We start from the raw sequence: 72,089 nt of genomic DNA, 5'->3' as shown, positions 1-72,089 counted from the left end.
CTATGATAATATTGATGTGATCTATTCCTCCTACATATGCATGAAGGTGATAGTGTGCATGCTATGTTAGTACTTGGTTTAGTTGTATTGATCTATCTTACACTATAAGGTTACTTAAATATGAACAAATTGTGGAGCTTGTTAACTCCGGCATTGAGGGTTCGTGTAATCCTACGCAATGCGTTCATCATCCAACAAGAGTGTAGAGTATGCATTTATCTGTTCTGTTATGTGATCAATGTTGAGAGTGTCCACTAGTGAAAGTGTAATCCCTAGGCCTTGTTCCTAAATACTGCTATCACTGCTTGTTTCTTGTTTCTTTGCGTTACTACTGCTGCAATACTACCACCATCAACTACACGCCAGCAAGCTATTTTCTGGCACCGTTGCTACTGCTCATACTTATTCATACCACCTGTATTTCACTATCTCTTCGCCGAACTAGTGCACCTATTTGGTGTGTTGGGGACACAAGAGACTTCTTGCTTTGTGGTTGCAGGGTTGCATGAGAGGGATATCTTTGACCTCTTCCTCCCTGAGTTCGATAAACCTTGGGTGATCCACTTAAGGGAAAACTTGCTGCTGTTCTACAAACCTCTGCTCTTGGAGGCCCAACACTGTCTACAGGAAAAGGAGGGGGAAGTAGACATCAAGCTATTTTCTGGCGCCGTTGCCGGGGAGGAAAGGTAAAAGGTACTCACACTCCGGACCTCGGCTACCAAGCTATTTTCCGTTGTCGTAAGTACTCGAAGCTATTTCCTTTAGATCCTGCAATTGCAACTTTTTGTTTCTTGTTTACACTAGTTTGGCATAATGGACAACAATGAGCTTTTTATTCTATTTCCTGATTTAAAACATGGATTGTTTGATGCGAAAATTAAAAAACCTATGGAATCTTATTTGCATGCTGGTAGTAATATTAGTATGAACGCTTTGAACACCATTGTTGATAATGATATAGAAAGTTCTAAGCTTGGGGAAGCTGGTTTTCATGATCTTTTTAGTCCCCCAAGCATTGAGGAGAAAATTTTCTTTGATGATACTTTACCTCCTATTTATGATGATTATAATGATAGTGGTCTTTTGGTTCCACCTACTATGGAGAGTGAATTTGATTATGATTACAATATGCCTCCTATATTTGATGATAGCTACTTTGTTGAATTTGCTCCCACTACAACTAATAAAATTGATTATGCTTATGTGGAGAGTAATAATTTTATGCATGAGACTCATGATAAGAATGCTTTATGTGATAGTTATATTGTTGAGTTTGCTCATGTTGCTACTGAAAGTTATTATGAGAGAGGAAAATATGGTTGTAGAAATTTTCATGTTACTAAAACACCTCTCTATGTGCTGAAATTTTTCAAGCTACACTTGTTTTATCTCCCTATGCTTGTTACTTTGCTCTTCATGAACTTGTTTATTTACAAGATTCCTATGCATAGGAAGCATGTTAGACTTAAATGTGTTTTGAATTTGCCTCTTGATGCTCTCTTTTGCTTCAAATATTATTTCTTGCGAGTGCATCATTAAAACTGCTGAGCCCATCTTAATGGCTATAAAGAAAAGAACTTCTTGGGAGATAACCCATGTGTTATTTTGCTACAGTACTTTGTTTTATATTTGTGTCTTGGAAGTTGTTTACTACTGTAGCAACCTCTCCTTATCTTAGTTTTGTGTTTTGTTGTGCCAAGTGAAGCCTCTAATCGAAGGTTGATACTAGATTTGGATTTCTGCGCAGAAACAGATTTCTATCTGTCACGAATCTGGGTTGTTTTCTCTGTAGAAAAATCATAAAAATATGCCAATTTACGTGCGTGTTCCTCAGATATGTACGCAACTTTCATTAGTTTTGAGTTTTCTGATCTGAGAAACGGAAGTATTTATTAGAAATTCGTCTTTACGGACTGTTCTGTTTTGACAGATTCTGCCTTTTATTTCGCATTGCTTCTTTCGCTGTGTTGGGTGGATTTCTTTGTTCCATTACCTTCCAGTAGCTTTGAGCAATGTCCAGAAGTGTTAAGAATGATTGTGTCACCTCTGAACATGTGAGTTTTTGATTATGTACTAACCCCTCTAATGAAGTTTATGAGAAGTTTGGTGTGAAGGAAGTTTTCAAGGGTCAAGAGAGGAGGATGATATACTATGATCAAGAAGAGTGAAAGCTCTAAGCTTGGGGATGCCCCGGTGGTTCACCCCTGCATATATCAAGAAGACTCAAGCGTCTAAGCTTGGGGATGCCCAAGGCATCCCCTTCTTCATCGACAAATTATCAGGTTCCTTCTCTTGAAACTATATTTTTATTCGGTCACATCTTATGTGCTTTGCTTGGAGCGTCTGTATGCTTTTATTTTTGTTTGTGTTTGAATAAATTGGATTACATCATGCTTGTGTGGGAGAGAGACACGCTCCGCTGGTTCATATGAACACATGTGTTCTTAGCTTTTAATTTTCATGGCGAAGTTTCTTCTTCGTTAAATTGTTATATGATTGGAATTGGAAAATGATACATGTAGTAATTGCTATAATGTCTTGGGTAATGTGATACTTGGCAATTGTTGTGCTCATGTTTAAGCTCTTGCATCATATGCTTTGCACTCATTAATGAAGAAATACATAGAGCATGCTAAAATTTGGTTTGCATATTTGGTTTCTCTAAGGTCTAGATAATTTCTAGTATTGAGTTTGAACAACAAGGAAGACGGTGTAGAGTCTTATAATGTTTTCAATATGTCTTTTATGTGAGTTTTGCTGCACCGGTTCATCCTTGTGTTTGTTTCAAATAACCTTGCTAGCTTAAACCTTGTATCGAGAGGGATTACTTCTCATGCATCCAAAATCCTTGAGCCAACCACTATGCCATTTGTGTCCACCATACCTACCTACTACATGGTATTTTCCGCCATTCCAAAGTAAATTGCTTGAGTGCTACCTTTAAACAATTCAAAATTTATCACCTCTGATTTGTGTCAATGTTTTATAGCTCATGAGGAAGTATGTGGTGTTTATCTTTCAATCTTGTTGGGCAACTTTCACCAATGGACTAGTGGCTTCATCCGCTTATCCAATAATTTTGCAAAAAGAGCTAGCAATGGGATTCCCAGTCCCAAATTAATTAACAAAAATAGACACTCCTCCATGGTATGTGATTGTTGGACGGCACCCGAAGGATTCGGTTAGCCATGGCTTGTGTAAGCAAAGTTTGGGAGGAGTGTCATCATAATAAAACTAAAATAAAAAGGCACTCCTTCATGGTATGAGATTGTTGGCAGGCACCCGAGGATTCGGTTAGCCATGGTTTGTGAAAGAAAGGTTGGAAGGAGTGCCACCCAAAATTAAATAAAATGGGAGCCGCTCTTTGAAGGTTTGTCTGGCAAGGGGGTTAGAGTACCCGCTACCATTCGTTGACAACAACATACACCTCTCAAAACTTTATTTTTATGCTCTCTTTATGTTTTCAAAATAAAAGCTCTAGCACAAATATAGCAATCAATGCTTTTCCTCTATGGAGGACCATTCTTTTACTTTCATTATTGAGTCAGTTCACCTATTTCTCTCCACCTCAAGAAGCAAACACTTGTGTGAACTGTGCATTGATTCCTACATACTTGCATATTGCACTTATTATATTACTCTATGTTGACAATATCCATGAGATATACATGTTATAAGTTGAAAGCAACCGCTGAAACTTCATCTTCCGTTGTGTTGCTTCAATGTCTTTACTAAGAATTTATTGCTTTATGAGTAACTCTTATGCAAGACTCATTGATGCTTGTCTTGAAAGTACTATTCATGAAAAGTCTTTGCTTTATGATTCACTTGTTTACTCATGTCATATACATTGTTTTGATCGCTGCATTCACTACATATGCTTTACAAATAGTATGATCAAGGTTATGATGGCATGTCACTCCAGAAATTATACGTATGTTATCGTTTTACCTGCTCGGGACGAGCAGAACTAAGCTTGGGGATGCTGATACGTCTCCGACGTATCGATAATTTCTTATGTTCCATGCCACATTATTGATGTTATCTACATGTTTTATGCACACTTTATGTCATATTCGTGCATTTTCTGGAACTAACCTATTAACAAGATGCCGAAGTGCCAGTTCCTGTTTTCTGCTGTTTTTGGTTTCAGAAATCCTAGTAACGAAATATTCTCAGAATCGGACGAAATCAACGCCCAAGTTCCTATTTTCACCGGAAGCATCCAGAACACCCGGGAAGGACCAGAGGGGGGGGGCACTGGGCCCCCAGACCATAGGCCGGCGCGGCCCAGGTCCTGGCCGCGCCGCCCTATGGTGTCGTCGCCCCTTCGACCCTCCTGCGCCGCCTCTTCGCCTATTTAAAGCCCCTGGATCGAAAACCCTGATACGTTCGACGAAAACCACAGAAACCTTCCAGAGCCGCCGCCATCGCGAGGCCAAGATGCAGGGGACAGGAGTCTCGATTCCGGCACGCTGCCGGAGCGGGGAAGTGCCCCCGGAAGGCTTCTCCATCGACACCGCTGCCATCTCCACCGCCATCTTCATCACCGCTGCTGCTCCCATGAGGAGGGAGTAGTTCTCCATCGGGGCTCGGGGCTGTACCGGTAGCTATGTGGTTCATCTCTCTCCTATGTACCTCAATACAATAATCTCATGAGCTGCTTTACATGATTGAGATTCATATGAGTTTGTATCACAATTTATCTATGTGCTACTCTAGCAAAGTTATTAAAGTAGTTCTATTCCTTCTGCACGTGTGTAAAGGTGATAGTGTGTGCACCGTGTTAGTACTTGGTTTATGCTATGATCATGATCTCCTGTAGATTATGAAGTTAACTATTGCTATGATAATATTGATGTGATCTATTCCTCCTACATATGCATGAAGGTGACAGTGTGCATGCTATGTTAGTACTTGGTTTAGTTGTATTGATCTATCTTACACTATAAGGTTACTTAAATATGAACAAATTGTGGAGCTTGTTAACTCCGGCATTGAGGGTTCGTGTAATCCTACGCAATGCGTTCATCATCCAACAAGAGTGTAGAGTATGCATTTATCTGTTCTGTTATGTGATCAATGTTGAGAGTGTCCACTAGTGAAAGTGTAATCCCTAGGCCTTGTTCCTAAATACTGCTATCACTGCTTGTTTACTGTTTTACTGCGTTACTACTGCTGCAATACTACCACCATCAACTACACGCCAGCAAGCTATTTTCTGGCACCGTTGCTACTGCTCATACTTATTCATACCACCTGTATTTCACTATCTCTTCGCCGAACTAGTGCACCTATTTGGTGTGTTGGGGACACAAGAGACTTCTTGCTTTGTGGTTGCAGGGTTGCATGAGAGGGATATCTTTGACCTCTTCCTCCCTGAGTTCGATAAACCTTGGGTGATCCACTTAAGGGAAAACTTGCTGCTGTTCTACAAACCTCTGCTCTTGGAGGCCCAACACTGTCTACAGGAAAAGGAGGGGGAAGTAGACATCAACAGGTATTGCAAAGAATAATTTCAGCAGTCAAGTTTCTTGCAAAACGTAATTTGGCATTTCGAGGAACAATTGAGAAGTTGTATCATGATAGTAATGGCAATTTTCTAGGCACTATTGAAATGATTGCTGAATTTGATCCTGTGATGCAAGAACATATTAGGCGCATTCAAAATAATGAAATTCATCATCATTATCTTGGCCACCGTATTCAGAATGAGTTGATCTCACTCCTCGCCGATGCCGTGAAAAAGGTTATCTTAAAGCTCATCAAGGATGCAAAGTACTTCTCTGTTATCTTGGACTGTACCTCGGATGTTAGTCATGAAGAGCAAATGACACTCATTGTGCGTTGTGTCAACCTATCAAGTAACATTCCGAGAGTGGAAGAGTTTTTCCTAGAGTTCTTGAAGGTTGATGACACATAAGGTTTGGGGCTTTTTAATGTACTGCTGGATACACTTGATTCTCTTGATTTGGATGTTGCTAATGTGAGAGGGCAAGGTTATGATAATGGTTCCAACATGAAGGGAAAAAATCAAGGTGTCCAGAATCGTTTGCTTTTAGTTAACCCAAAAGCATTATATATGCCATGTGCATGTCATAGTTTGAATCTCACTCTCTGTGATATGGCAAAATCTTGCGAGCAAGCTATTTCATTCTTCGGTATTATCCAGCGTATATATGTATTGTTTGCACGCTCTACTAAGATGTGGAAGATTTTGCTTGATAATGTTCCCCAACTAACTGTCAAACCTTTATCTAATACTCGTTGGGAGAGTCGGATAAAGAGTGTGCAGCCTATAAAGTGCCAAACTCCGCAGATAATATCAGCTTTGAAGGAATTGGCGAAGGTTTCTACTGATGATCCGGCCGCAGTAAGTGATGCTCAAGGTTTGGTTAGTGCACTTGAGAAATTTGAAACTTTAGTTGGCATGGTTATTTGGCATGATATTTTATTTGTTGTAAACATGGTGAGCAAAAAGTTACAGGAAAAAATTGTGTGCATTGATGCTACTATCAAACACATTGAAGGGGTAATTTCATTCTTCAAAACCTTCAGAGATAATGGGTTCGATAAGAGTATTGAGAGTGCGAAAGCCATTGCATCAGGTATGGGCATAGAACCAATATTTCGTATAAAACGTCAAAGTAAAAGGAAGAGGCATTTTGATGAAATCAATGATGATGAGGAAGAACTACAACTATCAGCTATTGAATCCTTCAGAGTTAATTACTTTCTTGTAGTTGTTGATGCTACAATTGCTTCACTGGAGGATCGGTTTGAGCAGTTGAACGCATTTGCAAAGGTGTTTGGTTTCTTATTCAACTCAAAAAATCTGAAGTCCTTGGATGATAGTAATCTGCAAAATAATTGCACTACTTTTGCACAAACTTTTAATCATAATAAGGCGTGTGATGTTGATCTTGATGATTTTGTTTCTGAGTTAAAGGTTCTCCAAGTAACATTGCCAGATGATTTGTCAGTGCTTGAGATTCTTCAGTTCGTTACAACTGCTGATTGCTATCCAAATGTGTCAGTTGCATATCGCATCCTCTTGACTATACCTGTGACTGTAGCCTCAGCTGAAAGAAGTTTCTCTAAACTGAAGCTACTAAAAAATTGTTTGAGGTCAACTATGTTACAAGATAGATTGAATGGCTTGGCTACATGTTGTATTGAGAAGGATATCTTGGAAAGCATTGATCTTGAAACAATTATCAATGATTTTGCATCGAGGAATGTGCGGAGAAGCTTTTTGGAGAAGCATTGAAGTACTCATGGTAATTTGGTCTTTATTTGAGGTAATGAAACTAGTGCAAAATACATTTTATATTTTGCTGCCATTTTATAATTTTTTCCATTGTAATATGCGAACAAACTGAGAGATTATATATATATCTAGTTATACTACATATCGTTTTGAAAGGGCCCTTTTTTTTACGTCGCCCAAGGGCACCAAAATACATAGGGCCGGGGCTGGCCTCTATCCTATTCTATCTCTTATATTGCTTAGCTATATCCTTCTTAGTTGATTGCCTTGTCATATAGGTAAATTCACTTAGTTGCATATCTAGAGAATTTACCTTTGTGTCAAGCCTAAATTGAAAAAGAACTAAAAATTGGTTAGCACCTATTCACCCCCCCTCTAGGTGCGGCATATGATCCTTTCAATTGGTATCAGAGCCTCGGCTCTTATTTCGGGCTTAACCGCCTAAGAGTATGCCGGACGATGGACCTTCGGAAGGGGAGGCTAAGATGGTCACCATGGATGATATCAATTCGTTGAGGTCATCCATGGATGCTCAAATGGAAAGCATGCGAAAGATGCTTTCCGAGCTTTTGACTCCGCCCCGTCCCGTGGCTCCCACCAAAGAGGGTAATGTCACGGATGCGTTAGAAGTGGGTGATGCTTCGGTATTACCCTCCTCTACCACACCCGTGGATGGTGATAACATAAACACTATCAAATCTACCATTGCATCTCCTAGGGGAACTAGTGGTGATGAGAGCTACAATCGAGTACCTCCACCTTTTCAATCACCCGATATACCGGTTCCCCATCCTCATATAAACATCCGGGGCGACCCACCTAAGTTTTCCGTTAATGATTACGATACTTGGCAATTTGAGTTTAGCTCTCATGTTCGCAGTGCCTCCAATGAACTTTGGAGAATCATGGTGGAAGGCTTCAAGCCTTACAACCCCGAAAAGTTGACTAGAAGAGAAGCGGTTGATAGTCAACTCAACAACACCGCCTTGCACATGATTCAAACTGCTGTGGGGACAAAGGAGTTGTCTCGTGTTCGGCATTTCACCACTGCCAAGGATGCTTGGGATGGTTTGGCCGCGAGTTGCATTGGAAGTGAGAGCACAAGAAGGAACAAGTATAATGCTCTTCGGAATAAAGCCGAAGGATTCATGAGGCTACCGGATGAAGATCATGAAGACATGTATGGAAGACTTCTCACCGTTGCCGGCTCCTTCCAGAATGTTGGAGCCACTCACATTGATGACTCTTGGATCAAGGAGAAGTACATTGAGTGCATGATGCCATTTGAGCCTATTGATGTCAAGACTCTTGTCGGAAGAGAATGCTATGCCTCTCTCACCTCTCAACAAGCCGTGCACGAGATGCAAGCTCTCAAGGTGCTTGAGCAAAACTCTCATGATTCCCGCAATCATGCCATTGGGATGACAAAAGGGTCCAACCTTGCCTTGGTGGTCAACTCCGTGGAAGAAGTGATTCCTCAAGAATCTTATAGGGCATCTTGGAGCATGACCTATCCGGAAGACTTGGAACACCACTACCATGACCACATGGCGTTCCATGCAAACACCTTTTGGATTGATCCTTCCAAGGCCAAGGAAGACAACATCAAGAGAAACAACTCAAGGGGTCCCTCAAGCTCGGGCCCAAGAACAAGATCTTGCTACAATTGCAATGACAAGCGCCATTTCATTGCCGAATGTCCCTATGAGAATAGGGAGACTCATGGTGGAAGGCTCATCCCCAAGGACAAGAGCAAAGACTCAAAGGGCAAATATTCAAAGCCCCCCAACAAGAAATTCTATAACAAGAACAAGAAGGGCAAAAGGCCCTCAAGGATTGTGCTAGTGACTAAAGAAGAATACTCTTCCGATGAGATTGAAAGTGCTAGTGATGATGAAGAGGAAAGCTCTAGAGAAGTGGCCACCATTGTCACCACCAACATTCCCTCTTCCTCTCTCTTTGATTCACCCAATGAGAACCCTCAACGCAAGAATGCACATTGCTTCATGGCAAGGTCCACCTTGGACACATCTATTGTGCTATCAACTCAAGAAGAGTATACCTCCGGAGATGAAGATGTTGATGATGAAGAATATGCAACCTCAAATGGATTGGTTGCCCTTGCCTCCCTCTCTACTAACTCTTCATCAACAAGTGAATCTCCCAATGAGGTCATTCATGTGGAGGAAGAAAGTTGCCTCATGGCTAAATCTTCCGAGGTATCATCTCCTAACCCCACTATGCCTAACATTTCTAATGATCTAGGGGTTGACCCCGCTAGTCTAAAAGTGAAACAAGAAATGCTAGAGTTTGATGATTTCATTAGTAACCTACAAGGTAACACTAAGAAGCATGTTTCAAGTCTCATGGTACGTATAGCTCAACTAAATGATACTCTTGAGAAAAAGTGCCAAATAAAGAGAGAAGACTCTCTAGAAATACATGCTCTTAAAAATGCTCTTGAGGAATGTCAAGAAACTATAGCATCTCTTGAAGAGAGGCTAGAAAATCTTGAAGAACCTCAAGATAAACTTAACAAGCTCACTAAAGCTAGAGATCTTGCTAGAGCTAAGACTAAAGTGCTTATAAAGGAAAAGGCCAAATTTGGTGTTGATCAGGAGAAACTTGTGAAGGATCTAGATGAACTAGACAAGGCTCACAAAGCCTTGAAGAGTGAATACTCTCTCCTCTCCGAGTCTTATGAGCAACTTCAAATTAGGCTTGCTTCATATGACATACCTAGTACCTCTACTCCTTCATGTGATCATGCAAATATTATTGAGGAAAATGCTAGGTTGAAGGATGAACTTGCTAAGGCCTCCTCTCCCCAAAATAAACTTTCCTTGGATGATCTTTTGAGTAAGCAAAGGTCAAACAATGGGAAGGAGGGACTTGGTTATAATACCAAGGCTAAAAAGGCAAACAACAAAAAGGCCAAGCCCGCACATGAGAAAGCTAATGGTGAAACCCGAAAGGGCAAAACCATTAATGATGATGGTGCGGGAATAGATAACCCTCACTATGTTCTTTTTAAAGATTATTATGGTGATGTTTATGCTAAATATGTTGGTCCATATGATGGTTATGTTGCTTGGTCTATTTGGGTCCCAAAGACCCTTGTTTCTAACAAAAGAGGACCCATTGAAAAATGGGTACCTAAATCCAAGAATTGATCTCATGTAGGACTATGCCGCCGGAGGTTCAAAATGGGTACTTGATAGTGGATGTACAAGTCATATGACCGGCGGCAAGAACCTCATCAAGGAGTTGAGGCCCAACATAAATCATATCATCGTCTCCTTTGGCGATAATTCTACATCCGAGGTATTGGGTTTTGGCAAGGTTGTGGTTGCACACAACATTACTCTTGTGGATGTCATGCTTGTCAAAACCCTTGGTTACAATTTGCTTTCCGTTTCCGCCCTTGGCAAGATGGGTTTTGCCGTCTTTATTGATAATGATATTGTGGTCCTCTTGTGGAGCAAGACTCTAAAAGTCGCATTCGTTGGGTATCGCGAACACAACTTGTATGTGGTGGACTTTTTGGGGACCACCACGACAAGTGCGATGTGCCTATTCGGAAAGGCGGACGTGGGTTGGTTGTGGCATTGCCGCCTAGCCCATGTCAACATGAGAACTTTGCAAAGTCTTCACAAGGGGAACCATATTGTGGGACTAATGGAAAATGTGTCTTTTGCCAAAGATCGTGTTTGTAGGGCTTGTGTTGAAGGCAAAATGCATGACTCTCCGCATCCAAGCAAGACCATTATCTCTTCCAAGAGGATCTTGGAGCTCCTTCATGTGGATATCTTTGGTCCCGTTACTCATGCAAGTCTTGGTGCGAAGAAACATTGCTTGGTGATTTTTGATGACTACTCAAGATACACTTGGGTCTACTTTCTCAAGACGAAAGATGAGACTCAAAAAATATACATTGACTTTGCTACCGAGGTGCAACGCCAACACAACCTCCTCATTATGGCAATAGGAAGTGACAATGGCTCCGAGTTCAAGAACTACACACTCAATGGTTTTCTTAGTGATGAGGGGATTCGACATCAATATTCCACTGCTTACACCCCTCAACAAAATGGTGTTGCGGAGAGGAAGAACCGGACTCTTATGGATATGGCAAGGTCTATGATGGCGGAGTATAAATCCCGCTATAACTTTTGGGCTGAAGCCATCTCCACCTCTTGTCACTCCTCTAACCGGCTCTATCTCCGCAAGGGCTTGAACAAGACTCCATATGAAATACTCACCGGGAACAAGCCTAATATCTCATACTTCAAGGTGTTCAGGTGTAAGTGTTTCTACAAAATCAAAGGGGTTCGTTTATCTAAATTTGCTCCTAAAGCTTTGGAGGGTATATTTGTTGGTTACGGTGCCGAGTCTCACACTTATAGAATCTTTGATATAGCCTCCGGGATTATCATTGAATCTTGTAGTGTGAGGTTCGAAGAAAATGATGGCTCCCAAGTGGGGCAAGTTGATGTATGTGCGGGTGATGAAATACCTCAAGATGCCATAGTAAGAATGGGTGTGGGATTTTTCCGCCCCATTGAGGGACACGGTGTGGCGTCTTGGGAAGGACTATGCTCTACCATGGTGGAGCCCTCATCTTCTCAACATCAACAAACCCCATCAAGTGAAGCAAATGATGCACCAACCCAAGAACAAGAACAAAACCCTCCCTCTTGTGTGCAAGATCAAGGACAAGATCAAGGTCAAGATCAACCAAGAATTCATGATGGCTCCGACGAGTATCCATTGAATATTTGCTCCGCACCAAATGATGTCCAAGATCAAGCACATGAGGTTGAGCACTCTCAAGAAATTGAAGTTGCTCAAGTTGAAGGTCAAGACGGGGACCCAAAAGATCAAGTTGATCAAGTGAGACCTCCAAGGCCAAGAAGAACAAAGGAGGAGATCGAGGCCCGTCGTCTAGCAAGAAGAGATAGGAACCTTGAGCTTCGTGAACACACTCATGATAAGGTTATTGGTGATATAAGGGCAAAGGTTTCCACAAGAAGGCAATTGGCACTAAATGGATATTCAAGAACAAGCAAGATGAGTTTGGAAATGTTGTGAGGAACAAGGCAAGATTGGTGGCTCAAGGGTTCTCTCAAGTTGAGGGAATTGACTTTGGAGAAACCTATGCTCCCGTGGCTCGCCTTGAGTCCATCCGTATCCTTCTTGCTTATGCATCGCATCATAACTTTAAGTTACAACAAATGGATGTGAAAAGTGCATTTCTTAATGGTCCTTTGCATGAAGAGGTTTATGTTAAGCAACCCCCGGGGTTCGAGGATATCAACTTCCCTAACCATGTCTACAAGCTTGATAAAGCTCTTTATGGTCTCAAACAAGCTCCTAGAGCTTGGTATGAGCACCTTAAAGAATTATTGGTAGACCGTGGGTTTGATGTTAGGCTAATCGATCCCACTCTTTTTACTAAGAGGGTCAATGGGGAGCTTTTCGTTTGCCAATTATATGTTGATGATATTATCTTTGGCTCTAACAAAGCTTTCAATGATGAATTCTCAAAGCTTATGACCGATAGGTTTGAGATGTCTATGATGGGAGAGATGAAGTTCTTCCTTGGTTTTGAGATCAAGCAATTGAGAGAAGGAACCTTCATCAACCAAGCAAAATATCTCCAAGACATGCTCAAGAGGTTCAAGATGACCGAGATGAAAGGTGTTGCCACTCCTATGGTTACTAAATGTCATCTTGCACTTGATCCCAATGGTAAAGAGGTGGATCAAAAGGTATATCGCTCCATGATTGGATCCTTGCTTTACCTTTGTGCATCTAGACCGGACATAGTGTTGAGTGTTGGTGTGTGTGCAAGGTATCAAGCTTCTCCTAAGGAGAGCCACATGATAGCTCTCAAAAGAATCTTTCGATATTTGGTTGATACCCCAAGATATGGTATTTGGTACCCCAAAGGCTCAAGCTTTATTCTCAATGGATACACCAATGCGGATTGGGCAGGAGACAAGGATGATAGGAAATCAACCTCCGGGGCTTGCCAATTTCTTGGTAGGTCCTTGGTGTGTTGGTCTTCTAAGAAGCAAAATTGTATATCTCTCTCCACCGCCGAAGCCGAATATGTTGCCGCCGCAAGTGGATGCACTCAATTGTTACGGATGAGGCAAACTTTAAAGGAATACGGTGTCATTTGTGACAAAGTGCCTCTATTATGTGACAATGAAAGTGCCATCAAGATTGCCTATAATCCGGTGCAACATTCAAGAACGAAGCATATTGAGATCCAGAATCATTTCATTAGGGATCATGTTGCCCGTGGTGATATTGAGCTTATCTATGTTCCTACCAAAGATCAACTTGCCGATATATTCATGAAGCCTCTTGATGAAGCAAGGTTCACTTATTTGAGGAATGAGCTAAATATCATTGATTCAAGGAGTATTGCTTGACCATCTTGCAAACACACCTTCGTCTCAAAACTCTATTTGGTTTAGATGTGGGCATGGAAATAGGGGGAGTGCGGTTTAAATTATTGAGCTATCCCTCCCCCCATAATGCCAACATTAAGAAATCATTCTCTTTATATCATATGTTGATATGTGAGCTTCAATGATGAGTAGTGGCTTGGACCCAAGATATATCTTCGCGGTGCCATGCCACAACACTCATATATGGTGGCCTAGGCCACCACACTCTTCTTTGTGAAGAGTTGGAGTTATTTGGATCTTGTCGCCTTTTATTTGACAACTCCATGTTCTTATGGGAAATCACTCTAGTTTGGCCTTATTTGCTCATATCTTGCAAACTTGAGTGATCATGTACCATTAACAGTTTGTACCTTCTAAACCTAAGCCTACTCTCTCCTATAAGCCACTTCCATCTTGCTCATTTGTCATGTTTGGTAAAAAACTTGGAGTTTGAGGCTTGATACGCGTACAGCACGCGTCCGTTGGGAACCCCAAGAGGAAGGTGTGATGCGTACAGCGGCAAGTTTTCCCTCAGTATGAAACCAAGGTTTATCGAACCAGTAGGAGCCAAGAAGCACGTTGAAGGTTGATGGCGGCTGGATGTAGTGCGGCGCAACACCAGAGATTCCGGCGCCAACGTGGAACCTGCACAACACAACCAAAGTACTTTGCCCCAACGAAACAGTGAGGTTGTCAATCTCACCGGCTTGCTGTAACAAAGGATTAGATGTATAGTGTGGATGATGATTGTTTGCAGAAAACAGTAGAAACGATATTGCAGTAGATTGTATTTCAGTATAGAGAATTGGACCGGGGTCCACAGTTCACTAGAGGTGTCTCTCCCATAAGATAAACAGCATGTTGGGTGAACAAATTACAGTTGGGCAATTGACAAATAAAGAGGGCATGACCATGCACATACATATTATGATGAGTATTGTGAGATTTAATTGGGCATTACGACAAAGTACATAGACCGCTATCCAGCATGCATCTATGCCTAAAAAGTCCACCTTCAGGTTATCATCCGAACCCCCTCCAGTATTAAGTTGCTAACAACAGACAATTGCATTAAGTATTGCGCGTAATGTAATCAGTAACTACGTCCTCGAACATAGCACCAATGTTTTATCCCTAGTGGCAACAGCACATCCATAATCTTAGAGATTTCTGTCACTTCCCCAGATTCACGGAGACATGAACCCACTATCGAGCATAAATACTCCCTCTTGGAGTTACAAGCATCTACTTGGCCAGAGCATCTACTAGTAACGGAGAGCATGCAAGATCATAAACAACACATAGACATAACTTTGATAATCAACATAACAAGTATTCTCTATTCATCGGATCCCAACAAACGCAACATATAGAATTACAGATAGATGATCTTGATCATGTTAGGCAGCTCACAAGATCCGACAATTAAGCACAATGGGGAGAAGACAACCATCTAGCTACTGCTATGGACCCATAGTCCAGGGGTAGACTACTCACACATCACTCCGGAGGCGACCATGGCGGCGTAGAGTCCTCCGGGAGATGATTCCCCTCTCCGGCAGGGTGCCGGAGGCGATCTCCTGAATCCCCCGAGATGGGATTAGCGGCGGCGGCGTCTCAGTAAGGTTTTCCGTATCGTGGCTCTCGGTACTGGGGGTTTCGCGACGGAGGCTTTAAGTAGGCGGAAGGGCAGGTCAGGGGGCCACACGAGGGCCCCACACTACAAGTCGGCGCGACCAAGGGGCAGGCCGCGCCGCCCTAGGGTTTGGGCGCCTCGTGGCCCCACTTCGTCTCCTCTTCGGTCTTCTGGAAGCTTCGTGGCAAAATAGGACCCTGGGCGTTAATTTCGTCCAATTCCGAGAATATTTCTTTACTAGGATTTCTGAAACCAAAAACAGCAGAAAACTGACAGCGGCACTTCGGCATCTTGTTAATAGGTTAGTTCCAGAAAATGCACGAATATGACATAAAGTGTGCATAAAACATGTAGATATCATCAATAATGTGGCATGGAACACAAGAAATTATCGATACGTCGGAGATGTATCAGCATCCCCAAGCTTAGTTCTGCTCGTCCCGAGCAGGTAAAACGATAACAAAGATAATTTCTGGAGTGACATGCCATCATAACCTTGATCATACTATTTGTAAAGCATATGTAGTGAATGCAGCGATCAAAACAATGTATATGACATGAGTAAACAAGTGAATCATATAGCAAAGACTTTTCATGAATAGTACTTCAAGACAAGCATCAATAAGTCTTGCATAAGAGTTAACTCATAAAGCAATAATTCATAGTAAAAGTATTGAAGCAACACAAAGGAAGATTAAGTTTCAGCGGTTGCTTTCAACTTATAACATGTATATCTCATGGATAATTGTCAACATAGAGTAATATAATAAGTGCAATATGCAAGTATGTAGGAATCAATGCACAGTTCACATAGGTGTTTGCTTCTTGAGGTGGAGAGAAATAGGTGAACTGACTCAACAATGAAAGTAAAAGAATGGTCCTCCATAGAGGAAAAGCATCGATTGCTATATTTGTGCTAGAGCTTTGATTTTGAAAACATGAAACAATTTTGTCAACGGTAGTAATAAAGCATATGTATCATGTAAATTATATCTTACAAGTTGCAAGCCTCATGCATAGTATACTAATAGTGCCTGCACCTTGTCCTAATTAGCTTGGACTACCGGATCATCGCAATGCACATGTTTTAACCAAGTGTCACAAAGGGGTACCTCTATGCCGCCTGTACAAAGGTCTAAGGAGAAAGCTCGCATTGGATTTCTCGCTATTGATTATTCTCAACTTAGACATCCATACCGGGACAACATAGACAACAGATAATGGACTCCTCTTTTATGCATAAGCATGTAACAACAATTAATAATTTTCTCATATGAGATTGAGGATATTGTCCAAAACTGAAACTTCCACCATGGATCATGGCTTTAGTTAGCGGCCCAATGTTCTTCTCTAACAATATGCATGCTTAACCATAAGGTGGTAGATCTCTCTTACTTCAGACAAGACGAACATGCATAGCAACTCACATGAAATTCAACAAAGAGTAGTTGATGGCGTCCCCAGTGAACATGGTTATCGCACAACAAGCAACTTAATAAGAGATAAAGTGCATAAGTACATATTCAATACCACAATAGTTTTTAAGCTATTTGTCCCATGAGCTATATATTGCAAAGGTTAATGATGGAATTTTAAAGGTAGCACTCAAGCAATTTACTTTGGAATGGCGGAGAAATACCATGTAGTAGGTAGGTATGGTGGACACAAATGGCATAGTGGTTGGCTCAAGGATTTTGGATGCATGAGAAGTATTCCCTCTCGATACAAGGTTTAGGCTAGCAAGGCTATTTGAAACAAACACAAGGATGAACCGGTGCAGCAAAACTCACATAAAAGACATATTGAAAACATTATAAGACTCTACACCGTCTTCCTTGTTGTTCAAACTCAATACTAGAAATTATCTAGACTTTAGAGAGACCAAATATGCAAACCAAATTTTAGCATGCTCTATGTATTTCTTCATTAATGGGTGCAAAGTATATGATGCAAGAGCTTAAACATGAGCACAACAATTGCCAAGTATCACATTACCCAAGACATTTATAGCAATTACTACATGTATCATTTTCCAATTCCAACCATATAACAATTTAACGAAGAAGAAACTTCGCCATGAATTCTATGAGTTGAAACTAAGGACATACTTGTCCATATGCTACAGCGGAGCGTGTCTCTCTCCCATAAAGTGAATGCTAGGATCCATTTTATTCAAATAAAACAAAAACAAAAACAAACCGACGCTCCAAGAAAAGCACATAAGATGTGATGGAATAAAAATATAGTTTCAGGGGAGGAACCTGATAATGTTGTCGATGAAGAAGGGGATGCCTTGGGCATCCCCAAGCTTAAACAGCTTGAGGTCTTCTTAGAATATGCAGGGGTGAACCACCGGGGCATCCCCAAGCTTAGAGCTTTCACTCTCCTTGATCATGTTGTATCATCTCCCTCTCTTGATCCTTGAAAACTTCCTCCACACCAAACTTAGAACAACTCATTAGAGGGTTAGTGGACAATAAAAATTAACATGTTCAGAGGTGACATAATCATTCTTAACACTTCTGGACATTGCATAAAGCTACTGGACATTCATGGATCAAAGAAATTCATCCAACATAGCAAAAGAGGCAATGCGAAATAAAAGGCAGAATCTGTCAAAACAGAACAGTTCGTATTGACGAATTTTATCGAGGCACCAGACTTGCTCAAATGAAAATGCTCAAATTGAATGAAAGTTGCGTACATATCTGAGGATCACTCACGTAAATTGGCATAATTTTCTGAGTTACCTACAGAGAAAACAGCCCAGATTCGTGACAGCAAAGAAATCTGTTTCTGCGCAGTAATCCAAATCTAGTATGAACTTTACTATCAACGACTTTACTTGGCACAATAAAACACTAAACTAAGATAAGGAGAGGTTGCTACAGTAGTAAACAACTTCCAAGACACAAAATAATAAAAAAGTACTGTAGTAAAAACCATGGGTTGTCTCCCATAAGCGCTTTTCTTTAACGCCTTTCAGCTAGGCGCAGAAAGTGTGTATCAAGTATTATCAAAGGGTGGTGCATCTTCAGCGGGGTGTGGAGTTTTCTCAACCAGGCATAGTATATTAGATACATAAGTTTTAGCGTCCCCCTTTTCATTAGTCTTGGGCTTGCTACTCTCATCAAACAAATTTTCAGGAACAAGCCAAGCATAATTATTTTCTAGTGCATCATTCATTGCTAGGAGCTTACATGGTATTGGTGCTTTGATCTCCCCACCATCATTAATATTATTAGTGTACTTTATTCTATCCATATCCATCTTTTCAAGGAGACTAACAAAATTGGTATAAGAACCAAGCATATTATATTTAGCAAAGACCTTTCTAGCCTCTCTTGCTATACCACCAAATTCTCTAAGAAGGGTTTCTAAAACAAACTCTTTCTTTTCCCCTTCTTCCATATCACCGAGTGTAAGAAACATGTGTTGGATTATAGGATTGAGGTTAACAAATTTAGTTTCCATCATACGAACTAAAGCATCAGCGGCAATTTCATAGGTAGGAGCAAGTTCTACCGAGTGTCTATCTTCAAAATCTTCAGCCGTACTAATATGAGTGAAAAAATCTTCTATATTATCTTTCCCAAGGATAGACCCTCGGCCTACCGGTACATCTTTAAGAACAAACTTAGGAGGAAACATGATGAAATAAGTAAAGTAAATGCAAGTAACTAAATTTTTTGTGTTTTTGATATAGCAAACAAGATAGCAAATAAAGTAAAACTAGCAACTAATTTTTTTGTGTTTTGATTTAGTGCAGCAAACAAAGTAGTAAATAAAACAAAGCAAGACAAAAACAAAGTAAAGAGATTGGGATGTGGAGACTCCCCTTGCAGCGTGTCTTGATCTCCCCGGCAACGGCGCCAGAAAAAGAGCTGGCGTGTAGTTGACGTGGGAGTTAGAGATCTTTGTGATGTAACTTTTCTTCAGATCCCCGGCAACGGCGCCAGAAAAAGAGCTTGATACGCGTACAGCACGCGTCCGTTGGGAACCCCAAGAGGAAGGTGTGATGCGTACAGCGGCAAGTTTTCCCTCAGTATGAAACCAAGGTTTATCGAACTAGTAGGAGCCAAGAAGCACGTTGAAGGTTGATGGCGGCGGGATGTAGTGCGGCGCAACACCAGAGATTCCGGCGCCAACGTGGAACCTGCACAACACAACCAAAGTACTTTGCCCCAACGAAAGCTTGATGAGGTTGTCAATCTCACCGGCTTGCTGTAACAAAGGATTAGATGTATAGTGTGGATGATGATTGTTTGCAGAAAACAGTAGAACAGTATTGCAGTAGATTGTATTTCAGTATAGAGAATTGGACCGGGGTCCACAGTTCACTAGAGGTGTCTCTTCCATAAGATAAACAGCATGTTGGGTGAACAAATTACAGTTGGGCAATTGACAAATAAAGAGGGCATGACCATGCACATACATATTATGATGAGTATTGTGAGATTTAATTGGGCATTACGACAAAGTACATAGACCGCTATCCAGCATGCATCTATGCCTAAAAAGTCCACCTTCAGGTTATCATCCGAACCCCCTCCAGTATTAAGTTGCTAACAACAGACAATTGCATTAAGTATTGCGCGTAATGTAATCAGTAACTACGTCCTCGAACATAGCACCAATGTTTTATCCCTAGTGGCAACAGCACATCCATAATCTTAGAGATTTCTATCACTTCCCAGTTCACGGAGACATGAACCCACTATCGAGCATAAATACTACCTCTTGGAGTTACAAGCATCTACTTGGCAAGAGCATCTACTAGTAACGGAGAGCATGCAAGATCATAAACAACACATAGACATAACTTTGATAATCAACATAACAAGTATTCTCTATTCATCGGATCCCAACAAACGCAACATATAGAATTACAGATAGATGATCTTGATCATGTTAGGCAGCTCACAAGATCTGACAATTAAGCACAATGGGGAGAAGACAACCATCTAGCTACTGCTATGGACCCATAGTCCAGGGGTAGACTACTCACACATCACTCCGGAGGCGACCATGGCGGCGTAGAGTCCTCAGGAGATGATTCCCCTCTCCGGCAGGTGCCGGAGGTGATCTCTGAATCCCGAGATGGGATTGGCGGCGGCGGCGTCTCGATGGGTTTTCCGTATCGTGGCTCTCGGTACTGGGGGTTTCGCGACGGAGGCTTTAAGTAGGCGGAAGGGCAGGTCAGGGGGCCACACGAGGGCCCCACACTACAGGTCGGCGCGGCCAAGGGGCAGGCCGCGCCGCCCTAGGGTTTGGGCGCCTCGTGGCCCCACTTCGTCTCCTCTTCGGTCTTCTGGAAGCTTCGTGGCAAAATAGGACCCTGGGCGTTAATTTCGTCCAATTCCGAGAATATTTCTTTACTAGGATTTCTGAAACCAAAAACAGCGACTTGACAGCGGCACTTCGGCATCTTGTTAATAGGTTAGTTCCAGAAAATGCACGAATATGACATAAAGTGTGCATAAAACATGTAGATATCATCAATAATGTGGCATGGAACACAAGAAATTATCGATACGTCGGAGACGTATCAAGGCTTCTCGGTCGGATGATCTAGGTTGCCCCATCTTATTGGTAAATATGCATCTTATATGTGACATGATACATTATTGCATCACATATGAGTTCACGCAAATAACCAACTAAAGATAGGCAGGATTTCCGGTGTTCTGGAATTTTCCAGAAAACCGGAGTATCCGGCCCCCTGGCACCCCAGAATATCCGGCCAGGCCGGATTATCCGCCCTAACTTTGGGCCGGATTATCCGGCCTGGGCGATTTGTGGGAGGGTTAAGAGAGGCCGCGGGAAGAACAGTTGCCACAGCAATCAGTTCACCCCACGCGCCCTCCTCTTCCTCCTCAAGCCACCGGAGCTCCTCCTCCTCGCCGGAGACGCCCCGTCCGCTCCCTCTCGGAGTTTTTGGGTGGATCGGGTGCCTCTCCTCCCTAGCTACCTTCTCCTCCAAGCGGCTTCCACAATGGATGTGGGTATGATTCACAATCTCTAACCCTTGGTGTTTTGATTTGTATGTGCTATTTTCTTGGTGGAGATGGTGTCTAGTTGTTCCAAATCATGTGTAGTATACTCCTCTTGCATGCTATGAGGCCGATCTGGTCTTAGACAAGTTTTTGATTGGAAGAACTGTAAGATTCGCAGGGCCGGATTTTCTGGCCCCCGCGCAGACCGGATTATCCGGCCTGGCCGGATTATCCGCCCCCAGGGGACACCGGATTATCCGGCCTGGAGCTTCATCACCGCTGCAGTTTTGTTTCAATCTATCATGTCTAGATTTGTATCGACTTATAGTATGTTTCTAGAGTATATTACTGTATCATACATGACTTATGAGCATTATCTTCTCTTTGCTATCCGCCTTTGCTTCTCACAGGTGGTGCTTCTCGGGGTGGTCGGAGACGCCCTAGGCATGATCGATCAAGTGACGAGTTTGCACCCAATGCACCTCGCAAGTCCGTCGCTTCAAGGCGGAAGAACAAGGAAGTGAGGGAAAACTACAAGACCATGGACCCTATCTCTTATTCCGCTATCCGCATGAAGAACTGGTATGAAGACCTCCCAAGGGATGAAGAGATAGAGGGCAGGAGATACTGGTGCATGGAGCAGGAGTTCATCTACAAGGACATCTATGAGCCCATAAAGAATCTGAGACCCATGCAAGCTATCGATGTGGACCTTCTGGCAGTCAACAATCACTTTGAAGATGCAATCTGGGTAGCTGGCAGGATGGGCTTGAAGGATATCATGAAGATTCAATGTGACTATAGCCCAGAGTTGGTGAAGCAATTCTTTGCCACTTTGGCAATCAAGAAAGATGAGGACCACACTATGGAATGGATGACTGGCTCCACTCACTGTAGTGCCACTCTGCGTCGATTTGCTGGTATTCTTGGAGTTCCTGCAGGAAGTGGTCATCGCCTTCATGGACCACAGAAGACAGATAAGAATGCACTGTTTGATCTCTATACCTCAGCGGGAACAGTTGGTTCTGCCAAGGGGCTGCTTACCATCTATAGTCAGTTGCTCCGGTTCTTTCGGGCCACCATTTGTCCAAGTGGTGGTAATAATGATGCTCTCCGGGGAACTCTTGTGGATCTTATGCACCTCAGCCTTAGGTGTGCTCGTGATGTTAATGAGGAACGGAACTACACTATTGATGTCATGGACTTCATCTTCCATGAGATCCATGATGCCATGGTCTCCCGGATCACCATACCTTATGCACCCTACATCCAGCTCCTCATCAACAACTCTGTGGCTTTGGATGGTGAAGACTTGAGCGGGTACCCTTTGATGAAGCACAATGTCAAGAAGGCTTACAGGCTTAAGCCAGTCTCTTCTGCTGCACCTGCACCTGACTCTTTCATGGGTGATGCTCGTTCAAGTGGTTTTGCTCCTGCTCGCCATCCTGACGTCCCGGCTATGAGGAAACAAGTGAGCAGGCTTAGTTGGTTTCAGCGTCACATCCTTTGCATGAACATTGAGATCCATAAGGAGAACTATGCGGCCAGCCGAGAGCATTCTGAGATTAAGCATACTCAGGCGGTTATTCTGCACAAGCTCAGTGGTGAGCAAGGACCCCCGCCTCAGCCTCCAGCTCACTCAGGTTACAGTGGGTGGCATTCTGCACAGGTTCCGTGGAGTGATCTTGATGATTGCCTTCAAAGGTCCAACATCACTCGCCACTCTCCGGATGCCCCTGATACTGAAGATGAAGATGAGGAAGCGGCGTACCAGTCGGATGATGAAGATGCCTCCGAGTGATCCCCATGGGGCGTGTAGCATCGCGCTTGTCCCCCTTTTTGGCGTCTCGATGCCAAAGGGGGAGAAGTGTTCTATTAGGACTTTCGGGGATTTGCATGGTTTGGGCAAAAGCATATGCGTTTATCATTCTTCTATTGCTTGTGTTCCCTCTTATTTGAACTATTTGGTTTGCTTGTGTTCCGTTTAAAACTTTGTGCTATGTGGTGTGAGACATTGTTATGGTTTTCGGATTTCTATTTGTTGAGATCAAGGCTATTATATTATCTGTGATGCTATATCTCCGTATTATATATCTACACATGGGTATGATTTCTCGCATCCTATCTCAACTTCATATTTGTCTATGTCTCTTGTTAGAGCTCATGTTGGATATCTCTTGTGTTGAGGCACCTCGCTCCTATGTGTTGTGTATTTGTATCCAAATGCAAATTACTTATATGCACACATGTAGGGGGAGTGCCTCTATGTTTTGCCATCATGCTTGTCTCTATAGTGATTCTCTTGCAAATCTGTATATTGTCATCAAACACCAAAAATGGGGAGATTGAAAGAACATCTCTCACATTATGTTTTGTGTGTTTGATGTCAATGTATGTGATACACTAATGTGTGTTTAAGTGGTACAGGGATTATATAGATACATTTTTATGTATGTTGGATGTGGTCAGTTCTGTCAAAAAGAAGCAGCAAAAAGTTCATCAGGCCGGATAATTCGGGCCGGATATTTTGGAAATATCCGGCCCCCAGTTTTCGGCTAAGGATTTGAGGTTTTTCAAATCTGGATAGGGGCCGGACATTTGCCCGGATATTGTCCCGGTTTTGTCCCAAGGCCGGAATATCCGGGCCGGACATTTCGGAAATATCCGGCCCCCTCGATTTTGGCTAAGGACCTGAAGAAAAGCAAGTCTGGATAGGGGCCGGACATTGTCCTGGTTTTGTCCCTGAGGCCGGATTATCCGGGGGGGCGGATTATCCGGCCCTTACTTAGGCCGGAATATCCACCCACCCGGAAGCTGCAACGGCTCGATTTCTGGGGGGGGGGGGGTATATATACCCCCCTTCTTCTACCTTGGATGCTTGCTCAATCATTGCACAAGAAATCTGCCAAGCCTCACCTCCATTAGAGCCACCTCAAGAAACACAAGATTTGCAAGATCTCCTTCCTCCCCCAACCAAAGCTCTTGATCTTTGGAGATTCGAAGGAGAAGACACCGATCTACATCCTCACCGAAGCGTTTCTCATTTCCCCCTCTCTTGTTTGAGGGATCTCATGCTAGTGTTCCTATTTGGTTCCCTAGTTGATTTGTGTTGATGTGTTGTTGTTGATTGTTGTATTGTTACAGATTTGGGAGCCTCCAATTCAGTTGTGGATGTGTGCCCCAAGAACCTTGTAAAGGCCCGGTTTCCGCCTCGAGGAAATCCCTTAGTGGAAGTGGGCTAGGCCTTCGTGGCGTTGCTCACCGGAGATCTGAGTGAAGCCTTCGTGGCTGTTGGTTTGGCTTTCGTAGCAACCACACTCCTCCAAACGTAGACGTACCTTCTTGCAAAGGAAGGGAACTATGGGAATCATCTCCGTGTCATCGCGTGCTCCACTCTCGGTTACCTCTATCCTATTCTATCTCTTATATTGCTTAGCTATATCTTGCTTAGTTGATTGCCTTGTCATATAGGTAAATTCACTTAGTTGCATATCTAGAGAATTTACCTTTGTGTCAAGCCTAAATTGAAAAAGAACTAAAAATTGGTTAGCACCTATTCACCCCCCCCCCTCTGGGTGCGGCATACGATCCTTTCAATTGGTATCAGAGCCTCGGCTCTTATTCCGGGCTTAACCGCCTAAGAGTATGCCGGACGATGGACCTTTGGAAGGGGAGGCTAAGATGGTCACCATGGATGATATCAATTCGTTGAGGTCATCCATGGATGCTCAAATGGAAAGCATGAGAAAGATGATTTCCGAGCTTTTGACTCCGCCCCGTCCCGTGGCTCCCGCCAAAGAGGATAATGTCACGGATGCGTTAGAAGTGGGTGATGCTTCGGTATTACCATCCTCTACCACACCCGTGGATGGTGATAACATAAACACTATCAAATCTACCATTGCATCTCCTAGGGGAACTAGTGGTGATGAGAGCTACAATCGAGTACCTCCACCTTTTCAATCACCCGATATACCGGTTCCCCATCCTCATATAAACATCTGGGGCGACCCACCTAAGTTTTCCGTTGACATAGGCATCCCCAATGGGCCTGCCGAAGATAATACCTGGGGTTTACTGAAGGCCCACTACCCGAAGAATAAGAAGATTCGGAAGCCCAAGATATTGTTAAGGAAAGCTAGAGTTGTAATAGGAAGCATTATTTGTAATCTTGCGGGATAAGTTAGAAACCTTCCCGGACTCTGTAACTTGTACAATACGAGTCCCTCGGCTCCGCCTCCTATATAAGGGGGAGTCGAGGGACAAAGCAATCATCGAATCATTGTTTCTCAAACCCTAGTTTCATAATCGTCGAGTACTTTTCGGCTGAAACCTTCGAGATCTACTTGCCCTCTACTTCCAACTAAACCCTAGTCTACAACCCGTAGGCATTGACAAGTTAATACCTTGTCAATTGGCGCCGACCGTGGGGACTAGAGGTGTCAAGGATCCGATCTCGATGGCACGTTCAAGATCGTCGACTTCATCAACCGCAAGCAACGCGATGGATCGAGGTAAACAGATCGCAACTGGTCTTGTCGATTTTGTTCCTCACCCGCCCTCCCGTTTGGATGCATATGCGTATCTGGAGAAGCCTATGGAGATGACGTTCGGAAGATTTCACTTTCGCATCGAGAAAGAGGGATCGTATCGTGTCGAAATTCCGATTTCGTTGGGATCGTCGGCGGTCGATTCCGATTTTTCAAGCTATACATCGTCAACCGAATCAGGAGAGGAAGAAACTTCGACGTCACGCTTCATCAGCATCAGGGCAAGAGAAAAACTTGCCAAGATCTTCAGCGACATGTCGTTTGAGTCATCTGCGGACTCCTATAGAAGCGATGACTCAAGCAGTGTCGACAGCTTCAACTTCATTGACAAATCCGCTACAGTGGGCAAGGTCTTCGCCAATCTTCATGATGGTGTCACCAAACCCAGCATAGATCTGAATACAAAGTATCATCAGATTTATGTCATCGGAGAGCCAAGCTGTGACCAGGAGGAAACATCTGAGGCTTTCGACGATTTGGGAAATCCATACGTCGATCCCTCTGATTTGCGACGAGGCCTAGACAATAAATATATCGGGCCACAGCCGCAAGATAGAGTCCAACTTCCGCAAGCAACATGGGATAGAGCCGCAAGAGCTATGGATGGCTCAGAACCAATGGCCACCACAGCCACGCCAGAAGAGTTACAAGCATATCAATATAGGCTCGCACGAGCTGCAAGGGAATTGGAAAAACAGACAGTTGAGTTAAACAGAAGAAAGGAGGCAGCCTCTGCATCAAGTAGGCGAAGGGCAGAACTGAGTCGACAATCTAGAACTTCGGGTGATAGCCACAGGGAAACTCGGAACAGAGCAAGATCAAGGTTACAAAACGTACCTGAAGGAGAAAGAGAGCACTTGGTTCAAAACCTCGACATGTCTTTTATGTCGATAGACACGAGAGGGAACATCATCCCCAAGACACCAGAAGCAGGGTATATGGCGACACAGGCTTTCATCCTTGCATCAAGGCCACCCCCAGGAGATCCAAGGGAGGCACTGTATAACATGGCAATGGCGGGAGTTGGAGCCATGGGAATGGCATTTGCGTCAACACCTCCCGAAGGAGCAGCAAGGCAAAATAGTCCACGACCTGCGGCAGCAACAGCAGCAGTTCCCGAAGGACCAAGTGGAGCAAGGGACACGGCAGCACAAGCAAGGGTCGACAGAGCGCGACAAAGCAGAAGGGAACATCGGCAGTCCCCAGAGCTAAACGACGAGGATATGTGTGGTTTGCCATGCTTCACAAGGAGAGTTCGAAAAACTCGAGTCCCTTCGGGATTCAAGTTACCTGATAACTTCAAGAAATTCGACGGCCTTCAAGATCCATAGGATTGGCTAGTCGATTATCTCGAGATGGTGAAGCTCACAGGAGGAACCAGAGCAACAGCTATGCAAAGCATCCAGGTGCATTTGAGTGGAGCCGCACGATCTTGGATAAAGAAACTTCCTCCAGGATCTATCGACAGCTGGGATAGCTTCGAGGACGTGTTCGTCAAGAACTTCCGGTCCACATGCAAAAAACCTGCGTCATTAGAGGAACTAAGGGCGTGCCGACAAAAGCCAGACGAGCCAATGAGAAAGTATATCCAAAGGTGGAATATCATTAAAAACTCGGCAGAAAACATATCTGACGAGAGAGCAATAGACGCGTTTGTCGCAGGTATCAGGCGTGGAGATTTTATCGAGGACTTGGGGAGGACCAATCCAAAGACAGTATCTGCACTAATGGAAATAGCAAACAGATGGGCAGATGGAGAAGATGTTGTTCACAACAAACGGCATAGGTCGCCAGAGGAAGACCGCGGTCGAAATTATCAACCAAGGCGACGATTTCCTCGGCAGTACTCGAGCTATGACGCTCCAGGTCAAATCTCGGATGGCTTCCGAGCAAGCGCCGGAGGAAACAACAGAGATGATTACCAGAGAATCAATGAGCAACGAGGTGACAATAGAGATGACTCTCAAAACAATAGGCAAAATAGCGGGCCAAGATTTCAGAGACCTTTCATCTCCCGAAGAGATGATGAACGGGCCGTGTCAGATGCATTTTTTCCTCGACAGCAACGGAAAAAGACAGTCGGGACATCTGCAGAAGGATTGTAGAAACTTCCAGGCAATGCTAAGGTGGGCAGGGCATGCTAATGCTCAGGCAGCACAAAGAAATCCTCGAGAACCCAGGAGTGAGATTCACTTGCCATCTCCTCCCGCGATTACGGACGAAAATCGACATCAGCTCAGAATAGCGGCAGCACCTGCACCACCGCCCTATGTTGATCCTCACTCTAACGGAGCGGTCTCGATGATTCAGAAGGGAAGGCCATCCAATAGAGCTCAGAAAGTAATCTCGCGGCAGGTGTTCATGGCAGAAAAAATGCCTCCACCAACAGTCAAGTACCTCAATTGGTCAGGGCAAGACATTGGCTTCACCATAGCGGATCATCCACAGCAAGTTCCTCGACCAGGGCAGTCAGCACTCATACTACCAGCAGTCATCGCAGGATTCGACGTATCTCGCGTGTTTATAGATGGCGGCAGCAGCTTAAACCTTATGTACGCAGATACATTAAGGAAGATGAACATATCCCTAGCAAACCTGAAGCCAACAGACACGAGATTCCACGGTATCACACCGGAGAAGCCAAGTTATCCGCTGGGGAAGATTAATCTCGACGTTCAGTTTGGGACCCGAGAAAATTACAGAATCGAGAACTTGGAGTTTGAAGTCGTAGATTTTCCGTCACAATACCACGCTCTGTTGGGACGACCAGCATATGCTAGATTTATGGCGGTACCACATTACACGTACCTGTTGTGGAGGATGCCTGGACCTAAGGGACCAATCACAGTCAAAGGAAGCTTTGCCCTAGCCGATAAATGTGATAAGGATTTTCATCGAATATCAGAAACTTTCGGGATGCAAGCTGAGTATTTGGCATCAAGGCTCATGACTGACTACGACGTGCTGCCAGACGTCGGAAGGCCAAATAAAGAATCAACTTTCAACACTGAGAAAAATTCTAAGGAGGTGCAGATTCACCCGACAGACCCAAAAAAGACGACGTCCATCGCAAACGACATGGACCTCGCATAGGAAAGCGCACTCGTCGAGTTCCTCCGTGAGAACTGGAAAATCTTCGCATGGTGTCCAGCTGACATGCCAGGAGTACCCAGGGAACTTGCCGAGCACCACCTAAACTTGGATCCATTAGGGAGACCAATCAAACAACCTTTGCGACGTTTTTCGGAACCAAACCGCAAGGCTATGCTGTCAGAAATTGATCGACTAAGAGAAGCTGGTTTTATCAAGGAGCTACATACAGAGGCCACATGGGTAGCAAACCCAGTGTTGGTGCCAAAGAAAAACACTAAAGTCCTTCGCATGTGCGTCGACTTTACGTGTCTCAATAAACATTGTCCAAAGGATCACTTTACCCTCCCGAGGATCGACCAAATTATCGACTCCACGGCAGGATGTGAACGTCTTTCCTTCCTGGACGCATATTCTGGTTATAACCAGATCAGATTGAAGGAAGAAGATGAAGTCAAAACAGCGTTCATCACACCTTACGGCGTGTTTTGCTACAGAACAATGCCCTTTGGTCTGAAAAACGCGGGAGCAACATATCAGAGGATGATGCAGAAGTGTTTGGCGACATAGATTAGAAAAAATGTGCAAGTGTACATCGACGATGTCGTCATAACGTCAAAAAACTGGGCGACGCTGATCGAGGATCTCAAGGAAACCTTTGACAACCTCGACAAATTCTGCCTCAAGCTGAACCCGACGAAGTGCTCCTTCGGCGTCCCAGCAGGAGAACTTCTTGGTTTTCTAGTTTCAGCAAGAGGGATTGAAGCAAATCCCAACAAAATACAAGCTATCGTAACAATGAGGAAGCCAACAAAGTTAAAAGATATATAGCAATTAACTGGGCGAGTCGTAGCTTTAAGCAGATTCGTCGCCAGGCTGGGAGAAAAAGTGTTACCGTTCTACGCTTTAATAAAGCAAGGGGAGAAATTCCAGTGGAATGAAGAAGCCGATAGAGCTTTCGAGGATCTGAAACGCACAATCTCGACACCACCAATCTTGGTAGCGCCGAAGGAAAAGGAACCTTTCCTGCTGTACATTGCAGCCACACCCCAGGTGGTTAGCACGGTGCTAGTCGTTGAAAGAGAAGAAGAAGGGAAACTCCATGGAGTGCAAAGGCCGGTATATTTCATCAGTGAAGTTTTATCGCCTTCCAAACAGCGGTACCCGCAGTACCAGAAGCTAGCATATGGAGTGATTACAATGGCAAGAAAGTTGCGCCACTATTTTTCGGCACATCCGATAATAGTAGTCAATGAAGCACCTCTTTCAAATATACTGAACAATCCAGAAGCTACAGGGCGTGTCTCCCTTTGGGGAATAGAACTTTCCCCTCGGGACATCACGTATGAAAAAAGAAAGGCAATCAAGTCGCAAGTTTTGCAAGATTTCATTGCAGAGTGGATGGAGCTACAAAACACGGGACCCCCAGATTTGTCGAGAACTTGGACTATGAACTTTGATGGATCCAAGAGAGTAGAAGGAGCTGGCGCAGGAGTGATACTTATATCACCCGAAGGCGACAAGTTAAAGTATGTCCTACGGATGACGTTCCCAAACGCATCCAACAATGAAGCAGAATACGAAGCCCTCATACACGGGATGAAGATGGCGAAAGCTTGCGGTGCAACTCGACTAAAAATCTTTGGTGACTCACAATTGGTGGCTCAGCAAGTTATGAACCAATGTGATGCAGTCAATGATAGCATGATAGCATATAAGGAGGTGTACAATGAGCTTGAGAAGCTGTTTGATGGATGCGAGGTAAATCACATCAGTAGGTTGAGCAATGATGAGGCCGACGTTCTCGCAAACATCGGGTCGCAGTGCCTTCCAATCCCGCCAGGTGTATTTTGGGAAGAAATAGCGGAGAGATCCACAAAGCTGAAGAAGGCGCAGAAAAAAGCAAAGGAGGAAAAAACTTCGGCGCCCCTCAAAGAAGCCGTGGAGGATGAACAGGACCAAGAGCTTGTGATGATGGTAGAGGTTCCTTGGATGCAAGCGTACATATCGTATATCCTTAGGAAAGAAATACCCGACGATCCAGTTGTGGCAAGGCGAATTATTCGACGATCCAAAGCTTTCACAGTGGTCAAAGGGGAGTTATACAAGCGAAGTATTTCAGGCGTCCTGCAAAGGTGCGTCACACCCGAAGAAGGAAGGATAATCCTAAAGGATGTGCACGAAGGAATATGTGGTCACCACGCGAGCAGTCGAGCTATTGCAGCCAAAGTTTTTCGGGCAGGATTTTACTGGTTGACAGCAATCGAGGATGCAAAAGAGATAGTACGAACCTGCGACGCGTGCCAAAGATTCGCCGCAAAACCTCACTCTCCGGCGGCAGAGCTGATGCCAATACCATTGTCATGGCCGTTTGCCCAATGGGGGCTTGATATGGTGGGCAAGTTGCACAAAGCTTCGCCAGGAGGATATGAGTACCTGCTGGTTGCTGTCAACAAATTCACCAAGTGGGTAGAAGCGAAGCCAATAAACTCACCAGATGCAGCGTCGGCAATAAAGTTTGTCAAAGGCCTCGTTTTTCGGTTTGGAGTGCCTCACAGCATTGTCACAGACAACGGTACTAACTTTACAGCTAAGGAGTTCAAGGCATACTGCGCAGAAGTAGGCATCAAATTACACTTTGCGTCAGTTGGACACCCGCAAACCAATGGCCAAGTCGAAAAAGCCAATGGTATCATCTGCAACAGCATTAAAAAGCGCCTACTAGGACCGCTCGAAAAGGCTCGACATACCTGGCCAGAAGAATTGCCAAGTGTTTTGTGGAGCATCCGAACAACACCAAATACGGCGACACAAGAAACTCCGTTTTTTCTCGTCCACGGAGCCGAAGCAGTACTACCAATCGAGATAGAGCATGATTCTCCAAGAGTGACAGAGTATGACGAGGAAACATCACGAAAAGCTCGGGAGGACGATATGGATGCACTCGATGAAGCTCGAGATGAAGTACTATCACGAGTTACCAAGTACCAGCAGGACCTGAAAAACTACCACAGTCGACGATTGCGGCCCAGATCTTTCCAGGTCGGCGATTTGGTCCTACGGCTTAACCAGCAAAGAAATCTTGAAAAGCTCGAGTCACCATGGTTGGGACCTTACGTCGTCACGGAAGTCATCGACGGAGGAGCATACAGGATCAAGGACAAGAAGACAGGGGTTCCCGAGAAAAACCCCTGGAACGTGGCGCAGCTCAGGCGGTTCTACGCTTAGAGTCGAAATATAGTCCTCCTCTGTAAAAATACAATGTACTGAAACGCCCGCGAGTTTTCAGACGCACTCTTTTCCTTTTCGGGGCACCGAGTGGGGCCGGAAAGGTTTTTAATAAGGCGGGCTCGCGGTGCTGCAATATAATAAAGATAGTGGAGATATACTTCTTATTCTTCGACACGCTCGGGGGCTCAACGCCTTCAAGTTACAAAATATACACAATATAGATAAACTAGACTTACCGAAATATTTCGCCTTGGTGCAAGAATACCTCGCCAAATAGAACATCGGGAGCTAACAACTATAAATATAGTGTACTCGTCAAAATTTTACTGCTTTGGTCTGAAAACCTCACAACAAAAATATAGAACGTCACCACCAAGACACTCGGGGTCTCGTACCCATCGACAGCAAAATATATATATCTTCTTGCAACAAGAGAAAAATCTTCGGGATAACAAAACAGTATAAACTCCAGCCAAAGGCTCGGGGGCTCGACGATCAAAAATAGAAATAATACATATATACAGAGTTGACAGCTTTACAATATAGATCATGTTTACAAATACACAAAGACGTATCAATGGTGAAACTACAACAAGAAAAAGGAAAAAATCCTCAGCGGATACCTAGCACATGGTCTATGGTTATCCGCTCATTGGAAGGACGAGTACTATGCTCGGCATAGCTACCCTTCACAAAAAACTCAGCATCCATCCGAAGAAGTTCATCCATCATATCTTCGGCTACAGGAGTCACAAGATCATCAATCTTGCCCATGTTTCTCTTTTTCTTTGACATCTTAGCCAGGCACGTGGAAACAATTTGATCCATGGGAAATTTTGGATAGCAAATCTTATCATCATCATAGCAAATCTTGCGCCAGCAGAGAGTTGAGCCCACACAAAGCCATGGATTCGAGGAGCATCTCGAAATTTTTCCATTAAAGCAGGAAGAGTTTCTGGCATCTTGTTGCGAGGGAACATGGTTCCATAAACTAAAAACAAAGTCTTCGTACAGAAGTCAAGGAAGTCACGGACCTGAGCCGCGCGATCTTGGAATCTGACAATTTGGCGGGTACGCTCAGGAGTAACCCAAAAGTTAGAACCATGTTGTGCAGCCCGATCTGAAGCGGAGAACATTGGCTCGAGCTTCAACACGTTGATCTTCGGCAGCAGTATCCAAAAACGAGCCTGGTACAGCAAATAAATTGTCAAGAGAGGAAAAATAGCAAGAACAACATCCAGCATGGTTATGAACAGGAAACATACCTGTCATGTCCAGGCTGGCGTCAGTCATTAGCTGAAGCATATAATTTTCTCGAGAAGAAGCTTCGGTAGCCTCAGCAACAGCAGCATCCTTTGCAGCAATGGCTTCTTTCGCCTGTTCAAGAGCAATTTTCTCTCTCTCGGATGCTTGTCGCGATTGCTCCATCATTACCAGAGTCTGTTTTTTCATGGATTGAAGTTGTTGGCGCAGTTCTTCCAAATCTTGCGACAAATGTTGGTTTGAAGAACCTTCGATGAGGTTATCATCGACCAGTGCTTTCTTCAAGAAGGAGGAAGCAGGAGAAGTATCGGCAGAATGAGGATTGGCAGAGTAGTTATCAAATATCAACTGGAAAAGAAAATTTCAATATCAAATGATTGCACAAGACAGAATTCCATTGATCTTCAGGAAATTTACATGGATATTACAGAAGGAGTTCTTCAAAGGGACTACTAAGGTAATTGTTGCCAAAGCTAATATGGCGACAATAGCAAAAGAAACAGAAAAAACAAAGAAAGAAAAAGAAGAGGCATTCAACTAGACCTCCGGCTTTGATGAGCTAGGAGTCGAAGATGGCTTGATTCCGAGATAGGCCAGGATTTTCTTCGTATTGGGCTTTGCCGCCCTGATCAGCGATCGCCATTTTGTGGTCTCCATCTGTTCTGTGTCACCTACTTTCGCCCAGTCGATAGTTTGCTGGCTGTCAGCAACCAAGGCGACAGTACTTTCGACAGCAATCTTCATGTTTTCTTGGCGCATCTTCAGTCCAAGATCTTCTGGTGGATTGAAGTCCTTGGCAAGAGCAAGGAAAGTCTTGGGTTCCGTTTTCTTCGGGAAGAAGTAGGGGAACAGCCGTGACAATCCTGCGTCAGCCTGTCCAATGCCTTCGCGAGCTTCGGTTCCATGAAACTCGAGGACAGAGAGTGCGTCCAGAAGAGGATCGTTGTCGGGATCTTCAAGCTCAAATTCTTGGTTTGTTTTACCTGTCACAGAAAATATATGTTGGTCGACAAACAAGTAAAGAAAAGCAAGTCTAAAAAAGATAGAATGGATCGATAAACTTACCGACAAAGCATCGATTCTGCGAGTTCAAGCGCTTGATGATCGCCTTTTCACGAGTATCCTGTGCGGCTTTATGCTCGTTCAATGAAGTTTCGGCATCATGAAGCCTTTTCTGCAGATCTTCGACACCACCAGCTTCTGCCTTAGCCTTCTCAGCTTCTGCTTTAGCTTTGCCAGCATCAAGTTCGGCCTTCTTGCGAGCCGTCTCACTTTGCTCTAATTTGTGAGCAAGCGTTTCGGCAAGTTTGTTGGCCTCTGCAAGTTTTTCTGCCAAAATAATCAAAAAATAGTCAACATATCGATAACACAGGAGCAAGAAGCCATGAACAAAAGCAAGCAGGGAATCATCACCTTCGGTTTTGCTGGCGTATTCGCGATACCAAATGAATTGGGCACCAATGCGAATAAGTTCTTTGATCATGGGCTGTCAAAGAAGGAAAAAGAAAAAAAGCATAGGTATGAGAAAAAAACACGACGGCACAAAGGAGCAAATACAGAAAATATAGACAATAACAGGAAAGAAATTACGGACTTACATCGTCCAAAAGAGGACTCGAGGAGCTACCCAATTGCAGGGTAGGCTCCATGATCGTTTCAACCCTTGTCCTTTTTGGTGAAGGGACAAGAGGACTTGCAGGAGGAGTGGGAGCGCCGACATTTTGTTGAGGAGGCGAGGATTCCTCCCCTTCGACTGGCGTCTCCGAAACAACTAGAGTATGTGACATACTCGTTCGAGCAGCCACATCAAAAGCTGGTACTTCTTCCTCATCACCACTGCGATTAAAATGTCGGCAGCATAAAAAGCAATATAGATAAAAATCTTCGAGTACAAAAATAAAGGTATGGATCATAAGCTGCCTTCTGAGGTGAAGGAGCAGCTTCTTCGGCTTTGGAGGTGCCGGAATCCTCGACATCATCCCTTTTCCTTTTGTTCCTTGGAGAAACAGCAGGATGAGGAGATTGTGCTGATGCAGTGCCTTCAGAGGCAGCCTCCTTTTCAGAAGATCCCATAGATTTTTGAGAATCTGCGGGTTCATTCACAAAAGAGGGGGCATCTTGGTTGTCATCAGTGACAACGGCCCTTTCATCGACTTCTCCACCTTCGGGAAGGGGAGGAAGCGAGACAAGATTTGGATGGTTCTATACAAAAAACAGGGAGAGATGTCAATAAAAGAGTTACAAAAAAGATGGCAAGGCAATAACAAATCCATCGACAAGGGTTACCTTGGGAAGCGCATTGGTGGCGCTGTATGGTTTTACACGGCAAGAAGAAGGGACAGGATCTTTTTTGCTGAGGGAGGAGATTTTTCGGACAAGCTTCTCTAAGTCCTTGACCTCTAAATCCGCCGACAACCGATCTGCGTCCTTGTCGCCAGCATACTTCCAGAGAGGGTATTTGCGAGCCTAAAGAGGCTGCACTCTGGTTCTAAGAAAATACGCCGTGATTTGAATACCTGACAGCTCTTTGCCGCGAGTATTCTGCAACTCATGGATGCGAGTCATCAGGGCTTCTGTCGATATTTTTTCTTCCTCGGTAGCCTCTGCATCCCAGGAGCGGCGGCGAAGGATTTTCTCGGCACCATCGAAAGGAGGGATGTTGTCTTCAGCACATCCATGGTTCTCCTCCTGAATGTACAACCACTTCTTGCGCCACCCTTGAACTGAGTCAGGGAGTTTGACGTCGAAGTAATCAACTGTGGGGCGAACGGAAATAACAACGCCGCCTATATTATAGGCGACATTGGGAGAGCCATTGCGGCGACAAAAGAAAATGCGCTTCCATAGCGCCCAGTTAGGCTGGACGCCAAGGAAGGCCTCGCAGAGGGTGATGAAAATGGAAATATGGAGGATAGAATTGGGCGTGAGGTGGTGAAGTTGCAGACCATAAACAAAAAGCAATCCACGGAGGAAAGGATGAATGGGGGCGGAAAGACCGCGGATGAGATGGTCGACGAAACTTACCCGATACCCCATTGGAGGGGTTGGGTAGCTTTCTTCACTAGGGAAGCACAGCGCCCTGGGCTTCTTGTTGATCCCCAGCTTCTTCAAGAGGTTGATGTCCTGGGTGGAAATTTTGGACCTTTCCCACTCCGCGCTTCCCAGATCTACGGCAGCCATTGACGATTCCGGCGTGCTGTGTTTGATCAACCTACGCGGTGGCATCAATAATGGCACAGGACTGCAGCTTGGAGAAGATGAGCTCAGGGAGTTGTGGGGCGCAGGAGGAAGTTTTGCAGAGGAGAGAAGGAGAACGGCGCGAGCGGAAGTGCTCGAGGAAGAAGAAGGGGATCTTATATAGAGATGCGGCGAAGCGACGGACCGTTGGATGGAAAAAGTGTGCGGCAGATAATAACCACGTAGAAACAGGGGTAAAAAAGTATTTTAACATTGGAGAAGTTACAGTACGTGCGCCAGGAAAAGCGGAGGGCGTGTGTCCCCCACCTGCACGACGTGTCAAGATAATGGATAAATTGGGCCCGCAAGGCAGCGGGAGAAGATTTCTCGCGATTTACGGACTCGCAATCGTGGCTATCGTCAGCAATAACGTCACCTTGGCAGGAGAAAAATTTGACTCAACAGCTTCATAAAAAGGCGACATGGAAAAATATTGGAGAGCCTTTGATCAAATACAAGTTTTTGATCAAATGCTCGGGGGCTACTTTAAAAAAAGATGAAAAGATCAAGAAAGACAAAATAGAAATGGCGTGAGCCTATGATCAAATACAAATATTTGCTCATAGCCTCGGGGGCTACTCCCATCGGGAGCGCTGTTCGCGCACCCGAGAAATTATAAAACTTCGGGAGAGAAAGAAAATATAGCAGCATAAGGCATGGAGCCTACACCCAAGCACAAGTCCTTGGCTGTAGCCTCGGGGGCTACTCCCATCGGGAACGCTGTTCGCGTGCCCGATGAAATTATAAAAAAGAAAGAAAGAACGAGGAGAAGAAAGATAGAAGAGCAAAAGAGTATATTTCGAGTTATAAATAACTCTACATATACTCCCATCGGGAGAGCAATATAAGTCATCCGTTGACTCAATAAAATGTGCCATTCCAACAGCCGAATAAGCACTCGACAATATATTCTCAGAACGCCAAAGTTGCGATCAATTTCTGAATGCCGCAAAACTTTGCGAAGGTAAGACCCCAAATCCGTTCTGTGTGGCGTGGCGCCGTCTCTGACGTCAGTTTGCTACTTTTATCCGTATCAACAGATACGAAGAAAAATCCTAACGGACGCGTTAGGTACCCGATAAATATGACTGGGACTCGACAGAATGGTAAGACCTTAAGCGGCACCTGTCGAAGTTTACACCAGTATCCCGAGATCATGTCCAGGGACGTGATCTTGAAGTAGGTTTTTGCGGATTGCCACTAGAGCAGTTAACTAGTACCTGATCCGTCAGATGAACTAGCCCCAACTACCATTATCCCTGTACAATATAGAAATTTATGTGAAGAAATATAGAAAAGTTTTAAGTTGTCGAGTAAAAATAAATTGTGGAGATTTTCCCTGACTCTACGATTCAAGCAAAATCTCGGGGGCTACTGACATAGGCATCCCCAATGGGCCTGCCGAAGATAATACCCGGGGTTTACTGAAGGCCCACTACCCGAAGAATAAGAAGATTCGGAAGCCCAAGATATTGTTAAGGAAAGCTAGAGTTGTAATAGGAATCATTATTTGTAATCTTGCGGGATAAGTTAGAAACCTTCCCGGACTCTGTAACTTGTACAATACGAGTCCCTCGGCTCCGCCTCCTATATAAGGGGGAGTCGAGGGACAAAGCAATCATCGAATCATTGTTTCTCAAACCCTAGTTTCATAACTAAACCCTAGTCTACAACCCGTAGGCATTGACAAGTTAATACCTTGTCATCCGTTAATGATTACGATACTTGGCAATTTGAGTTTAGCTCTCATGTTCGCAGTGCCTCCAATGAACTTTGGAGAATCATCGTGGAAGGCTTCAAGCCTTACAACCCCGAAAAGATGACTAGAAGAGAAGCGGTTGATAGTCAACTCAAAAACACCGCCTTGCACATGATTCAAACTGCTGTGGGGACAAAGGAGTTGTCTCGTGTTCGGCATTTCACCACCGCCAAGGATGCTTGGGATGGTTTGGCCGCGAGTTGCATTGGAAGTGAGAGCACAAGAAGGAACAAGTATAATGCTCTTCGGAATAAAGCCGAAGGATTCATGAGGCTACCGGATGAAGATCATGAAGACATGTATGGAAGACTTCTCACCGTTGCCGGCTCCTTCCGGAATGTTGGAGCCACTCACATTGATGACTCTTGGATCAAGGAGAAGTACATTGAGTGCATGATGCCGTTTGAGCCTATTGATGTCAAGCCTCTTGTCGGAAGAGAATGCTATGCCTCTCTCACCTCTCAACAAGCCGTGCACGAGATGCAAGCTCTCAAGGTGCTTGAGCAAAACTCTCATGATTCCTGCAATCATGCCATTGGGATGACAAAAGGGTCCAACCTTGCCTTGGTGCTCAACTCCGTGGAAGAAGTGATTCCTCAAGAATCTTATAGGGCATCTTGGAGCATGACCTATCCGGAAGACTTGGAACACCACTACCATGACCACATGGCGTTCCATGCAAACACCTTTTGGATTGATCCTTCCAAGGCCAAGGAAGACAACATCAAGAGAAACAACTCAAGGGGTCCCTCAAGCTCGGGCCCAAGAACAAGATCTTGCTACAATTGCAATGACAAGCGCCATTTCATTGCCGAATGTCCTTATGAGAATAGGGAGACTCATGGTGGAAGGCTCATCCCCAAGGACAAGAGCAAAGACTCAAAGGGCAAATATTCAAAGCCCCCCAACAAGAAATTCTATAACAAGAACAAGAAGGGCAAAAGGCCCTCAAGGATTGTGCTAGTGACTAAAGAAGAATACTCTTCCGATGAGATTGAAAGTGCTAGTGATGATGAAGAGGAAAGCTCTAGAGAAGTGGCCGCCATTGTCACCACCAACATTCCCTCTTCCTCTCTCTTTGATTCACCCAATGAGAACCCTCAACGCAAGAATGCACATTTCTTCATGGCAAGGTCCACCTTGGACACATCTATTGTGCTATCAACTCAAGAAGAGTATACCTCCGGAGATGAAGATGTTGATGATGAAGAAGATGCAACCTCAAATGGATTGGTTGCCCTTTCCTCCCTCTCTACTAACTCTTCATCAACAAGTGAATCTCCCAATGAGGTCATTCATGTGGAGGAAGAAAGTTGTCTCATGGCTAAATCTTCCGAGGTATCATCTCCTAACCCCTCTACGCCTAACATTTCTAATGATCTAGGGGTTGACCCCGCTAGTCTAAAAGTGAAACAAGAAATGCTAGAGTTTGATGATTTCATTAGTAACCTACAAGGTAACACTAAGAAGCATGTTTCAAGTCTCATGGTACGTATAGCTCAACTAAATGATACTCTTGAGAAAAAGTGCCAAATAGAGAGAGAAGACTCTCTAGAAATACATGCTCTAAAAAATGCTCTCGAGGAATGTCAAGAAACTATAGCATCTCTTGAAGAGAGGCTAGAAAATCTTGAAGAACCTCAAGATAAACTTAACAAGCTCACTAAAGCTAGAGATTTTGCTAGAGCTAAGACTAAAGTGCTTATAAAGGAAAAGGCCAAATTTGGTGTTGATCATGAGAAACTTGTGAAGGATCTAGATGAACTAGACAAGGCTCACAAAGCCTTGAAGAGTGAATACTCTCTCCTCTCCGAGTCTTATGAGCAACTTCAAATTAGGCTTGCTTCATATGACATACCTAGTACCTCTACTCCTTCATGTGATCATGCAAATATTATTGAGGAAAATGCTAGGTTGAAGGATGAACTTGCTAAGGCCTCCTCTCCCCAAAATAAACTTTCCTTGGATGATCTTTTGAGTAAGCAAAGGTCAAACAATGGGAAGGAGGGACTTGGTTATAATACCAAGGCTAAAAAGGCAAACAAGAAAAAGGCCAAGCCCGCACATGAGAAAGCTAATGGTGAAACCGTGGAGTCTCAAGCCCAGTGGAGTCATTCGGAGCAACCGTTAAACGGTCAAGCTCCGTCTGTCTCAACACATTGGCAGAAACCGAAACCTCGTCAGGCCTAGTACCCAACGAAACTCCTAAACTGATCAAATTAGAAGAAATACGAGAATTTGAAAAAGAAGTGAAAGACTTGGATGTTTGTCTCGTACCTGCCGTGTCCAAGTTCTTCTCCGCCTTGTGTCGCATGGCTCTCTGCATGGCGTCCTCATCGGTAGGTCCCGCCCCATCCTCCGTAAGCGCGTACCTCCCACTCCTCCTCAAAGTCGGCTGAACGACCGGAGGAGGGACGGTAGGGGGAGGATGCTGCGAAGCGGGGACCGGTGTAGTAGAGCTCGAGCGCGGTGAAGAAGTGGGCAAAGCAGGAGCGATCGACGAAGCGGGTGAAGAGGTAGGTGATGCAGGGGTAAGTGGCGATGAAGCCCCCCGCACCGACCCTGGCCTCGACAACCCACCAGCTGCCGGTGTAGAAGGCGTAGACGATGGGGCATCAGCTGACCCCAAAGGGTCCAGGCCACGCCCCAGCCCCGCCGTCCCCACCGCCTGTGGAGACGGAGCTGTCTCCCGAGGTGCGTCCGAGGCCCGCTGCCCGTCGACGGTAGCCACGCCACGGCGCGGCTGTGCGTCCACAGAAGGCGAGGCAGCCGCAGCGACAGGGACAGGCGCACCCCTCCCGGCGTCAGGGCCGCTCGTCCATGCCCGAGGCACGGCCTCGGACGGGCGAGGCGACGTGATGACCAAGGGCGCGCATGGCTCGGCCTCGACGGAGGCAACATCCCCCCGCGCCTCCTCACGGCGGCACTGCAGCGCGGTGTCGCCCGCCGCCTCCTCCTCCAGAACCGCACCACGCGGCTGCAGTCCGCTAGGTGGTGGTGTCGACGACGGAGCCTCCGAAGCCGGCTCCACCTCCACCACCCTTGAAGCTGAAGATGGCTGTGTTGCCCCCGGTGGTGTGATACTCGACGACGGCGAGGAAGCCGGCCTAGTTCGACCCTGCATAAAAGTCCGAACACGTGAAGGTGAAGGAGTCCGTGACGCCACTGGTGAAGAAGCAACTAGATGCGGTGTCTGGGACCGCGCCCTTGCCACTATTTCTCTTCCTCTAGCGGTCACCGGTGAGTGATTAAAAGGAGTCAGTGCCAGCTGTGCACCCGTCACCGAAGTTGCACCTGTAGGATGCGTAGGAGGGCGGGTATCCACCTCCATGTTTACCGCCCCTGGTGCAACCTCCGCTGAACCATCCTCTAGTCGGTCCTCCTCAGCACCATGGGAACCATCATTATCCTCCCCATCTTTCCAGAAAAAAGGCCGAAAACGAGAGTCGGGCTTGAACCCATCCGCCTCCTTCCGAAACCAAAATCTGTAGCCATTGAGGTGTAGCAAAGCAACCACCTCCAAATAGCCACAGTTGTCTCTCGAGAGCGCCGATACGTCCCACATAGCCACCAAAATACGAACAATCCCCTGGCTGCGAAGAGTATATAAATCCACATCAAGAGTAGAACCAATGAGAGTCCCAACAGCCCACAGCCCAAGAAAGTGCTTCACAGAATCCGGCACACCATCGACATGCACCCAAACTGGCTTTATAACAAAGGCCGGAGCAATATCCTGATGTTCCCAAGAAGAGACAAGCACCTGTGCCTGAACCTTGGGTACACTCATCTGCATACCGTCGATCCTCGCCAAATCGTCATGTGTAGGAACCCCAACAAGAAAGGCCTTATCCCCATGAGGAGACGCCTCCCATCTCCAGGTGGGATTCCCTGGACACATACGTGCAAGGAGGCTCTGGATATCCGCCGCCGTGATTGTCCCCTCACCAGACACCTGTACCAAAGCAGTGGGTGCTCCAGAGGCAATCAACTGAGGCTTGTAAACCGAGTCAGGGAGCTGCAGGTCAAGAGTGGCATCATTACCGCAACCAACAAAAAAACTCATGGGCTTCGGAACCTTCAGAATGGAGCATCTAATAGTCGGATGATCCCCAGAATCACAAACCAAGCAATAATGCAGGACCTTGCAGTTCTTAGTAGCATGAGTATTCACATCACATTTTCAACAACGTCCCACCTTCTTCTGTTTCACGGGTGCAACACGAGCTGGAGCATCTGTAAGAATCTGCTGAGGTGCGGCAGTCATATCCTGCGTTGCTATCACAGATGGCTGTCCCATAGCCTCCGGGATGGGCTGCCCTAGAGGAGGAGCAACAGGCCGGACCCCCACCTCCGAACCCACAATGGCCACCGCCTTCTTCTTCCGCCTTTTCTTCCCTTGACCAGGCTGAGCAAGCGGTTGCTGTTGAGTTGGTGGCTGCTGAGTCTGCGGCTGCTGAGGGGCGACTTGTGGTAAAGGTACATGCGGCATGTACTGCTGCCCCGCATGCGGATACTGATAAAACTGACCAGGATACTGCTGATATGGTTGCTGCGGAGGAATGTATTGCATCGGAGGAGCGGGTGCACGGGCGGGCGGACGAAATCCCGAGTTAGGCCGCGGCGCAGGAGTAGGCTGCGATGGCATAGGGGCGCCGGCAGGCCACCCTTGGAACCCTGGCGGGCCGAGATACGGCGCAGCGTTGGTGACGGGAGGCGCCCCTGGCCGCACCGCAGCAGGCGCGGGCACCGCTGCCCCTGGAGTAGGCGCCGTCGCCCCGGGCGGCACCGTCGGCCGCGAAGGACCAGACATGGCGGCGCGGACACGGTCCCCCGCTACCACCTGCGCGAAGGAGCGACGAGCTGGGCGCGAAGATGGTAGCAGCGAGGACCGATCGCGCGGTGACGGAGGGCGATGAAGAGGGCTGGCGGCGGCGATGTAATGGCGAGGAGCGGCAGCGATGAAGGAAGATTGGCGAGACGACGATTGCACGCGATCGTCAGCTCCGCCAGAATTTCTCACCGCGCGTTGTAGGCCCATTATCGCATGTCCAAATCCAGCCCACCTCTGCTGGGGCCCACCTGCATGAACCGACAATCCCGCCTCTGGAGGTTTGAAGCGCGGCGTGATCTCCGCCGTGGCCATGAGTTGCACCGACGAGCTTGCCGCCTCCGCCTGCGTCCCCATCTCCTGCCGCCCAACCACGATCCACTCATCGACTGCCGGAGGAGCACCCTTCTCGCCCGACGAAGACGCGACGAAGAAATCCCCCAAAACCGCCGGCGGCGTGACCCGTCTCGGCGGCAGAGGGCCCTTCCATGCCTTCAGCCGCACCAAGGGTTTGGGCATCCGCAGCCCCGTCGGTGATGAAGACGCCGGCCGACGACCCTCCTCCCAAACGGAAGACCTTGGCGGCGAGGAAGACCTTGCCCTCGATGCGGACGGCCTTAGCGCGGAAGCCTGCTTCTCCCAAACTCTGGACTCCGCCGTTGGATAACCAATCCGAGACCAAAAATCGGCGAGCAGCCCATCGCCGTTGCGGCCAGCAGCAGGATCCGGCGGTGGAACTCGCGGTTCATCAGCCAGACCTCGCCATGCCACCTCCTCCGCCACGGAAATCTCCTCCTCGCCTCCCGAGACCTCGCCGAGGAGACCAAAACGCGAGCCTGGACTCGTCGAGCCAGCCGACGGCAGACCTGCCGGCGTCTTCCCTAGGCCAATTGGCTGCAGGATCAGCCTGCGGCGGGGCTTCCTCGGCGGCGTCCGCCAGTCCGCTTCAGGCCCCATCGCTTCAATTGAGACTCTTTGTTGCAGGTGTCTGAGGTTGAGGTTATGCATGTAGGTCTTGAGGGGACATCTTGCGAGACTGTGGCACTTCAAAAATGCGTTTTGCAGTCTCTTGCATGCAGCTCCAAGCATGCATCGAGTGTGAGCACGTCCATAACCTCCTTTATTAATATTGCACCGGTGGAGTTCTGATCCAACTGGTAGTCCATTGCTAACAAGCCTCCGGCCGGACATGAACTTTGACCTTGCTTGGAACAGCAGCTTCCCAAATGCTCATCCATCATATATGGTGTACACACGATAGGGAAGATTAAGCTCTACCTTTCTCAAGTTTCTTCAAGTTGATACACAGGTGATAGACGGACTTTATAGAGAACAAACCATATTTTTAATAGTTCCAGGCTAGATAATCCTTCATGCCCTGTCGGGGTCCCACCTATCGGTGGCCTAACACTAGTGGAAAACGGGGCAATAGGCCCGGTCCATTTGGGCCTTTAGACCCGGTTCCCGAACCGGGACCAACAAGGCGGGACTAAAGGGGGTACCCTTTAGTCCCGGTTCAAACATAAACCGGGCCTAAAGGCCTCGACACGTGGTGCGGCCAGGGAGCTCGCGGTGGAAGGGCTTTGGTCCCGGTTCGTGGTACGAACCGGGCCTATGTTTCTCTGCCGCGGCAGAGAATTGCTATTTCTCTGCCGCGGCACAGATTTCGGCTGTACCAGCGTTTCTCTGCCGCGGCAGAGAAACAGTCTGTTTCCCTTGCCGCGGCAGAGTTTCAGCAATGCATATATATATCATTCAAGAAACCACAAAAAATCGTCATGAATATATATAGACATCGTCAACAGTACACGACATAGTCAACACAGTACACGTAATGCATGCATATTTACAATACAACTTTTCCTGAACGAATATCGTCCGACGTCACGATCTTCCGATAGTGCTCTCCACCTGGGGTAAGGACCTCGGTAATAAAGAATCCCGCGATTTCCTCTTGAATTGCTTTTATTTGATCCGCTGTTATGAGAGTGTCCCGCAGGCGTGTCATCTATATTTAAAAAAGGAGATCAATATATGAATGGAACTCAATACAATAGATGGTACTAATTAAGATTAATTGTGAAAATTTGTTATCGTACACGAGTGTGGTGTATTTGGGCATCCCCACCCTTGGGACAGGACATGTCACGCATGAAGGTGCAGACGTAGTATCCACATAAGTTATTCCCTTTTTCCTGCCTCATACACTTTACGAAAAAATAGTTCGATCAAACTAATAATCAAGCATCGTATTGAAAGTAAATATCATATATAAAGTTTCACGGACATAGCTATATATATAGTACTACTTACAGGGTAATCTCTAAATGTAAGCTCCGGTTTCCATTCACCCGGAACAGTATTGATGAACCGTTTCCAAGCCCTGCCCGATAAAAAATAATGAGTAAATGAGTAATTGATTAGTTGATGATATCTTCGAATTAGAGCAGATGAAGATGCCAATACGAAATTGATTGAAACTACCTCTGGAGGATGGCAGCCATGTCCGCCCATTCCGCATATTCTTTACGTTTCGAGTCCATAACGTTTACGACTCCAAGGTGAAGATCAATGATTAGGAGAATAAAGTGGAAACTGCACAAGCATAGCTTAATGATTACGAGAATAAAGTGGAAGGTGCACAAGCATAATGTATGTTATATATAACACTCACTTAAAGTTGTAGGGAAAGAATATATCCTCTTTGTCTGCTTGCTTCTCTAAAAACATTACGATGTTGTCCTCTGTGTCCTTGGGGTACCGTCGAACCGTAACTTCATGAACTGTGTTTGGGTCTATGAACCCCAGCGGTAGGAGCTTGCCTCTTTTGTATTCCAGCTTCTTCATTCTGCATAATTAAATGTATAGCGTACACAAAGAATATAATGAGGATAATTGTTAGTGCAAATGAATGAGCTACAAACTTAATTACACAAATAAATCACTTACAGGCAGTAGCAACTGATGACAGCTTTGTCGAGGGCGTCTTGATTGAATAACTGAAACAGTTCTTCTAACTCAAGGTTTATCTCGTCTTCCCCCCGGAAGTAATGCTCATCTCTAAGATACACCGTGATGTAGCTTTCACATCTTCGACAGGCTTTCAGGTACCAGTCATGCAACCTTCGCATCTGAGTCCCTAGACGCGCGAGCTCGCCAGGTTTGACGAGATCAGATCCGTATCTATACTTGTTTACCATTTGAGCCGTCGGATAGTAATCTTCGTACTCAGCGATGCTCCACGAGCTCTAGCCGCCCGTTCGATCATCGATGCCGTCTCTGGATCATGATATGGCTCCACGATGAAGTGGGGTGCGGCTTTGAATGTCTGCTGTCCAAGGCTGGGCGACTTTTTGCTTCTTTCATCGCTCTAGAGGACTGTCCAAGAGAGCGGTCATAATCAGCTCTCGGCTCAGGTCTCTTCATTCTCGTCTCGGCAAAGTGCTTCAGCATGCTGCGGTGGAATAAACATCTTCTTCGGCGCAATTGCAAGAAACGCCTTTTGCTCTTCAGTCTGCTCATGTGGCAACAACTCTGGAGTCTGTTCCCTCATTGGAGTTGATGATCTCTTCGGAGCTGTAGGAGGTGCCGCGGACCGCTTCCTCTTTTGCTTAGGTGGAAGCGGCGGAGTCTCCTGACGAGGAGGAGGAGGCGGCGGAGTATTTTCACGCGGAGGAGACTGGTCATGGATAGGGGAATCATCATCGCGCAGAGGAGAATCATCACGCGGAGGAGACTGAGGTGGCGGAGGAGGCGGAGGTGGCCTGCTTGTTGGCTTCTCACCTGGAAACACAATGTTCTCCTTCCGCCATTGCACGGTGGTTCTACGGGCTTCTCCCAGTTCTTTGATTTCCCCATCTTCACCTGCAGGGTGCTCAAGCAGCAACCCCTCATACTCTCTCAACACTTCATCCACCATCACAACAGCAAAGTCGTCTTGGACCGGACGGCAATGGTAAGACCTTGTAGGTAAGAGGATGCCGACCGCCGCCTTGAAGGATAGGTTGAAAACTTTAACATGCAGCTCACAAGGACGGCTCTCAGTGAGATCATCCACGGGGGGGTAGCGAGGAGGCTCGACCACCTGGTCATCGGCATCATCATTATCCACTGCCGAGAGGAAGCCACGCTGCTTTTCCGGTGTGGTTGAGATTGCGGCGGGGCGATGGCATTGAGCGGTGCGGGATCTACAGCCTGCCCCCGAGCCATACGAGATGTAAGTCCGTGGGTTTGCATGGTTAATTGGGCTTGCATGGTGCTCATTCCCTCCTCTAAGTTAGCCGAGGCGGTCTGTTTCCCTTGCCTTCCTCCTCTCATGGCTTTTATCGGAAATCTCTTCCTTTCCGCAGGAAAGCCATACTTCCACGGAACGGAGCCTGCTGTGCCTCGTGTTCGTCCGCCGTGTTCTTTGTTCCCAAGGGCGCGTGTCAGCTCATCGTTCTCTCTTTCGGGCTGGAACAACCCCGCCTCCACGTCCCTATGTGCTTTTTCCAGGGCATCAATGGGAACCTTCAGATGAGCTTTCTTATAGATGCACTTCCTGTTTACGGATCCAACGTTCCCCCAATCCCGTAGAACCACTCCTTGCACCGTTCGATCCAACCGTGTGTCCCTAATCTGATCCCTTTACTGGTCAGTTCCGCCTCAGCTGCCTCCCACTTAGGACGGTTAGCCCTGTATCCACCTGGACCCAGAATTTGGTGATATAGCTTCAACGCAGCATTTGCCTTATTTATTTCCGACCTTCTCAAAAATTCTCTGACTCCGTGCTTTGTACTTCACGAATTCGTCCCGGTGACTTTTTACCTTCTCACTGTCCGGAGTCTTCTTTAACTTGATAAGGCGGCGCAATCTTTTCTTGTGGCTCTTGAATAGTTCGGCCATCTTCTTCTTGCCAAACTCGCGGAGGGCCTGCTCCATCTTGGCCTTCTCAGCGTCACCCCCCTCTTCGGGTACTATGTTGAAATGTGCCATGAGCTTGTTCATAATGCTGTTTTTGGCTACATCATCGATATAAAGACCTTGAGCTTCTTCCTCTGCAGACAGCACTAGTCCCTTCGGCTTGTGCCATTCTCGAACGGTGATCGGGACGTGGTCCCTAACAAGCACTCCGCATTGAGCTATAAATGCCTTTGCACCTTTCTCTGGAGCAATCGGTTTACCATCATTCTCGATGTGGGTGATGTCGTGCCTAACACCGTCATCCAACTTTTTGGCCGGGCCTCGCTTCCTCGACTTCTGAAGAAGTGCTCGATCCGGAGGGCTAAAAAAGAAATAGTTCATAGTCGGTACAATTTCATTAGTTAATGCATCTAGTCGATCAACAGCGGCTTAATTAATTTATATACCTCGGTGATAACTACAGTTCGGGAGCCATTATGATGATCTTGTTCCTCACCGGCGCCACTAGGATCTTCTTCCTCAATATCCTCCGCTCCCTCACCGGAGGCATTCAAATAAGTTGCGGTGACATCGTCACCGCCATCATCTGGAATAACGTCGTCGTCGCGATCATCCAGAGTACCGTTTGCTATGAGTTCCTCCATGAAATTTTCTTGAATTTCATCTCTCTCCATGCTTTCTACAACGACCTGCAAGCTATACATAGGAACCATCATATGATCAAATTAAGGATAATGCAGAAAACTGAAAATGGAGTTACATATGTGTAGTTCTTAACTAAGGATCGATAATATAGTGCTGAAAGCAGAATCTGCTGATTACATGCATACATAGATCGGGTTCATGTTTATTTAACCCTAATACATATCAATCACTACTACAACCACTCAACCGCGCAGACCGGGTCCTAGAGGGCGCCGACCGGGTCTGAGCCGCGGCTGGGTGTGCCCCCAAAGCCACGGAACAACAACGGGAGCATAGCTAACATGAGATCCCCGCATAACGCTCCATCCGGTCCTATACATGTTGTCTAACGCGTACATGTAACGGCGAACGTGCTGGTCCTCCGCTTCAATGCGCTGAGCTACCTCCTCCGGCGGGGCCGGCTCCCTCTGAAACGACCGTGGCCCATAAGACCTCCACCAAAGAATATCCGGGTCGACAACGGGACCCGGATTCCGCACCAAGGTCCGCGACCCGGAAGCTAAGACCTCCCAGTGCCACCCGGCGGAGCCAGGTCCCGGACCTCCCCCATCTGCTCCATCTCCTCGGTGAGAGTCGGACCACGGCCCGCCGGCTGTCATTGTCGCGGCATCGTAGCTACGGAAACAAATCATATATATATGTACCAACGTTAACATAAATTAAAAAATAAATTCACTACTTAGTCGGCGCCGGCACTACCGTTTGGGGGGCGCCGGCACTACATACTTTATTTTGGGCCGGGGGCGCGGTGGCACTACATACTCACTAACTAACACTAACACTAACTATATAACTAATTTTTCACTAACACTAACTCTAACACTAACTTTTTCACTAACACTAACACTAACTTTTTCACTAACACTAACACTAACAAACTAACTAATTTTCTAACACTATTAACACTAACACTAACAAACTAACACTAACACTAACACTAACAAACTAACTAATTTTCTATCTAACACTAACTAATTAATCTAACATATATAAAAACAAAAATCTAAAAATCTAACACTAATTAAACACTAAAAATCTAAAAATCTAACATATATAAAAACAAAAATCTAAAAATCTAACACTAAACAAAAATCTAATTAATCTAACACTAATTTTCTATCTAACACTAAACTAATTAATCTAACATATATAAAAACAAAAATCTAAAAATCTAACACTAAACACTAAAAATCTAAAAATCTAACATATATAAAAACAAAAATCTAAAAATCTAACACTAAACAAAAATCTAATTAATCTAACACTAATTTTCTATCTAACACTAAACTAATTAATCTAACATATATAAAAACAAAAATCTAAAAATCTTAAAACTTAAAAAAAAAATGGTGGCCGGCAGCTCACCTTAGCGCCTTGTGAGAGAGAGGAAAGCGCGCGGCGAGCGCACGGCGGACGCGGCGGGCAGCAGCGGTCGGGCGGACAGCGGCGGACGCGCGGGCGGGCGGACGGCGGCGAGCGAACGGCGCGCGCGGGCGGACGGCGCGCGGACAAATGCCGCGGGCGCGCTGGCGGGCGTGGCGGTGGCGGCGGCGCGGTGTGCGGACGGCGGACGGCGGACGGCGCGCCGGAAGCGGCGACGGCAGCGGCGGTGGCGGCGCGCGGTGGGCGCGATGGCGGCGGGGCAGCTTTGGCGGCGTCGTTTCCGTCGTCTCCGCGCGATTGATCTCCGCGCGGAGACGAAGTGTCGATTTTATACCCCCTTTGGACCCGGTGCGTTTTACAAACCGGGTCCAAAAACCTTTGGACCCGGTTTGTAATACAAACCGGGACTAAAACCATTTTTGCTGCGTTTTCGCTGCGCGCGCAAAAAGGCCTTTAGTCCCGGTTTGTAATACAAACCGGGTCCAAAGGCCAAATTTTTAAAAAATTTCAATCCCGCCTTATTTCAAATGAAAAAAAGCCAGCGCACCGCCACCGCACAGCCACCACCGTCACCGCCGTGTAGTGGCCACTGTCGCCACCGCCACCGCCTGCCCACCACCGCCACCGCCGTGTGCGGCCACCGTCGGCACCGCCGTGTACTGCCCACCACCGCCACCGCCAGGGCCTGGCCACCACCGTCACCGCCGTGTAGTGGCCCTCGTCGCCACCGCCTGCCCACCACCGCCACCGCCGTGTCTTGGCCACCGTCGGCACCGCCGTGTCACGCCCACCACCGCCACCGCCACCGCCTGGCCACCACCGTCACCGCCATGTACGGGCCACCGCCGTGTACTGCCCACCACCGCCACCGCCACACGTGTCCCTTCCCCGTGCCACGTGTCGCCGCCGCTTCCACGTGCCTCGCCCGCCGCCACCGCCGTGCGGCGTGTAGATCCCGCTTCCACGTGCCACGCCCGCCGCTTCCCGCGCCACTGTCGCCGCCGCTTCCACGTGCCACGCCCGCCGCTTCCCGCGCCACCTGTCGCCGCCGCTTCCACGTGCCACGCCCGCCGCTTCCCGCGCCACCTGTCGCCAAACTTGCCGCGTCGCTGTGCTATAAAGCGCCGCGTGCGCGCGGAACCACACGTCGCCGTCGCCTCCGTTCATTCGTCGCCGGGATGCCGCCGCGCCGTCGCGGCTCGTCCGGTTTCCGTGGCGTCCGAGCGGCCGAACGGTAGGTTCTACGCCGAGATGCGTGCCGGTGGCTTCCGGCTCACCCTCGGCACGTACAACACCCCGGAGCTGGCGGCGCGCGCTTACGACGCGCCGACAACGACCCTCGGTGGGACGACATTTGGACCGAGACAACCTCCGACGACGAGTAGATCGACTAGACTAGTTGTTTATCTATTTTATTGTATTTTCAATAAAGTCGTTGTGGCAGACGCTGATGATGAGAAAAGTTTCCCGCCAGATTACATGTGGAATTAAAGTACGAGAACTCAACTGAAAATTAATTAAGATACATGGCCAGATAGTACTCGTGCCTAGCCCTATAGTACTCGTGCCTAGCTCAACTGAAAATTAATTAAGATACATGGCCAGATTCGATTGTTCGAGTCATTCAGTCATACTCGTGCCTAGCCCTATAGTACTCGCCCTTTGTAGTCGTCGTAGTCGCCGTCATCATCGTCGCTGGCATCGGGGTCACGGTAGTCAAACCTCGGCGGGAGAGCACGCGTGGGCTGGGAGCGAGGGTAGCGCAGGCGGGGGCCACGGTGGGCCATGACGCCCTGGAGAGTTCGGTCGCGCCACCACAGCCGACGGCCGGCCTCGTTGAAGTTCGAAGGAGGCGGGCCGCCCTCCTCGTGCACCGGCGAGCGCCCTCTCACGCCGATTGATGAAGAAGCTCTCCCAAGTCGGGCTGTAGTCGGGATGCCACCGGGGATTCCTCCGCTGCTACGGCGTGAGCTCGAAGTAGTAGTGGTTCGTGATGGCCATCTCGCGCGCCACACCTAGAGGGACGGGAGGGACCGGTACCCCTCCGACGCTCGGCAACCAGCCGGTAGGGACGCGGTAGCCCGGCGGGCAGGGGTAGTTCGACGCGCAAAGCGCCTCCGCCTCCCGGAGGGTTAGAGATACGATGGAAGCCATGTGACCTGGTGATGAGGTTTGCGAGATATGAGTCTAGATGTGATATGTAAATGTATGCAAAGCCAACAGATATATAGTGTACAAATGGCGGGAGGACGGAGGCGGGAAGCGGTGGAAAGCGCGGGAAGAAAAATAGGCGGGAACGCGGTGGCGCCAAAAAGCTGTCGGTGGGATAAGGACGTGTGGGTAACCTTTAGTCCCGGCTGGTGGGTACAACCGGGACTAAAGATCCTTTTGTGTCATCTAACAAAACTGTCGGTGGGATAAGGACGTGTGGGTAACCTTTAGTCCCGGCTGGTGGGTACAACCGGGACTAAAGATGTCGGCAGGATAAGAACGCATGGGTGGACGCCTTTGCTCGATGAGATAAAGCATGTAGCGCACGACGCCCTGTCGAAGGAACAAGACAAAGTAGAAGAGGTGCCGTGCCTATAAAAGGAGCATCGATACGCCTTGCCAAGCCCACGAACGACTACATCTCATCTAACAGTGTTGGGGAAAGGGTTGGGAAATCTCCCGTGGCGCATCTCCACTTTTAATATCTTACATACAGTTACATGATTACACAAAAATAAATGGGAAATTGATTGCCATGTTGACATACTCATTTGTGCCATGAACATTCTTCAATTAACTTGATGATGGAGCATCTTCATCATTTAATTAATCTTCTTCGGCCGTAACCATGGAGCATCTTCATCATTTAACTTGATGCTTGGATCAATGTTCACTACGAAGGGTGGAATTTCATCAAACTGATTATAATCTTCGACATGTCTGTCTTGTCCTCCACTCCCACGATGTTTCTTTTTCCAGAAAGAACTATGTGGCGCTTTGGCTCATCGTTTGATGTATTTGTTTCCTTATGTTTCCTTTTTCTTGGTTTGGTAGACATATCCTTCACATAGAAAACCTGGGCCACATCCTTGGCTAGGACGAATGGTTCGTCTCTATACCCAAGATTGTTGAGATCCACTGTTGTCATTCCATACAACTTGTCTACACGAACCCCGCCTCCTGTTTTGTTGACCCATTTGCACCTAAACAAAGGGACCTTAAAAGAAGGTCCATACTCAAGTTCCCATATATCCTCTATGTAACCATAATATGTGTCATTTGGGCCTTCATTCATTATTGCATCAAAGCGGACACCACTGTTTTGGTTGGTGCTCTTTTATCTTGGGCGATCGTGTAAAATGTATTCCCATTTATCTCGTACCCTTGGAAAGTCACTACGATCGAAGATGGTGTCTGGGCCGACAAGTACAACTGATCTTCAATATGTTCGTTATTCAGGAGATGTTTTTGCAACCAACCGCCGAAAGTCGACATGTGTTCACGTCTAATCCAATCGTTCGATTGCCCCGGGTTACGGGAGCGTAGAAAGTTCTTGTGGTCACCGATATACGGAGCCACCAATGTGGAACTTTGTAGGACTGTGTAGTGTGCTTGAGTCAAAGAAATCCCGTCCCTACATATCATTGATTTCCTTCCTAGCGTGCCTTTTCCACTTAGTCTCCCTTCATGCCGCGATTCGGGAACACCAATCGGCTTAAGGTCGGGAATAAAGTCAACACAGAATTCAATGACCTCCTCTGTTCCATAGCCCTTGGAGATGCTTCCTTACGGCCTAGCACGGTTATGAACATATTTCTTCAAGACTCCCATGAACCTCTCGAAGGGGAACATATTGTGTAGAAACACAGGACCGAGAATGGAAATCTCATCGACCAGGTGAACGAGGAGATGTGTCATAATATTGAAGAAGGATGGTGGGAACACCAGCTCAAAACTAACGAGACATTGGACCACATCATTACGCAACCTCGGTAGAATTTCTGGATTTATTACCTTACGAGAAATTGCATTGAGGAATGCACATAGCTTCACAATGGGCGATCGAACATTTTCCGGTAGAAGCCCCCTCAATGCAATCGGAAGCAAGCTGTGTCATTATCACGTGACGGTCATGAGACTTCAAGTTACGGAATGTTTTCTTCTCCATATTTATTATTCCCTTTATATTGGAGGAGAAGCCGGACGGGACCTTGATACTGCTAAGACATTCAAAAAATATTTCCTTCTCTGCTTTTGTAAGAGCGTAGCTGGATAAATGACGTCCTTTAACTCTCTCATGCAGCTTTTTGGGGTCTTTCCAACGTTGCTGGTCCTCCCGTGCTTCTGGTGTATCTTTTGTCTTCCCGTACACGCCAGAAAGCCTATCAGGTTCACGCAAAGATTCTTCGTCACGTGCATCACATCGATTGAAGAGCGGACCTCTAAGACTTCCCAATAGGGTAGATCCCAAAATATAGATTTCTTCTTCCACATGGGCGCGTGTCCGGCATCGTCATTCGGAACGGACCGTCCGCCAGGACCCTTTCCAAATATTACATCTAGATCCTTGACCATACCAAATATATCAACACCATCACGATGGGAGGCTTCCTCCGGTGATCAGCCTCACCGTTGTAATGCTTGCCTTTCTTTCTTACGGGATGGGTAAGCCTAAGAAATCGACGATGCCCCGGGTACACGACCTTCGACCTTTTTCCAAATAATCACCTTCGAGCTCATGTAAACGGTGTGTGCATGCATTGTATCCCTTGTTTGACTGTCCTGAAATGTTACCAAGAGCAGGCCAGTCATTGATGGTTACGAAAAGCATCGCTCTTAGGTCAAATTCCTCCTGCTTGTGCTCGTCCCACACACGTACACCTGCTAGGGACCACAGCTGTAGAAGTTCTTCGACTAATGGCTTCGGTACACATCAATGTCGTTCCCGGGTTGCTTCGGGCCTTGTATGAGCACCGGCATCATAATGAACTTCCGCTTCATGCACAACCAAGGAGGAAGGTTATATATACAAAGAGTCACGGGCCAGGTGCTATGGCTGCGGCTCTGCTCTCCAAAAGGATTCATGCCATCTGCGAGACCAAACCGTAAGTTCCTTGCATCCTGTGCAAAGTTTGGGAACTCTCTATCGATTTTTCTCCATTGGGAGCCATCAGCAGGTGCCTCAACATCACGTCTTTCTTACGGTCTTCTTTGTGCCATCGCAACAACCTAGCATGCTCTTTATTTACGAACAAGCGTTTCAGCCGTGGTATTATAGGAGCATACCACATAACCTTGGCAGGAACCCTCTTCCTGGGGCGCTCGCCCTCAACATCACCAGGGTCATCTCGTCTGATCTTATACCGCAATGCAGTGCACACCGGACATGCATCCAAATTCTCGTACTCATCGCGGTAGAGGATGCGATCATTAATGCATGCATGTATCTTTTGCACATCTAATCCTAGAGGGCAGACAATCTTCTTCGCTTCGTACGTCTTTGGCGGGCAATTCGTTACCCCTTGGAAGCTTCCTCTTAATTATTGTCGACAACTTTCCAAATCCTGAGTCAGTGACACCGTTCTCTGCCTTCCATTGCAACAATTCCAGTGTGCTTCCTAGCTTTTTATGGCCATCTTCGCAAGTTGGGTATAACAATTTGTTGTGATCTTCTATCATCTTGTCGAAGGCCAACCTTTCCTTTTCAGTTTCACATTCTCTCCTTGCATCGGCAATGGCCCGGCCAAGATCATCATCAGCGAGCTCATCTGGTGCCTCTTGATCTTCTACTTCATTGTCTTCATTGCCTTCTGCAGTATCATCGTATTCAGGGAAATTGGGATAACCGTCATCATCCTCTTCCTCTTCGTCATTGTCTTCCATCATAACCCCTATTTCTCCGTGCTTGGTCCAACAATAGTAACTGGGCATGAAACCGGATCGCAGAAGGTGGCTGTGAATGAGACTCGAGCGAGCGTAATTTACGGTATTCTTGCAGTCCACACATGGACAATACATGAAGCCACCATGTTTGTTTGCCTCCGCCACGGCCATAAAATTATCCAGGCCCGCAGTGAACTCGTCAAACCGTCGGTCAATGTACATCCATTGCCGATTCATCTGCATGATATAATTAAGCTGATCAAAACCATTACAGAACATCACGATGTATATATACACATGCATTTTATCAATTGCAGATGGAAAGGATAAAGTTGTTAACCTCGATGAAGAAGAAAAAAGCAAGTTAAGTGTGGCTTGATTTGTGTAAACTCAAGTGGCAAATCCTCTTAAGCATTTCATCAAACACCTCTTGTGCATGTGAAGAAGAGAGGAGAGCAATACACCCTCTTGTGAAGGTAGTGAAAAAATGGCTAAGTGTGGCTCACACTTGGGCAGGGGCAAGGTTATATAGCCAGAGGGGGGCCTTTGGACCCGGTTTGTATGACAAACCGGGACTAAAGGCTTCCCCAGGCTGACACGGCCTGGCGCGCCCTGCGGGTGGACCTTCTGTCCCGGTTTGTCATACAAACCGGGTCCAAAGGCCGCTACAGGACAGGCAACAGCGGGTGGGGTCGTCCTGGGCAGAAACGAACCGGGTCCAATGGGGGCATTGGACCCGGTTTGGTTCAGCAGTGGGTCATTTGCTTGGGTCCAAAGGCCTCTTCTCCACTAGTGTAAGGAATACACAAGGAAAGGACATGGAAAGCAGTGCCAGGCATTGGCGCGGGAAGCTCACTCATGCAAAACAGGCCAGCCCGGCCTAGGAAGCTCAAGGAGAAGTACATTGGCCCAGACTAGGTCCAGTAGCCAACTACTTAAGACAAGGAGTGCCACTCGTGCCAGGCATCCAGAAAGAATCACGGAAGAAAAGGCTCTCGATTCCCCGTCCTTGCTTATCTCCTTCCCAAACTTCCTTTCTTCCTAGACTCGAATCGAGCATTGTATGAGTAAACATATGTGAATTCAAATTACAAATTCTAGTCATACCTATCATGCCCTCACCTCCAGCATGTATCATTAGGACGTAAGAGACATCTAGGTCGAAGAGAGCTTGCTTCAGTAGGGATTCACTCCATCCCGTGAGATCCTCATTCAGAAAGTCATGCACCATTGAAATACCAGTATCCATTTTTCTGCCTTTTTTCTTTGAAATGGGGCAGCCCGGTCTCTGCATTAATTGATGCATACGATCTTTTATTACTCAACAATAATATTATAATTTATTAAAATTCATGGATCGGATATGGTCTCAATATTAGTATCCATTTTTCTGCATAGCGGGTGTTGGAGTCCGTCCTTAGGGCATTGCTGACGCGCAGCTGACGTGTGTCTCTCCGTTCAGCATGCGACCGTTGGAAACCCCAAGTGGAAGGTGTGATGCGTACAGTGATGACCCACAAGTATAGGGGGTGTATCGTAGTATTTTCGATAAGTAAGAATGTCGATCCCAACGAGGAGCAGAAGGTGTTGACAAGCAGTTTCGATGAAGGATTCACTTAAATGCTCACAGACAAGTATTCAGGGGGTTTTGATGTAGCAGTTAAATAAAGTACGAGTAAGTAAAGTGCGAGAGTAAAAATTGCAGCGAGTGGCCCAATCCTTTTTAGCACAAAGGACAAGCCGGTTTGTTTACTTATAATGACCAAACGTTCTTGAGGACACACGGGATTTTAGTCTAGTGCTTTCGCTACATACGGCTAATTAATCTTCATTTTTTTGATAAGTGTTGTGTGGGTGAACCTATGCTAATGTACCGCCCTTCCTAGGACTAATACATACTTGTGATTATACCCCTTGCAAGCATCCGCAACTACAAGAAAGTAATTAAGATAAATCTAACCACAGCCTTAAACTCTGAGATCCTGCTATCCCTCCTGCATCGATATACCAACGGGGTTCAGGTTTCTGTCACTCCGGCAACCCCGCAATTGGCAAACGAGTACAAGATGCATTCCCCTAGGCCCATAAAGGTGAAGTGTCATGTAGTCGACGTTCACATGACACCACTAGAAGAATAACACCACAACTTAAATATCATAACATTGAATATTACTCAACCATACTTCACTACTAGCATTTAGACTTCACCCATGTCCTCAAGAACTAAACGAACTACTCACGAGACATCATATGGAACATGATCAGAGGTGATATGATGGTGAATAACAATCTGAACATAAACCTTGGTTCAACGGTTTCACTCAATAGCATCAATAACAAGTAGAAATCAACACCGGGAGAGTTTCCCCTATCAAACAATCAAGATCCAACCCGAATTGTTACGGCGGTGACGATGTGCAGCGGTGGAGACGGCGGTGATGATGATGGAGATGATGATGATGGTGATGGAGATGATGTCCAGCTCGATGACGGTGACGATGGCGTCGATTTCCCCCTCCGGGAGGGAATTTCCCCGTCGGATCTCAGCCTGCCGGAGAGCTCTTTTCTCTCTGGTGTTCTCCGCCCCGCAGAGGCGACTGTGACTCTTCGCGACTATCCCCCCGGAGCTTAGGTTTTCGGGACGAAGAAATACGCGATGGAGAGGAGGCCAGAGGGGGCTGTGGGCCCCCTCCTCACAAGGCGGCGCAGCCAGGGCAGGGCCCGCGCCGGCCTATGAGGGGTGCCCATGGTGGCCCTCCCCGGCTCCTCCTTCTGGCTCCCTTCGTCTTCTGGAAAAATAGGATTTTTCATATAAATTTCACCAATTGTTGGTCTTCCGAAATATTGCATTCTGACGGCGCTTTTTCCAGCAGAATCCTGACTCCGGTGCGCGATCCTCCAATAATCATGAAACATGCAAAATAGATGAAATAACATAAGTATCATCTTCAAATACGAAATATATCAATGAATAACAGCAAATTATGATATAAAATAGTGATGCAAATTGGACGTATCAACCCCCCCCCAAGCTTAGACTTCGCTTGTCCGCAAGCGAAACTGAACTCGGTAAACAGGACCACATGTTTATGGAGTGAAGAGTCGATAAATAAAATACGGACAAGAAGCATCATATTCATTCACACAAGACATTCTAGTAATCAACTTCCTCATATAACTCAACTTGAAACAAGTAGAAGGTAATCACAAATAAAGGTGCATAAGAAATAATAATTGGTGATGGCAAACTTCGTTCTTGGTCAGAGAACAATTAACAGGTTATACTTATCTATCGAGCAGCGCTCTCATGTTAAAGTTTATATGGCACAACTTTCATACTCAATCATAATAATCTCCTCATAATCATTGATAACTTTCAAAGCTATACTCATTCGGATAAAACTTGTACTAAACAAGGAAGAGTAAGAGACATGATGAAGTAAATCACAATATAGATGGTTTGATCACAACAACTCAAATGCTTGCTTAAGATGGAGGGAAATAGGTTTACTGACTCAACATAAAGTAAAAGATAGACCCTTCGCAGAGGGAAGCAGGGATTAAATCATGTGCTAGAGCTTTTTCAGTTTTGAAATCATATAAAGAAAGTAAAAGTAACATTTTGAGAGGTGTTTGTTGTTGTCAACGACTGGTAGCGGGTACTCTAACCCCCTTGCCAGACAAACCTTCAAAGAGCGGCTCCCATTATACATTTTTATTTTTGGGTGGCACTCCTTCCAACCTTGCTTTCACAAACCATGGCTAACCGAATCCTCGGGTGCCTGCCAACAATCTCATACCATGAAGGAGTGCCTTTTTATTTTAGTTTTATTTAGATGACACTCCTCCCCTCCTTTGCTTTCTCAAGCCATGGCTAACCGAATCCTCGGGTGCCTTCCAACAATCACATACCATGGAGGAGTGTCTATGTATAAAGTTATGAAGGTTAATTAATCGGGGCTGGGAACCCCATTGCCAGCTCTTTCTGCAAAGTTATTGGATAAGTGGATGAAGCCACTAGTCCATTGGTGAAAGTTTCCCAACAAGATTGAAAGATAAAACACCACATACTTCCTCATGAGCTATAAAACATTGACACAAATAAGAGATAGTAAATTTTGAATTGTTTAAAGGTAGCACACGAAGTATTTTCTTGGAATGGCAGGAAATACCATGTAGTAGGTAGGTATGGTGGACACAAATGACATAGGTTTGGGTTAAGGTTTGGATGCACGAGAAGCATTCCCTCTCAGTACAGGTTTTTGGCTAGCAAGGTTAATTAGCAAGCACAAGAGTTGAGGGAAAAAAACAAATATACATGTGATAGAAACAATCATGCATCTTCCTTGTAAGCACAAACAATTTTAACTTCAGAATAATAAGCTATGAGCTAACAAGAAAGGAACATGTATTTCTCTTTTCTACTTAAACCTCAAAGTGCTATTGCTATTTGACCAATGCTAAGTTTGCCAAAACCAAATAGATTTATTCAATGCTCCCAAAGTGATACCAATACTAATAACAAGATCAATCATATAATAGGGATTGCAAACTAAATTAAGATGTGCAATTTGTAAATGATAAGACTTCTCATTAATATTTCATAACGATAACTCACACCAAGGGATACATAGACAACCAACTAAAGGAGAGATACTTCCATACTGCAACCCATTTTATATGATAACTTCCCTACTCATGATATGATACTACTTGATAGTAAAAAGTAAAAGGTAGTGATGATGTGATACCGCGGCACTCCCCCAAGCTTGGAACAAACCAAGGGGATGCCAATACCGATGATGAATTACTCCTTCGGTGATGGTGGTGATGAATTCCTCCCGCGCTTCTTACAGATCTCCTTCAGCTTCAGTTTCTCAGTTTGGCAATTCTGCACTAAGACTCGAAGAGATTCATTGTTATCTGAAGTTGGCGGTGGCGGCCTTGTGATGGGAATCGAGTAATATTCCAACATTCTACGGAGTCGGTAATTCTCCTCCTGAAGTATCTCCACTTCTCTTCTTAGAGCACGGTATTGATCACAAAATTCATCGCTAGCCCGTAGAGCTTCTTCCAACACAGGGAAAGAGTCGAGGCTAAGAGCAGGTGGTAAGGGTCCCTGCAAGTTATGAGAAAAAGAACGTCGAGTGTCAACAGATCCCACCAAGATTTGCTTACTCCCGACGGCTTGTTGCTCTTATTTTGACGACACCCTCTTCACTTCTTCCTCCGAAAGCCCCTTGCCCTTGTTGTTGGAGGCCATGGTGCTCCTAGATTGAAAATAGATCCTAGCAGAAATAGCTCGAAACAAAACACGTCGAGAAAACGATATACGAACCTCCAGGGGTCCGGGGGATTATATAGCAGGAATTTTCTCGGCAAAAGGAAAGTACCAGATCGAACCAGAGTCGGAAAGAGGCGACGAGGCGGCCAGCTCATAGGGCGGCACGGCCAGGCTGGGGCCCGCGCCGGCCTATGGGGGCACGCCCTTGTGCGTCTCCTCCACTCCGTTTCGATCTCGTAATTTTTCATATTTTCCAAAAACAGCAAAAACATTGTTCGGAAAGTAAATCGCGAACTTTTTATTACCAGTACTGTTACCTATTCAAAGTCGAGTTCTGGCGGACTGTCAATTTGACCTTTGATGAAAGCCTCCGGTGTTTCCACTCGAATAACATCAACATCTTCATTATAAGAATCACCTGAGATATAATGCTTGAGTCTTTGTCCATTCACCACTTGTGTGGCATTGCCTTGGAGAGAGCTAATTTTAATTGCTCCTGAACGATACACCTCCTCAACAACATATGGTCCTTCCCATTTCGAGAGTAATTTCCCTGCAAAGAATCTGAGACGAGACCGATACAATAGGACTTTATCCCCAATATTAAATTCTCTTTTGATAATTCTTCTATCATGCCATTTCTTAACTTTCTCTTTAAAGAGTTTAGCATTTTCATAAGCTTCACTTCTCCATTCATCTAGAGAACTCAATTGTAGCAATCTTTTCTTACCGGCTAGTTTAGGATCTTTATTTAATTCTCTTACAGCCCAATAAGCTTTGTGCTCTAGTTCTAAAGGTAAATGACAAGCTTTTCCATAGACCATTTTATACGGTGACATACCCATGGGATTTTTATAAGCAGTTCTATAAGCCCATAGTGCCTCCTTCAATTTACTAGCCCAATTCTTTCTAGTTTTATTAACAGTCTTTTGCAAGATAGATTTAATTTCTCTATTTGATAGTTCTACTTGCCCACTAGTTTGAGGATGATAAGCGGAAGCAATTCTATGATTAATACCATATTTAGCAAGAGTTTTTCTAAAACCACCATGAATAAAATGAGAACCTCCATCGGTCATAATATATCTAGGAACTCCAAATCGAGGAAAAATAATATCTAAAAGCATTCTTAAAGAGGTCTCACCATCAGCACTTTTTGTAGGTATGGCTTCCACCCATTTAGTAACATAATCAACAGCAACAAGTATATGAGTGTTACCTTCTGAAGAGGGAAAAGGTCCCATGAAGTCAAATCCCCAACAATCAAATGGTTCAATAACAAGAGTATAATTCATAGGCATTTCATTGCGTCTGGAGATATTACCAACCCTTTGACATTCATCGCAAGATAAAATAAACTTCCTTGCATCTTTGAAGAGAGTTGGCCAATAAAAACCTGATTGTAGAACCTTTTGCGCGGTTCTATCTCCGGCGTGATGTCCTCCATAAGCACTACCATGACATTTACTAAATATCTCTTGTTGTTCATATTCGGGAACACATCTTCGCAGAATACCATCCACTCCTTCTTTATATAAGTGTGGGTCATCCCAAAAATAATGCCTCAAATCATAAAAGATTTTCCTCCTTTGCTGGGCTGAAAAGGTTGGAGGCAAGTACTTGGAAACAATAAAGTTAGCATAATCAGCATACCAAGGACTGTCTCGCGAGCTCACCTTTATTACAGCCAATTGTTCATTTGGAAAACTATCATTAACAGGAACAGGATCATAAGCGATATTTTCCAATCTAGACAAATTATCAGCAACAGGATTATCAGCACCTTTCCTATCTACAATATGCAAATCAAATTCTTTCAACAGAAGCACCCATCTAATAAGCCTTGGCTTAGCACCTTTCTTTTGCATAAGGTATCTAATTGCAGCATGATCAGTATGAATTGTAACTTTTGAATCAACAATATAAGATCTAAACTTATCACAAGCAAAGACTACAGCTAACAATTCTTTTTCAGTAGTAGCATAATTTCTTTGAGAAGCATCAAGGGTTTTACTAGCACAATGAATAACATTCAATTTTTTATCTACTCGCTGTCCAAGAACAGCGCCTACAGCAAAATCACTAGCATCACACATAATTTCAAATGGTAAGTTCCAATCAGGAGGTTCAACTATAGGAGCGGTTGTTAGGGCTTTCTTTAGAGTTTCAAAAGCTTCCTTACAATCATCATCAAAAACAAAAGGTACATCTTTTTGAAGAAGATTAGTAAGAGGCTTTGAAATCTTGGAAAAGTCTTTAATAAACCTCCTATAAAACCCAGCGTGACCAAGAACACTACGAATACCTTTAACATCCCTAGGATAGGGCATCTTCTCAATTGCTTCAACTTTAGCTCTATCAACTTCAATACCCCTCTCGGAAATTTTATGTCCCAATACAATTCCTTCATTAACCATAAAGTGGCATTTCTCCCAATTAAGAACAAGGTTAGTTTCTTCACATCTCTGCAAAACTTTATCAAGGTTTCGCAAGCAATTATCAAAAGAATTCCCATAGACAGAAAAATCGTCCATGAATACCTCTACAATACTCTCGCAAAAGCCATGAAAAATAGCAGACATGCATCTTTGAAAAGTAGCAGGGGCATTACATAAACCAAAAGGCATACGTCTATAAGCATAAGTTCCATAGGGACAAGTGAAAGTTGTTTTCTCTTGATCCTTAGTTTTAATAGCAATTTGTGAGAACCCAGAATAACCATCAAGAAAGCAAAAATGAGTATTTTTGGATAACCTTTCTAACATTTGATCAATAAAAGGTAAAGGGTAATGATCTTTCTTAGTAACCTTATTAACTTTTCGATAATCAATGCACATTCTATACCCTACAACTACTCTTTGAGGTATGAGCTCATCATTATCATTAGGCACAACAGTCATTCCTCCTTTCTTAGGAACACAATGCACAGGACTAACCCATCTACTATCAGCAATAGGATATATAATACTAGCTTCAAGAAGTCTTAATACCTCATTTCTTACCACATCCTTCATCTTAGGAATTAGACGACGCTGATGTTCAACAACAGGCTTCGCATCATCTTCCATATTAATGGCATGTTGGCAAATAGAGGGAGAAATCCCCTTCAAGTCATCAAGAGTGTAGCCAATAGCAGCTCGGTGTTTCTTTAATATTTCCAATAACCTTTCTTCTTCAAACTCTGAAAGCTTAGAACTAATAATAACAGGATATATTTTCTTATCATCAATATGAGCATATTTAAGATTATCAGGCAATGGTTTCAAATCAAAGACAGGATCTTCCTTTGGTGGTGGTGTTGTACCCAGATCTTCTACCGGTAAATCATGCTTAAGAATAGGTTGACGAAGGAAAATTTCATCAAGCTCATTTCTTTCTTCCCTAAAAACTTCACTCTCACTATTCTCCAAATGTTGCTGCAAAGAATTATTAGGAGCAAGAGCAATAGATGCACACTGTTCAACTCTTAAATCATTATTAGGCGAATCAGCTTTATAAGGAGTTTTGGCAAATTTAGAGAAGTTAAACTCATAAGATTCACCAGCAAATTTAGTCAAAATTTTCTCTTTCTTGCAATCTATAACAGCTCCACAAGTATTTAGAAAAGGTCTACCAAAAATGATAGGACAATATTTACTAGCAGCAGAACCAAGTACCAAAAAGTCAGCAGGATATTTAATCTTACCACATAGAACTTCCATATCTCGAACAATACCAATTGGAGAGATAGTTTCTCTATTATCCAGCCGAATAACCACATCAATATCTTCAAGTTCACAAGAACCAATTTCGTGCATAATCTCTGTATAAAGCTCATAAGGAATAGCACTAATACTTGCACCAATATCACATAAACCATAATAACAATGATCACCAATTCTAACAGATAGCATAGGAACACTTGCTTTCCTAGACTTATTAGGATGTGAAACAATATTAGAAGCATCTTCACAGAAAATAATATGACCATCCTCCACATTTTCAGTCACAAGATCTTTAACAATTGCAACAGCAGGTTCAACCTTTATTTGTTCTTCAGGTTCTATAGGTTTCTTTTCACTTTTATGAATCGCACTACTTATAACAGAGTACTCCTTCATTTTAGCAGGGAAAGGAGTTTTTTCAATATAAGCTTCAGGAATAACATGATCAACAGTTTCAACTACAACACATTTATTTATAGATGAATCAATTTTATCTTTATACGGTTCATGATACTTATCAAAATTCTTCTTAGGCAATTCATAATGAGAGGCAAAAGCTTTACAAAGATTTGCAGCAACTTGAGAATCAAGACCATAAGTAGCACTCATATTACGAAATTTATCAGTATCCATAAAAGCTTCTATCCATTTATAATCATAATTTATACCTGATTCTCTATCTTTATCGTTCTCCCATCCTTCAGTATTCTCCTGGATCCGATTAAGAAGGTCCCTTTTAAACTCTTCTTTGTTGCGTGTAAATGATCCAGAGCAAGAAGTGTCCAGCAAGGTCTTGTCTTGAAAAGAAAGTCTTGCATAGAAATTATCAATAATAACATTACCAGGAAGCTCATGAATGGGGCATTTGAGCATTAAAGACTTCAATCTCCCCCACGCTTGGGCAATACTCTCTCCATCATGAGGCCAAAAATTATATATGCGGTTTCGATCCTTGTGAATTTCACTTGGAGGATAGAACTTAGAATAAAACCGAGGCACAATATCATTCCATTCAAGAGAATCCCCATTATCCAGTAATTTATACCAATGCGCCGCTTTACCAGACAGCGATATAGCGAATAGTTTCTTCCTCACCTCATCCATAGCAATACCTGCACACTTGAATAAACCGCATAATTCATGTAAGAACAGTAAATGATCTCCAGGGTGGACAGTTCCATCCCCTGTATAACGGTTATCCACAACACGTTCAATAATTTTCATAGGTATTTTGTATGGTATTTCTTCCTCACCTGGCGCCTCATCCACTACCTTTGCAGTAGTAGTAGATTTCCCAAATAAAAATTCAAGAGAAGATCTCTCCATAATGAATTATAGCAGCAGACAGAAATAAAATCAGCACAAACAGTAAAAGTTTCCCTTACCAATTCCACTTACCAATAGCGCTTCACTCCCCGGAAACGGCGCCAGAAAATAGTCTTGATGACCCACAAGTATACGGGGTGTATCGTAGTATTTTCGATAAGTAAGAATGTCGATCCCAACGAGGAGCAGAAGGTGTTGACAAGCAGTTTCGATGAAGGATTCACCGTAAATGCTCACAGACAAGTATTCAGGGGGTTTTGATGCAGCAGTTAAATAAAGTACGAGTAAGTAAAGTGCGAGCGTAACAATTGCAGCGAGTGGCCCAATCCTTTTTAGCACAAAGGACAAGCCGGTTTGTTTACTTATAATGACCAAACGTTCTTGAGGACACACGGGATTTTAGTCTAGTGCTTTCGCTACATACGGCTAATTAATCTTCATTGTTTTGATAAGTGTTGTGTGGGTGAACCTATGCTAATGTACCGCCCTTCCTAGGACTAATACATACTTGTGATTATACCCCTTGCAAGCATCCGCAACTACAAGAAAGTAATTAAGATAAATCTAACCACAGCCTTAAACTCTGAGATCTTGCTATCCCTCCTGCATCGATATACCAACGGGGGTTCAGGTTTCTGTCACTCCGGCAACCCCGCAATTGGCAAACGAGTACAAGATGCATTCCCCTAGGCCCATAAAGGTGAAGTGTCATGTAGTCAACGTTCACATGACACCACTAGAAGAATAACACCACAACTTAAATATCATAACATTGAATATTACTCAACCATACTTCACTACTAGCATTTACACTTCACCCATGTCCTCAAGAACTAAAAGAACTACTCACGAGACATCATATGTAACATGATCAGAGGTGATATGATGGTGAATAACAATCTGAACATAAACCTTGGTTCAACGGTTTCACTCAATAGCATCAATAACAAGTAGAAATCAACACCGGGAGAGTTTCCCCTATCAAACAATCAAGATCCAACCCGAATTGTTACGGAGGTGACGATGTGCAGCGGTGGAGACGGCGGTGATGATGATGGAGATGATGATGATGGTGATGGAGATGATGTCCAGCTCGATGACGGTGACGATGGCGTCAATTTCCCCCTCCGGGAGGGAATTTCCCCGGCGGATCTCAGCCTGCCGGAGAGCTCTTTTCTCTCTGGTGTTCTCCGCCCCGCAGAGGCGGCTGTGACTCTTCGCGACTATCCCCCCGGAGCTTAGGTTTTCGGGATGAAGAAATACACGAAGGAGAGGAGGCCAGAGGGGGCTGTGGGCCCCCTCCTCACAAGGCGGCACGGCCAGGGCAGGGCCCGCACCGGCCTATGAGGGGGGCCCATGGTGGCCCTCCTCGGCTCCTCCTTCTGGCTCCCTTCGTCTTCTGGAAAAATAGGATTTTTCATATAAATTTCGCCAATTGTTGGTCTTCCGAAATATTGCATTCTGATGGCGTTTTTTTCCAGCAGAATCCTGACTCCGGTGCGCGATCCTCCAATAATCATGAAACATGCAAAATATATGAAATAACATAAGTATCATCTCCAAATAAGAAATATATCAATGAATAATAGCAAATTATGATATAAAATAGTGATGCAAATTGGACGTATCATACAGCAGTAAGTTTCCCTCAGTAAGAAACCAAGGTTTATCGAACCAGTAGGAGCCAAGAAGCACGTTGAAGGTTGATAGCGGCGGAGTGTAGTGCGGCGCAACACCAGGGATTCCGGCGCCAACGTGGAACCTACACAACACAACCAAATTACGTTGCCCCAATGTGACAGTGAGGTTGTCAATCTCACCGGCTTGCTGTAACAAAGGATTAGATGTATAGTGTGGATGATGATGATGTTTGCAGAGAACAGTAGAACGAGTATTGTAGTAGATTGTATTCGATGTAAAAGAATGGACCGGGGTCCACAGTTCACTAGAGGTGTCTCTCCGTAAGATAAATAGCATGTTGGGTGAACAAATTACAGTTGGGCAATTGACAAATAAAGAGGGCATGACCATGCACATACATGTTATGATGAGTATTGTGAAATTCAATGGGGCATTACGACAAAGTACATAGACCGCTATCCAGCATGCATCTATGCCTAAAAAGTCCACCTTCAGGTTATCATCCGAACCCCCTCCAGTATTAAGTTGCAAACAACAGACAATTGCATTAAGTATGGTGCGTAATGTAATCAACAAATACATCCTTAGACATAGCATTGATGTTTTATCCCTAGTGGCAACAGCACATCCACAACCTTAGAACTTTCTGTCACTGTCCCAGATTTAATGGAGGCATGAACCCACTATCGAGCATAAATACTCCCTCTTGGAGTTACAAGTGTCAACTTGGCCAGAGCCTCTACTAGCAACGGAGAGCATGCAAGATCATAAACAACACATAAATAATAGATTGATAATCAACATAGCATAGTATTCACTATTCATCGGATCCCAACAAACGCAACATGTAGCATTACAAATAGATGATCTTGATCATGTTAGGCAGCTCACAAGATCCATCAATGATAGCACAATTAGGAGAAGACGACCATCTAGCTACTGCTATGGACCCATAGTCCAGGGGTGAACTACTCACACATCACTCCGGAGGCGACCATGGCGGTGAAGAGTCCTCCGGGAGATGATTCCCCTCTCCGGCAGGGTGCCAGAGGCGATCTCCTGAATCCCCCGAGATGGGATTGGCGGCGGCGGCGTCTCTGGAAGGTTTTCCGTATCGTGGCTCTTGGTACTGGGGCTATTCTCGACGAAGGCTTATGTATGCGGAAGGGTAGGTCAGGGGGCGCCACGAGGGCCCCACACGACAGGGCCGCGCGGCCCAAGCCTTGGCCACGCCGCCCTGTTGTGTGGGCGCCTCGTCGCCCCACTTTGGTTCCCTTTCGGTGTTCTGGAAGCTTCGTGGAAAAATAGGCCCCTAGGAGTTGATTTCGTCCAATTCCGAGAATATTTTCTGAAACCAAAAACAGCAGAAAACAACAACTGGCTCTTCGGCATCTCGTTAATAGGTTAGTACCGGAAAATGCATAAATATGACATAAAGTATGTATAAAACATGTGTGTATCATCATAAAACAAGCATGGAACATAAGAAATTATCGATACGTTGGAGACGTATCAGCATCCCCAAACTTAGTTCCTACTCGTCCCGAGTAGGTAAACGATAACAAAGATAATTTTATGACTTGAGATGGGTATTCACTTGAGAATAATCCTGACACACTTGAGTCAATATTTCTTACTTATCTTTACTACGTAAAGTAGCTACTCCCAAACATGTAGTACACAATTAAGTCCCTAAACAATAGATGGATAGATCACAGTTGGTATACAATACATGGTAGTCCAAAGAGAGGATACAACCATAAGGAAGATATCCTATTGGAAGATGTGTACCAACACCTATTATGGTTAAATAAAAATATTCAGACCTGTAATAGAAGTAATATCAAGTGATGAAGATAATTAAGATATCCTAATAGAAAATATAGACCAAGTTAAGTAATGAGTAAGTAAATTATCCAAACTTGTAAAACAACTGATAGTAAGTGATAAAAACAAGTGATATGAGGTAGTATAGACCATGATGAGTCAATCATGGGGAATAAGGAAGAGTGATGGGAATAATATATGTCTACTTACATGGTAGAAATAGTAGTCACATATGATTCACTTGAGATTCATTATGTGATGGAATAGAACATCATAAACATTTAGGAGGAGAACAATAAGAAGTCAAGTGCTAAACAAATAGTGCAAGAATTGTGTTCCAAAACAATAAGAAGGGTGCCAGGCACATCATAACCATAGTCTTATGATAGTATAAACACTTAGAAGTATAGGAGATATCCTAATAAATCGGTGTTTAGAGTAGACATGATAGAACCTAGACATATCATGTGAGATAGTCCTCAATAAAATGAAAGTTAAGTAGTACTTCCAAAGAAAACTAGGTTAACCTTAACTATCCTAGACAACTTTGTTTCAAGTTTATCTCATTGCAATTGTGCAATTAAGGTAAAGGTTGAGACAAATAGTAGAATCCCATATACTCGTGCTAAGTATCACGATATAAACCTATCTTATGTGGTGTTATATACTACACATCTCAGCCTGATGTTTAGAGATGTCTTACTCAAATATTATATTCAGGCTTATGAAGGTGTGTATTATAAGCACAAAGCTGAATCTTCTTGGATTTTATTGGATTTTCATTGATTGACTAGATCCATACATGAAGTTTGACTTTGATATGCAAATGCATGTTGCAATATCAAGTTCTTACTTGATGTTATAGATCTAGAGGGTAATGGTATTCGTGTGAGGAAGTGACGAATACTAAAGATTCTAAAGACAAGATGAAGGTTCATCAGATAAAGGAAACAAAGTTGTGGGAAGCAACCACAATATTCAGAAGGAAGTACCAATCAAAACTCATGCTTTACTTCAACAGAGGAGTACTTTAGTACGAAAGAAGCATGAAAGTGAGAAATATAATGACTATGGTGAAGCTGAAGCAGATCCATAGTTAATATAGAAGAGGGAATGCATGGGAAATCCCTCAGGATACTATATTCATAGTGTCAGCTAGTGGTTTTCTTGAAAAATAAACCCTGAATGAAGGAAGATGATATATGAAACCATAGCAGATATAAGAAGACCATAGTCGATATCAGAAGACCACAATGGGTGTAGGATCGATACTGCGAGATAAAGTAGAAGATGTCCCGACCAATTGGTCAAAACCTATAATAGAGTACATTTTTAGATAACAAATAGCCACAATTAATATCAAGTAGTCCATAATTGGATTATATATACCAAGAAGTGGTTAATAAATAAAACCTTATTAGCCAAATGATGATGACATATAAACATTTAGTCGAACGATTCACGACGGATGTCCACAAATTGAGTGGATACACCACAAAGATTCTTCGCAAGACCTTAGAAGAAGTACAAACCATAAGTTAGACCTAGACCAATATTTTAACCATAAGTCCAATGGTTGGAAGAAAAGGAGTTGAAGACCTTAAGAAAACTCTAAGGGGTAGAGTGAAGATTGAGTTGGTTATACAATGACTCAATACTTTAAGAAGAAGGTCTGAACTGAGAGGAAGTTCGATCTTATTTTCATAAGGTTGTTGAACACTACTTTCAGAAGTATGTCAGACCAGAAGCCGAGGTTTATACCTCGAGGAAGTAAGAAGTGGACTATAACTTGAGAAAGTGAGTAGTATTTACTCAGAAGTACGGAAGCTCAAGTAAGTTAAGCATAAAGAAGTTGGACGAAGAAGATACCATAGACCAAATACAGCTCAAGAAGGCCAAAGACCGAAGGAAATAGACCATACCAGAATCACAGACTAATAGAATGATTCCTTTCATGGAACTTAAATAACCAAAATAGTTAGAGGTATCAACTATAAACCATGATTGGATAGGCTAAATGAGTCTAACCTTCTTAGTAAAAGAAACCGTCAAAATCATTTCCATGGTAAGTACCTTACTAAGTACCATTATTGCACTTTTGGTAGTAAGGGAAAACAAA

General features: G+C 45.0%; 1 protein-coding gene across 1 annotated transcript; it reads right to left on the bottom strand.

Moving 5' to 3' along the window:
* Window positions 1-45,062: 45,062 nt before the first annotated feature.
* Window positions 45,063-46,524, bottom strand: LOC127326518 (uncharacterized). Its single transcript, XM_071821490.1, has 6 exons — window positions 46,274-46,524; window positions 45,999-46,172; window positions 45,809-45,919; window positions 45,638-45,707; window positions 45,424-45,531; window positions 45,063-45,332 (listed from the first exon to the last, which is right to left on the bottom strand). Exons 1-6 carry the CDS (start codon window positions 46,522-46,524, stop codon window positions 45,171-45,173), a joined length of 876 nt encoding a protein of 291 aa, XP_071677591.1. The 3' UTR covers window positions 45,063-45,170.
* Between the last annotated feature and the right edge of the window lie 25,565 nt (window positions 46,525-72,089).

The sequence above is a fragment of the Lolium perenne genome, chromosome 6 (assembly GCF_019359855.2).
Source record: "Lolium perenne isolate Kyuss_39 chromosome 6, Kyuss_2.0, whole genome shotgun sequence".
NCBI lineage: Eukaryota > Viridiplantae > Streptophyta > Magnoliopsida > Poales > Poaceae > Lolium > Lolium perenne.
Note: the sequence above shows the minus strand (reverse complement) of the source record. Positions and strands in the feature narration are given on the sequence as shown.

Coding starts and splice junctions, on each gene's coding strand:
- LOC127326518 (XM_071821490.1), bottom strand. CDS start 46,524: ATGGTAAACAAGTATAGATACGGATCTGATCTCGTCAAACCTGGCGAG. Junction 45,920..45,998: donor TTCTTTCCCTACAACTTTAA/GTGAGTGTTATA, acceptor ATGCTTGTGCAG/TTTCCACTTTATTCTCCTAA. Junction 45,532..45,637: donor TTACATTTAGAGATTACCCT/GTAAGTAGTACT, acceptor TTTTTCGTAAAG/TGTATGAGGCAGGAAAAAGG.